General features: G+C 45.3%; 1 protein-coding gene and 1 pseudogene across 1 annotated transcript; both read left to right on the top strand.

The window, feature by feature from the left end:
- The first annotated feature begins 17,498 nt into the window (after positions 1–17,498).
- LOC103222222 (transcription factor BTF3 pseudogene) lies at positions 17,499–24,351 on the top strand (annotated as a pseudogene).
- A 15,942-nt stretch (positions 24,352–40,293) lies between these two features.
- Positions 40,294–41,346, top strand: LOC103222385 (large ribosomal subunit protein uL3-like). Its single transcript, XM_073006212.1, has 3 exons — positions 40,294–40,385; positions 40,491–40,595; positions 40,720–41,346. The coding sequence occupies exons 1-3, from the start codon at positions 40,294–40,296 to the stop codon at positions 41,183–41,185; spliced, it is 663 nt and encodes a 220-aa protein (XP_072862313.1). The 3' UTR covers positions 41,186–41,346.
- The last annotated feature ends 30,216 nt before the right edge of the window (positions 41,347–71,562 follow it).

Below are 71,562 nucleotides of genomic sequence, written 5' to 3'. Positions count from 1 at the left end.
CGAGACCAGTCTGGCCAATATGGTGAAACCTTCTCTCTACTAAAAAAAAAAAAACACACACACACACACACCAAAAAAACAATTAGCCAGGCGTGCTGGTGGGTGCCTGTAGTCCCAGCTACTTGGACAGCTGAGGCATGAGAATCATTTGAACCTAGGAGGCAGAGGTTGCAGTGAGCTGAGATTGCACCACTGCACTCCAGCCTGGGTGACAGACCTAGACTCATCTTAAAAAAAAAACAAAAAAAAGCATCAACCACATTCTTTTTGCACTTTGATTTTGTGAAATCTCTACATCTATTTGCCAATGGTCCTATGGCCTGATGTGGAGAAAATACAATCTTGGTGTTTCAACTTGCTTGAACTCTAATGAATAAAGCTCAGCTGTTTTATAGGCAGAATCCTCCAGTGTTATATCCCAATAGTATACCACCCATTTTTGAAGTTGGACCACTTACCATTGCTCCATTAGCATTGTGGCTAAGTACTTCATGTTGTGGAGTGTATATACTTTATTAAGGCAAATAATGATTGATTGTGTTGTGAGAATTTTGTTAGAAACTTGCAGCCTCCTTGAAAATTACCTACAGGAGATAAGACATCTGCATTTAACTTTTCTTTCTAGGTTAAATCCTAAGGCCATAAAGGCAGAAATAAAAAAGAATGATATTTGAGTTCATTTAAGTGCACACAAGGAGAGAAACAAGTCATTGTGTCGTTGTCACTATGCTCATTAAAAATTATGTGATTGAGCTGAAATTCACCCAAAATGTAGGCATCTTGGTGAATTTAGAAATGTATCAATGAGTGATTCATTAGGTCTTTGTTCTTCATCCTTTTTGTCTTGGAAACCCCCTCTTTCTTGAGTCACTACTCATTATGGTTAAGACAGCGTAAAGTTCCCATGAGTCCTTCAAGGGCAAAAATAGATTTCCCTTATAGTGGATTCCAAATAGAAGCAGATAACATTAAAGCAAGGCCCACAGTGGATTGACCCTAAATGAAGCACTGGGAAGTCTTTTGTTTATGAATAAGAGCACGCGAGGCACTGGCAGTGCCTCCTTCTCTTTATAAGAAGTCCTTAGATTTGTTGTATGGACTTGCCATCGCCCTTTTCTCTTTGTAGCAAGTATCCTTCCTATGAGAGGTATATTAAGGACCCACACTCTCTCACCTACAATTCCCAAAATCCAGACAGCTGTGAAATCCAACAGTGTTTTGTATACTTGACACCATTGTGGCAGCATCATCTGACCTGAACTGGCTTGAAACAATGTGTAGGTTTTATTTATCTTACTTGCTGTGAATATTCATGCTTCATTGCAAAAAATGTTAATGTATGAATATGAGACAGTACCCCAAGCCCCCGTGTGTGGAATTACACAACATGTGGTATACGTGCCACATTACCTTTGGAACAATCTGAAAACTTCTGAAATCTGTAATACATCTGCTCCAAGGGTTTTGGATAAGAGATTGTGAACCTGAAGCATACCTTTTTTAAAATATATACTACATAAACATCAGATGCTACTTTTTGATAGGGAATGGGATCCAACCAGATGACTGCTTGACAGGCCTGCTTTGCCCTCTATTCCTAAGCCTAAAGGCGACATGATCCTACCAGAGACCGCAGAGTCTGAAACTTCCTCTGTCTGCACCATGTCCAAGCACCTGTAGCTTTCCCTTTTATGCTAGCCAGGCTCCAAGGCAACCACAGCACCGTGGGCCCTGCGTTTCCAAGGATCCCTTTCTGAATATTCCACATGGGAGAGGGAGCGTGGGTGGACAGGGCTTGGCTCACTGCGACTAGTCTTCCAGTGCGGTTTGTAAGGACTTCTGGTAAATTTGCTGAGTCATTTTCTCATGAATTTATCAATCTAGTCATTCACTCTATTAATGCTTATGGTGTGCTTTTGTTACCTAGGAATGTTTTATTGAGATCCTTGTATGAAGTGTGTGTGCATGTACATGTGCACACGTGTGTGTGAGAAACTTGTATGCAATCAGTATTTTCCCAGACCGTATTTCAAAGAATCCGATAGATGTTAATCAGTTTTAAAGGAATAATATTTGCGTGATCAAATAAGTCTAGAAAATGGTGAATTAGGCCAGGAACAGTGGCTCATGCCTTTTAATCCCAGCACTTTGGGAGGCTGGAGAAGGAAGATTGCTTGAGCCCAGGAGCCCAAGACCAGCCTGGAAAACATATTAGTAGGAAGATGATGTCTCTACAAAAAATAAAATAATTAGCTGGGTGTGGTGATGCATGCCTGTAGTCCTAGCTACTCGGGAGGCAGAGGCAGGAGGATTGTTTGAGCTCAGGAATTAGAGGCTGCAGTGAGGTAAAGCGATGCCACTACTACACTCTAGCCTGGGTGACAAGACGAGACCCTATCTCTAAAAGAAAATGATGAATTAAACAATTCCACAGGTTTCTTCACTGCAGCATTTGTTTGCGTCCTTAATAACACATGGCAGACATTCAAAGGTAGTGTTGGCACCGACCAAGGAATGCTGGACCCTGGGCCTCTGAGCCCTCCCAGCTCAGATGATTCCTCTGTTCCACAGAGGCTGTAAGAGCTAAGGAGTGAATTGTGTGGAAGGTGGCAGAGCTGACCGACTCCACGGCAATGGGAAACATTTCCACCCTGCTCCGTCTCTGCGTTTGCAGGGGCTGCTGACGATGGTTGCCTCCTCCAACGACTCCGAAAAAATACAAAAATGCAAGTGGCCACTTGGGGCTGCGCCAGCAAAGAGAATGCTCTTCTGGGGTCTTCTAACCTTGAAAATTATAGCCCCTTGAGAGCAATGTCCAAATGAATCTCTTTGAATTCCTTTTACTCCCTAGACAGCTTGCCTTCTACAGCATTGTACTATGAACAGCGAAGAACGTGACTGCCCTCCGACCTGTTGGCATGTTGAGAGGCAAGATTTCTCATGATCCATAGTCTATGGAGGATGTGAGGAATCCCATTTTCATGTCTGGTTTTACAGCTGAGCTAAGGTCTCTCTTGGGAAAACCAACAAACATGGTCTATTTTGCTATTTTAAAAGTTTGCCAAAGTTAGAATGCTGGTTTTCTCTGTGGAGGTTCAACACAACCTTGGGACTCTTAAACTGGACATTTTTGCTGGAGATAAGATATAGTTTTGAGGTAGGATGATGGCAGGTAGGACCCTTTAGTATTTGTTTTGTTAACTAATGACTTGAGTTCAATTTGTCAACTGAACTTAGGTCCTTTCTTTTCTTCTTTTCTTTTCAAACCATGTTTGTGGTTGTAGCTGTTATTGTTATTACCATGATCATTTCTGCCACTGACTTCCTCTCTGACAGGAGTTATATCAATTTATTTCTGTTTTACTTTGTTGTGCCTTGGCCTCTCCAGAGGAAAATGGGAACTTGTGAGTATTTATGAAGAAAATGCCTGTCCAATTGGGAATACTCTTGGAGTGGAAAATGGAGGCATTATGAACTAACTTTATTTTCCTCTGTGATCAGCGTGTAGTGAATGAGCTATGACTAGAATTTAAGAATGAAGACCCCACTAGAACAAGGGTCTCTTCTGTCTTCTTATCTGTCATGTCTCTGGCACCGGGACGGGAACTGATAGTGAAGGTGCTCAGTATTTGTTGAATGCGTAAATAACCAATGGAAAGAAGGAAGAAAAAACAAGGAAGGAAGGAAGGAAGGAAGGAAGGAAGGAAGGAAGGAAGGAAGGAAGGAAGGAAAGAAGGAAGGAAGGAAGGAAGGGAGGAAGGGAGGAAAGAAGGAAGGAAGGAAGGAAAGAAGGAAGGGAGGAAAGAAGGAAGGAAGGAAAGAAGGAAGGAAGGAAGGAAGGAAGGGAGGAAAGAAGGAAGGAAAGAAGGAAGGAAGGAAGGAAGGAAAGAAGGAAGGAAGGAAGGAAGGAAGGAAGGAAGGAAGGAAGGAAGGAAGGAAGGAAGGAAGGAAGGAAGGAAGGAAGGGAGAACCAGAGAGAGGAATAAGACCCTCTGCTGAGCCAGCAGGTAACTGAATGCCGCCTTTGTTCTTTTCTTGTCATGGAAGCCAGGAGATGTGAAGAATGTTTTTCTTCTCAATTCTCTCCAAATGCATATGCACATTTTTAATATTTCAAATTTTCTTAGATGTTTCTTTCCTCCCCTCTTATATAGGTTAGATGTTTCTTTCCTCACCTCTTATATAGGTGAGTGAATCATCCCACTGACCAGGACTTTTGGAGTTGATGAGTACAACAGGCATGTTTCACTACCTTCTAAAAGCATGCACATTTCTGTTTTTAAACTTCTTTGTATCTTAGTAAATCAGTGTCCTTTAGTAAGAGGGTAAGCCCGCATTTGGCCTGTGTACTAGCTAGTGAGGTCTTCATGCTACTAATATTTAAATTGTTTCATCCTTTCAAAATAGTCTAAGCAAACCCAAGTGACCCTCCGGCTAAGGCATTTTTCTTCTCTCATTATAGAGAAGTTCCTTTTGCTGCTGTACCTTCTCCTTCCACCTCCCACTGTTCCTTCCCCAAAGGGGCGGTGGCAGGTAGAGCCAAGCAAGTGTGCTCAGAAGAAAGAACACTCGGGGCCGGGCGCGGTGACTCACGCCTGTAATCCCAGCACTTTGGGACGCCGAGGCGGCGGATCACGAGGTCAGATCGAGACCATCCTGGCCAACATGGTGAACCCCCCCTCTACTAAAAATACAAAACAAACTAGCTGGGCATGGTGGTGCATCCTGTAGTCCCAGCTACTTGGGAGGCTGAAGCAGGAGGATCTCTTGAACCCAGGAGGCAGAGGCTGCAGTGAGCCAAGATTGTGCCACTGCACTCCAGCCTGGGTGACACGGAGTGAGACTCTGTCTCAATAGGAAAAAAAAAAAAAATTCGCTGGGCGTGGTGGTGCGTGCTTGTAATCCCACCTACTCGGGAGGGTGAGGCAGGAGAATTACTTGAACCCGGGAGGGGGAGCGACGAGCTGGAGGTTGCTGTGAGCCGAGATCACACCATTGTACTCCAACCTGGGCAACAGAGCGAGACTCTGTCTCAAAAAACAAACAAACAAAGAGCACTCTCCTGGAGCCAGGAGGCCAGGGTCTGAGTCCCATATTAGCAACTCGTGCATCATGTGGTCTGGGCAAATCTCTTTTTTGCAGCTTTGAATGCCCCTGCACGTGAGAAGGATGCAATTAAATCAGTGTGAAATGCTTTGCATTTTCCCTGATAGAATGTTGCCTGAAGCTCAGGGACTGGGTCTAGAGCGTGGCCACAAATCCCCATTCTCCAAGAGTTCCAAACCAGTTGAGTCTGTATATGCTTCGATGAGTGGCCTGAGTCCACCACGGCCCACAGTTTTTGTTACAACTCCTACTCTAATTAAAAAAAAAAAAAAGTGGGTAATGTCCCCAAGGCGCCTTTCAGTTGATGCATTAAAAATAATTTTAAAAAATTTCAAATCCACTAGACTGTGAGTCAGGAGTCTGGGTTCTGGGCTTGACTCTGACCTAACTGAGTTTTGCACAAATTCTGTGAATTTTACTTTCTGCATCTGTCGCATTAAGGAGGTGGACTGAACATTTATCTTCAACATCGAGTTCTTTCACGTTTGCTGAGCACTGTTTTAAATACTTACCGTATAATAATCGTATGCAGTAGGTACAATTACAACTCCCATTTTATGGAATAAGAAACAGGCTCGGAGAGGCTCAGTTCTCATTTAGACCTGGATTGAAGCTGGTTGGCCTGGCGTCAAAGCCCATATGTGTAATTGCCCTTCGATGTTTCCCTTGATTTATTGACTTCTTAGAGCAGATGAACCCATGAGCTCTGCCTTTAAGATGCAAAAACAGCACAGCGGTTCATGTCTATAATCCCAGCTCCCTGGGAGACTGAGGCAGGAAGATTGCCTGACCAGGAGTTTGAGGCCAGCCTGGGAAATGTATTGGGACTCTACCTCTAAGAACAATTTTTTTAAAATAAGAGAAAGAAAAAAGAGAAAAGATGCAAAAACAATTAAACCCTTCTCAAGTAATTTAGAGCCTTGTTTTCTGGATGTACTTTATTAGGCCAGTGCCGGAAGCCTCATTATGGGATGGATACTCTTGCTTGTCATCTGGTCTAGCTGTGGAGTTTACGTCAGTTAGCTAGAAAAGTCCTCAAACACATACTGACGTAGAAAAGCACCATTCTGCCTTTTATATGTTGTGTTTCTTCTTTTACTTCTGAGATGAATAAGTACAAATGAGTGTGTGTTGGAGAAAGACTAGCAAAGACTTAGCATTGATTTTATAAACCACCAACTCACAAACAGTTCGGCTGTGGTCCTGGCTGCTGCTGATAAAGGGAGAATCAGTTGGACAAATAAAATGTGGACGTTTGAAAACACAAACCTGCCAGACAAGCATGTAGTGATGAACTCTGGTGAAGGAAGAAGCCGGTTGCTTTGAAGCCGAGTGTCCAATTTTGCTTTCCGGGGTACACGTGAGGCTTCTGTTAATGACAGCTTTGTGTGTGTGTCTGAGGGTGGATTTCTGGCTCAAAAGGAGAAATGACGAAGGTGATGAGGGCGTGCCTTGGACAACAACTGAGCTATTGTCCTGGCCACCTCCCACCCCCTTCCTTCGTTACTGGATGCCTGGGCTTACCCAGTCACGGTGATAAGGCAGCAAGCACAGAGGTTTTCCCTGGAAGCTGGGAGTACTGCCTCTTCCCTCTCCTCCTCCTCCTCCTCCTCCCCCTCCTCCTCCTTCCCCTCCTCCTCCTCCTCCTCCTCCTCTTTCGCAGTTGCAGCAACTGCTCCTGCTGAGACCCCATCCCATCCTGTGCCACCTGGGATTCTCCTATTTCAAAAGAAACCGTTGCTGGAACGAAGCCCTGAGAGGAAATGAGTCCAGAGAAAGAGAGTCATTTCCAGGGAGGAGCCCTCTAAGAATAGACGTCAGACTATGACCTCACCTGTCCCTCTACCTGCGAAGGGCCCATTGACATCAATTGCATCCTAGACCTTGGCCCAGTTTCCAAATCACCAGGAGCCTCTTCCTTGTTTTCCTAATAGCTCCAGGTAACTTTTGTAGGGAGTAATTTTGCTTTCTGTTTTCAAACCAATGTCTTTCCCTTATACTCTCCACTTTTCTTTAGCAGGAAAAGACCCCAGATCACAATGATGTGATTTATATTGATCCCTGGTTAGTCATCAGGAACGTCTGAGTGGAGAATGGAAAACAAAGGGATGCTTGAGTTGACAATGCCCGAGTGTCCCTCGTGGAGGGAGTGCTGCCTCCGGATCCAGGATCAGCAGCCGTGGAAACGTCTCGCTTTTGCAGGGGGTGGGTGCTGTGAAGTGAGACCCCACATTTCATTCAGAGGATTTCTTTTCATTTGCTCCCTTCGGGCTGTGATTGTGTCAGGCTTCCAGCATTCTCTGCACCCAGGATCAAGTCAGGCTGGAGGAGCTTTTCCGACTCAGTCTATGCGAACACTTCGGCTTTCCCAGGTACAAGTCAGCTCCTAGCCTGCAGAACAGAACCTGACAGCGTGTCAGAGACCTGCGTGACAGTCCTGGCTTCCACTCTGGGCTCTCAGTTTCCTCGTATGTTTTGTGAGCTCATCATCATCCATATAAGATAAAGATAAAGACCAACGCCACCTAACATTCACTGAGGATTTACTAGGTGCCCGGTGTTCACTGAGGATTTACTAGGTGCCCGGTGTTCACTGAGGATTTACTAGGTGCCAGGTGTTCTACTACGTGTTTCCAATTCATATTCTCCACAACTACCCGATGAAGAAGGCGTAATCTCTGTCCCCATTTTATAGATGAAAGTGAAGTCTAGACATAACTTACCTGCCCAATGTCACACAGCTAGGAGTCTGCCAAATTAAGATCCAAGTCATGATTTTTTTTTAAATGCTTTGCAATAGTCTCACTATACTATCTCTTGGAATCAGTAAAGCTCTATTTATCTATCTAAAATTTTTGGAGGAAGATGTACTTTTCACTTCCCAGAAGCCTTGAGATTCCCTGCCCACCGCCCCCCCACCTGCCCCTGCCCCAGGCACTTCTGGTGCTGGTGGGAGAGAGAGGTGGTAGGCAAGAATCCCATGCTAGGAGCAGGCAGCCTAGCCCCAGGTCCTTCCTTATCAGGAATCTCTGCACACCCCAGCCTGGAAAGAGATAACCTGGCTGGTAATCTGCCCTTAAGACCCTGAGATCAACCAATAGAGGTGCACCTGCCCAACCAGGCCTCTGCCCTTCCTTCCTCGTGAGGCCCCTCCTATCCTCCTGTCCTTGTACCTGTCACTTCTCCTGCCGCAGGGCTCTCCCTGCTCTCTGACCACCTTAAACCTCTCCTGACCTCACCTAGGACCATGTGCAGATGGTCTATTTTCTAGTCCCTACCATCAGCACAGGGAGAATCAGGGTCCTCTTATGGTGCTTCCTTGCCAACATGTGTTGTGTGTGTTTGTGTGAGATGTAATTTATGCACCACACAATTGGTCAATTTAAAGTCCAGGCTGGGTGTGGTGGCTCAAGCCTGTAATCCCAGCACTTTGGGAGGCCGAGGTGGGTGGGTCACTTGAGGTCAGGGGTTCAAGATCAGCCTAGCCGACAAGGTGAAACCCTGTCTCTAATAAAAATAAAAAACTTAGCCAGGCCTGGTGGTACTCACCTGTAATTCTAGCTACTCAGGAGGCTGAGGCAGGAGAATCACTTGAACTTGGGAAACGGAAGTTGCAGTGAGCCCAGATGGCACCACTGCACTCCAGCCTGGGCAACAGAGTGAGACTCCATCTCAATAAATGTTTAAATACATAAATAAAGTCTATAAGCCAATGATTTCTAATGCATTCACAGATATGTGCAACCATCACCACAGTCAGTTGTAGAACATCAGACGCCCTTTTAAGCTACCCCTCTCCTACCGCCTCACCCCTCCCCCCGCCAGCCATAAGCAGTCACTAATCTACTTTGTCTCTCTATGAGTGTGTGTTTTAATTTACCAAGCAGATGAAGAAGGAGTTAAGTGAAAACTTCTTCTCTTGCAGTGAAAATTATGATCATTTCTATGTGCTCATGAAGCATAAAAATCTTTCCCCAAAGAGCTGACACAATGAGATGGGGCAGGCGCCCACTTGTGAACACTCTGAGGTAGGTGGTCCCTGTTCACCAGAGAAAACTAAAGCTGCTACTTTCTTCCCCCCTCATTGTGCCTGGAGGACTCCAGGAGACACCTCTTTCCCCGAACTACCCACCCCATTAATAAAGTGAAGGACTGTTCCAAATAGCCAATTATAATACAGACACAGGGACCTTCAGACAGAAGTGGAGGAGGCCCAAATCGTGCAATCGCAATTTGTGCTTCCAATCACAATTTGTGCTTTCCAAATTGTGCAACCACAAACTGGAAGGACTTCAGAGTTCACTCGGTTCCTGTTTAGTACCCATTTTGCAGATCTGGGATCTAAGGCTCAGAGAGGTTAAGACAGGACCAGCAACCAGGTGTCCATCAATCCTGGGCTATTCCACCCCACTTCCCATCCTTTCAGCAGACAGAACAAAACACATTTAGTTAAAGCAAAGCAGGTCAAACGAGGTTGGAAGAGTTTCAAGAGAATCTGTAGAAGGTGCAACCTGCACATGAGAGAAAGACACTGGACTCTAGTGATTAGAAAATGTCTTGCTAGCTAGGTATGGTGGAGCCTGCCTGTAGTCCCAGCTACTTGGGAAGCTGAGGCAGGAGGATGGTTTGAGCCCAGGAGTCCAAGGCTGCAGTGAGCCATGATCACACCATTGCACTCTAGCCTGGGTGTCAGAGTAAGATCCTGTTTCTTAAAAAAGAAACACACACACACACACACACAACAGAAAGAAAGAAAGAAAGAAAGAAAGAAAGAAAGAAAGAAAGAAAGAAAGAAAGAAAGAAAGAAAGAAAGAAAGAAAGAAAGAAAAGTCTCAGAGTCCGTCCCCATGAAGCACTTTTCAGTTAGTTACAAAGAAAACGTGACCGTGGACTTCATGGTGGACTTTGTCTAGCTTGTCACCTGGCCAGGTGGGACACAGAGGCCTATTTGTGCCCCAGTGGTGGCAGTTGTCAGTGCTTTGACTTTCACAATCTATTTTAAAACATGAAAAGGAGAAAACAGCCTGGGTTCAGCCCTCATGCGAAATGAAACAGACAGAGTGTTTGTTGAGGGACTAATGCACCCTCAGGACAATCCCTGTGGAAAGAGCAGAATGGCAATCAAAGAAAATGTAGTGAGATGCCTGCTCTGTGCCGTTTACAGTGAAGCTGGATAAAGACACAGCACATTGGAACGATTAAGTACATAATTAAGTTTTAGGGATTCCATTACTAGCTAGAAATAGTAAAATTACGAGTCCAAAAGGGAGCAAGTGGCTTGGAGTTGCATAGGAGATGGGCTGGGCTTAGAGTAACTTTGAAGGGCTGCAAAGATCAAGTGTGGCAGGAGGGATCTTGACGATGGGAAGGTTGCACCCGGGGACTGGGCAGGAGGAGAACCCCCTGCGACATCTGGACAAGGGCAATATATTAGCTCAGAACAGAACTGCAGTGCCTGAAGAGTTCACAAAGATTCCAAGCTCAAAAGATCCATGAGTCTCCTTTGCCTAAGCAAAGAGCTCACAGCTTCCAGGGAGAATTTCATGTCGTTTTTGAAGTGTTTAATTCTCCTGGGTTTGGGCAGGAAACGTAGCCTTGATCTTGCCATGCTTCCATAAATAAGGGGGATCCTTGTGTTGGGGCTATTCTGCCTCCCAGAGGGGCAGATTCTCTCTTTCCATTCTGAGATGCATCCAGAGCCACTGTAGAGGGAATCAGCCCACCCCTCCCCCAAGAACTGTGACTTCCAGAGAGGCTCAGGGATTTTAAGGAGGAATGGATTTATTTCTCCCCAATTTGTTCAACGTAGTGTTTACCAGCTCTCTGCACCCAGGGACAGAAGGCCTAGGAGCTGATGGAATTCAGTGGAGGGGTTTCTTCCTAGAGCTGGAGGGAGAACAAGTAGGCAAATCACCTTTGTTGGGACACTTGTCTCTTCCTACGTATGAAATGATAAATGCCTTACATGTTAGAGAAAAGCTTTCCTTTAAAAACAAAAACCAATTTTCTTAGCAAGAATGTCTAATCTGTGTCAGGGCTATGGAAAAGTTCCATTTGATAACAGAAACCTGGAAGCCACTCTTTTGAGTCCAGGCCTGTGAGCTCTGAAACAAAAGCACATCCCTTGGCTTTAATCTCGAAGGCTTTTCAGAATCCTTGCTGCGAATGCTTCAGCTAACACGGGCACACCCTTCCTGAGGCTCTTAGGGCTGTCGGAATTTGAGAAGATCTTTGATATTTTAATAAAACTGGCTTAGATTTGTCCCCTTTAAAAACAAATGAAAATGAGCTACAATCCCAGAACGGGACCTATTTAGTGCATGTCTAGTCACGGCAGGAGGGGCTGGGTTATGGTGCAAAAACAAACATCCCCCAGCCCTACTTCGTTCTCTTTCTCATTATATGTCCATTACGGTTGGGGCAAGGCCCTTCTTCACATCGGCCTCATTTCAGGAACCAGTGGCCGAGCAGGCACCATCCTTAGTTCTGCTGTCCTCAGGATAGAGGAAGACATGCTGGATGAGTCATCGCTGCTCTCTGGAGCTTCCGCCTAGACACAACATTCCTGTGTGCATTGTCTTTTGGCCACTTCTAACTAAGACAGCAGAAAAGGCAATCCCACGGTGTGCCTGGGAGGAGAACCGAAAATCTGGTGACTTCCAAACTGTGTGGCCTGTGAAGGGTCAGGGAGAAATGGTGGTGCAGTCTGGCCTAATGGCCGAGGAGACCAGGGATTTTCTCTCGTTAGCACTTGCCCTTAGGGAAATCATATAACCTCAAAGAGATTTCATTTCCTTAACCTTTAAGCAGGGAGTTGGGTAGGAAAGGGTGGTGAATGGAAAGGAATAATTACATCTGTCCAACCTACCTTGTAGGAATGTTGCACAGATCAAAATAAGGCAATGCCAGTGAAAGTGAAATGGGAATGAAGGAGAAAGAGTATTTTAATAATGGGCTGGTGCTCTCCAGGGAATTGCAACCCAGAGGTGATTTGGATGTGCAAGTACATTTTTTTTTTTTCTGAGACAAAGTCTTACTCTGTTGCCCAGGTTAGAGAGGACTGGTGCAATCTCAGCTCACTGCAACCTCCACTTACTGGGTTTAAGGGATTCTCCTGCCTCAGCCTCCCGAGTAGCTGGGATTACGGGTGCATGCCATGATGTCTGGCTAATTTTTGTATTTTTGGTACAGATGGGGTTTCTCCATATTGGCCAGGCTGTTCTTGAACTACTGACCTCATGTGATCTGCCCACCTCAGCCTCTCAAAGTGCTGGGATAACAGGCGTGAGCCACCAAGCCCCGCCTGTGCAGCTACATTTATTAGGAAAAGGTTACAGGTAAGAGAAAGTCCTGAATAGCTGTAGCTTAAATATGAAAAAGACATTTGTTTCTCCCCCAGGTGAAAGGCCAAGAAGCCCCCAGTCCAGGAGGGGTTTGGCAATGCCACAATTCTTAGGACCCCAGCTCCTTCCGCATCTCTTCTTTGCCATCCTCCATGTGTCTCCCTGTCTTAGTTTGGGTTCTCTAAAAACCAGAGCTTGAGGCCAAAGCTAATGCACAAATACTTTCTTGAGGAATGCAACTCCAGGAAGCAAGAGGAAGGGGGAAAGAGGTGAGGCCGAGAAGGAAGGAGTAGAATACAAAGGGGTGTTTTACGAGGCTGGCCCCAGCTTTCAACAAAAGCAGCTAATTGTTTAGTTTCACAGAGTGTCTCTAGAAAGGCCCACTGGGCTTGGAATAATAAATACAAGAGGAAGGGAGAAACATTTCTCTGCCTGGTCATGTCCCCCACTAGTCAAAGTTGGCTTCACGGGGCAGCAGGACTCCACACTTCCAGGTGGCACCAGCTGGCATCTCCTAGCAGGGAAAAGCAGCTCCTGAAACAGCAGCAGAAGCATCTGCACGGTGAACACAGGACCTGGGGCCAGCCAGTGAGTGGGCGTGAGTCAAGGGGACTCTCCACCTGCCCATCTCAGTCTACAGCCCAACAGGCCTGGTCTGGAAAGGCCGCGTGTCTACCAGAATGAGTAGATCCCAGGGTACCTTGCTCTTCACAGTAACAGGGAAGCCCTGAGGCAGGGGGTGGGAGGCATGTGACGTGAGGCATGAAGCAATGTGCTGTTGGGTTGTGCCTGCAAGCAACATGGGAAGTCAGGAACATCCGCCACCATGGGCCCAGCCTGACCAGGCCAGTGAAATGTCATGGCACCGTAATCTCTGCCACAAGATGATGTGAAACTCCATGAATCTAATTTTAAAAAAATAAAAACTCTTTCATGGTCTGCTAGAAGGTGGTGATGTCAGGTGATCCTCTCAGAAGTTTAAGAAGTTTAATGGTGGTACTGAGCAGAGGAACCACACTTGAGCAGATCCTGGGAAGTAGATACACTGGCTCAGACATATACTTCATATGCCAAAGTGGTTGCATGAGCTCCAGCCATCATGTCCACATTCCTGCTAACAAGGACGGTGGAAAGGAACGATTGAGGCACATTGCCTTTATCTGTGATCACTTCCAAAAAGTTGGACACTATGCTGGGCATGGTGGCACCAGCCTGTTGTCTCTGGTTCTAGGGAGGCTGAGGTGGAAGGATTGCTTGAATCAGGAGTTTGAGTCCTGCCTGGGCAACATCGTGAGATCTCATCTCTAAAATAAAAAAGCAAGTTGCACACAGCACACCTGCTGACTTTTCATTGGCCCAGACTTAATCCTAGTGCCACACCTAGAAGTAAAGTGAAGGCAGTATTCTGAGTGATCTCATGCATAGCTGAAAATTGGCAGAATGGTAAAATAGGGTATTGGGACCAATTGGCAGCTTATGCCACAGCTGCCAGGGTTGGGAGTGCCTGAGTGGGCACTGCAGAGTGTGCCCAATGTGTGCTCCCATTTCTAGTGGGCATGAGCAGGATGGGAGGGGGAGGAAAGAGAGTGGAGATAAGGGAATAGTGGTGCTGAAGAGGTTCAGGGGGAAGACAGAGATGCGAAGGAAGAAGGGAGAGGGAGCAGACAGGCAGTGAGAAACGACGGTGAGGCAGAAAGAGGGACAAGAGGACTGCCCCACCTGCAGATGGGACTCGTGTTGTTCCTGTGGAAACCATGCAGTCTTTAATAGGCAACAGATGAGGATGAGGATGAGGGTGGGTTCTTGCCGGCAGCAGCACCTCTGTCCAGCCAGGGCTGCGCTGGCGTCATGCTAGCCTTGGCCTGCACCCTCTCCTCCTCCTGCGCCTTGCCCTAAAACCCCGCCAGGCAGACACTGTCTCCCCTTTTCTATCTTCTGCCTCCTCTTCCCCTCCCATACTCTTGGAGCAGGAAGTCAGACATATTCCTTCTCGGCTCCTGTGGGCTAGATCGGCCCCATCAGCTTGGCATCAGCCTCAGGCTCTCCTGGGGCCCTCTTATCCCTGCACTCTCAAATGGCCTTTCTTGTTTCCACAAAGCTTCTGAGGAGATGGAAATAAGGTCCAATCTGCAGGACATTATGGCCAAATCAAGGACCGCTAGCCACTTCCGAGGCACTGAGGTTGCAGAAGGGTCATAGACAGCATTTGGACGTATCAGGACAGATATCGCGATGAAACAGAACCGCGAAGAGAGGAGCCCTCCTCGCATAGTGGTGTCCTGAGCAGAAAGTAGCTGGGTGCTTTCCCAACCTGCGTTAACTGAAACCAGCCAGGTTCCTCCCTGCCTGGCCTCATTACTCATCTCGCCACATCTTTCTTCCTCCCTGACGGAGGAGCCTGGCCCCAGGTGTGTCTCAGCACCGCAAGACGCTTGGTTCTCGCCCGGCCTTGATGGCTCACTCAGGACAGAAGCATCCACATAGTCCTGGGACACGTCACGGGGTGTGTCCAGCACTAGGAAAGGATCTGCCCTTTTGTGTTTCCTTCCCCTGAGGCAGGGCAGGAGTCAGGCAGGGACTTGCTGGACTGTGAGGAGAAGCAGTGTGTCCTCACCTTTCCACCTTCCTCTGGCGATAGCTTTAGATGCTCAATGATAGCAAGACTGCTGCCGATCTCATGAGAGGGCAGCTTGGGCAAGGCAAGGAGAAGGGGCTTTGGAGTCTTGGGTTCAAATCCCGGCTCCCCCAGCTGCTGTGCAACCGTGGTGTATGACAGCGTCTCTGGGCCTCAGTGTTTGTATCTGCAAATGAGGCTCCGACATAGACCTGATTAGGCTATGGTGAGGATTCCACAATCCCTGCTTGAAAGGCACCTGGCTTGTTCTGAGTAAATCCTGTGACCCCCTTTAATTCCTGGTGGGTGGCTTGCTTGTGCCCTCATGAGGTTCAGCACTTGGCAGTGCCCTGTCACCTGTTCATCATTAGCAATGACGAACGTGATGCTTCCTCTATGACAAAGCCTCATCCGACAGAGCAGGACTGCAGGGCTTCCCCAGGGCTCAGCGGGGGACAAGCGCAGTGCTCGCAGTTCCTTTTTGTTTGCTGATGCCACACTAGGCACGTGAAAAGGCTGGGTCAGAGAACCCAGCTTGGCCGCGCTGTCTCGGTTGGTGGCTGTCCTCACCTTTCTCACTCTTCAGATCCCACAGGGAGCCTCCGCGGTGGTGCCTTGGACGGGAAGCGGCCCATCATGCTGTGGTTCACCTCAAGTTCCAGGTGTCACTGCATGGCCTCAAAAGGACTGTCTCTGAGCAGGTGCTCCCTCACCTCCCCTCTCTCCCAATTTGTACACCGTCCTCTTCCCTGGCTCCTCGGCACTCCCTCTACTCTTTTTTCTTTAAACTTTTATTAAAGAATAACATCCATCAATTTTTTGCCTCCAGCAAAGAACAAGCACATGACCAAGGACAAAGAGGACATCTTGACCATGTAAGTAATGATGACCATTCTGTCCCCAGCTCATGGGGACCCTGAGGACTCCAGGTTGCCTTTCTGTATTGGCCCCTGATTCAAGCAGATGGCAGGGGGGTGTGTCTGAAGGAGCTGGGTGCTGATGTCAGGAGCCCAGCACCCTTGTGGAAGCCACGAACGACACTGAAGGGGCTAGAAGAGATTGTGATGAGCTGAGTGATGGTGTTGTCTCCCAGCACGCACAAGGGCTGGTGCGGCAGCTGGTGACCTGAGAGGCAGGGCTAGTCCCAGCAGGGAGGTGTTCATAGAAGGGAGAGATTTTTGGTGAGGAGACGTAGCACAGTCATCCTCCACCCAGTGTGTCCTGGGAGATGCCTACAGGGTGGAAGTTGGATGACCAGGCTGTGATTGGGTCAATCTGATTCAAGGAGAGGGAGGAGAGGTGACGTGGCTAGAAGAAGGGCAGGAGGGCGGATGGCAGAGAATGCAGCCAGCCACCTGGGCCATCCCCCTGACCTCTGCTCACTCATCCTTTCCCACCCCTGGGCTGAGGATGCACCTCGTTAGGTAGTTTTCAGATGGGTAAACTGAGGCAGGAGCCATTCCAGGCCCAGAGGGGAGAGCTAGGAAGCCAAGCGTTGTAATCCCTGGGTTAGTTATTCATTCACACCCAGGGGAAATGCTCCAGCCTGCCACTCACTATTTTAAAAGGCTCACGTGTTCTGATTCCTGGCAGCGGCAATGCGGCAATGCTTCTTTCCTGTTCCCTCCCTGACCCTTTCTGCCCTCATGCTTGGGGGCTTGGCCCTGCTTTTCCCCACGTATTTCCACTAGGGCGCCACACTGCCTGGAACTGCAGCCACTCGCTGGGGCCTTGTCAAGTTTATCATCTGTCACCCCAGGTGCAGGAAGGAGGCAGGGAGCAGGGCTGTCTCACAGAGCAAGGCCAGGGCATCCCACCCCACTGCAGCTGCCCATCCCCATGGCCTCCCCCAAGGTCAGGAAACTGTCCCACATTGCAGTAAGTAAGCGCGCCAGGCATGGCTGCCGGTGAGGTGTGGTCAGGCAGCCCCTGCAGCCAGCCTACAGGAAGGTCACGGTTTGTGAAGGGATCTGGTGCCTCCCCTGTTCAAATTTCTTTTTCTCCTCCTTATTAGTTGAATCTTAAGAGTCGGCAGTACCATAAAACATGAAACCTTTCATTCTTTTTAAATGGAAAACCAGGCTGGGCGCGGTGGCTCATGCCTGTAATCCCAGCACTTTGGGAGGCCGAGGTGGGCAGATCACCTGAGGTCAGGAGTTCAAGAACAGCCTGGCCAACATGGTGAAACCCTGTCTCCACTAAAAATACAAGAATTAGCCAGGTATGGTGGCACATGCCTGTAATCCCAGTTACTCAGGAGGCTGAGGCAGGAGAATCGGGAGGTGGAGGTTGCAGTGAGATGAGATTGCCACATTGCACTCCAGCCTGAGTGGCAGGGTAAGACTCCATCTAAAAAAAAAAAAAAAAAAAAAAGGAAAACCAAGCAGAAGTCACTGTCAGGGGACCTCTCACCCACCATAAGGGGAACACTCTGCGGAGCCAGCGGCCTGAGCCCGAGTCCTGACACCAGCGGGCTGTGAAACTGGGGCCAGCACCTTGTCCCCAGGGCCTTGGTTTCCTCACTTGTAAATTCTTGTTCTCCATGGCATCTCTGTAACATTATGTTGCACAGGGTCTCAGAAGCTTTATTGTAAGAGGATGATATGGGCACGATGCAAGGCACCCAGGAGTGGGGGCAGCTACTCTGCTTTCTAAAATGCAAGGGAACTGGAAATTCCAGGAGCGGTGTCAAAGTGGGTGAGTATTTTCTTGGGCCGCCAAAGGGTCTGGACTGGTGTGGCTTGAGTTCAGTTTTTGTGTTTCAGACAGATTTGAAAACTCACTTCTCCCTATCAAGCACTGGAAGGAATTAGTCACCCTTCCTTTGTGGAAGTGGAGAGATTCTCTGAGAGCTACTCAACAGGCTCTTTTGAAAGGTTCTCGGGACCAGCACCGTGCTGAGTGAGTGTGTGTGTGTGTGTGTGTGTGTGTGTGTATGTATGTGTTTCTGCATGTGCGAGAGAGAGGAAGAGGGAGGGAAAAACAGAATGTGAAGGCATGTGAGAGACAGAGGGAGGAGTGAGAGAGAGACACAGAGGGAAACAGAGAGAAAGAGATGGAGAGATGGAGGGTGAGGGAGACAGAGAGATATACAGTGAGAGAGATGGAGAGATGGAGAGAAAAATGCAGAGACAGAAAGAGAGAAAGAGAAAGGAGAGGGAGAATAAGTACAGATAGGGTGGAAGGAACAAAAAGATTAAGATACAGTCACCAACCTCTAGGGTTTACCATCAGGCTAACAAACACAGCAATGTCCCTGGGTAGAATAGGGCCATGACAAGGGAGAATAATGGAGAGAGGGTTAATTCTGGCCAGAAGAACCCCAGAAGACTTCCTGGAGGAGGTGGCATTTGGCTAGTGTTTTCCATTCAGAGTGAGCTGAGTATCTGTGGGTAAGAGCTTCACAGCAGAGGGAAAAGCAGCTGCAGAGATAGGACGCTGGCTGCTCTCTCTCTGTGTAAGCCGTGGGCTCCTGGGCCAGGCCTTCTTTACGCTCATTCCTTCACAAGTGGAGCAAGACCCTCAGTGCCCCCTGACTCCCACTCCTCACCACCCAGGCTCAGCTGGGGCTCCCCCTCCTCTCTAGAGGCCACACTGGGGAAGTTGCCTTCAGTCTGCAGGCAGTGATGAGAGGAGTTTCACTTCACTCAGCAAAATCTTTTCTTAGAACCACAGTTGGCTTTTACAAAGTTTTCTGGCCTCATGAAAACCAAGCAGCCAGTTTTCAAAAGGCTTTAGATGGCTGGGAAGGAATGTTCAAGGAAGGCTGTTGTATCGTGGATGAGACTCTTTCCATGCTTAGGGTTTGAATGTTTGCTCCCTCCCAAACTCTTGTGGAGATTCAAGCCCCAGTGTGGCAGGATGGAGAGGTAGGACCCTTAAGAGGTGACTGGGTTGGCCGGGCGCGGTGGCTTATGCCTGGAATCCCAGCACTTTGGAAGGCCGAGACGGGCGGATCACGGGGTCAGGAGATCAAGACCATCCTGGCTAACATGGTGAAACCCCGTCTCTACTAAAAATACAAAAAATTAGCTGGGCATGGTGGCGGGCGCCTGTAGTCCCAGCTACTCGGGAGACTGAGGCAGGAGAATGGCATGAACCCGGGAGATGGAGCTTGCGGTGAGCCGAGATCTCTCCACTGTACCCCAGTCTGGGTGACAGAGTGAGACTCTGTCTCAAAAAAAAAAGAAAAAGAGAGGTGATTGGGTCCATTCACAGATTAATGGATTAATGAACTAAAGCGTTGTCTTGGCTGGCTTTATGACAGGAAGAGAGGCCTTGCCTGCCCGCTCAGCCCCCACCCCACAAGATGCCCTGTGCTGTCATGAGACTCTGTAGTGTCCCTACCAGCAGGAAGGCTCTCCCCAAATGCAGCCCCTTGACCCTGGACTTCCCAGCCTCCAGAACTGTAAGAAAGACATTTCACTTCTTCTAAATTACCCAGTCTCCAGTATTCTGTTATAAACAATAGAAAAAGGACTAGGACGCCATCTTTATGTCTTTTTACAGTTGGGATGGGGAGGGAAGACGTGAAGAGGAGGCCAAAGCTGGGGATGTCTGCGAACAAAGTGACGTCCTTGAGGGAGTGAGCCCCCTTCACCAGTGGTGTACATTCTGCCACCCATCCGTGTTTTATTCATCCGGCTTCCACCAGCTTCCTTTGCCAGCCACAGTGTTATGAGTGCTGAGGGACAGCGTGGGGAGATGAGGATTCCGAGGATGAATAGAGTGAGTTCTCTTCCTTTTAAAGTTGCAAATGAATGATTACTCAGTCAATGTGGCAGCCACGAGCTGCAGTGAACAGTGCAAAATCAAAAATTTCTGGGTCTTGGGGAATCGAGGAGACATTTTTTCAGCACGGTTTTGCAGAGTAAGTCAGCATTTACCCACAGAGACAAGCAAGAAAGGTGTCCTAAAAAGCAAAGCAGCAACTGCGAGGGGCACCAAGAGACAGACACCCCAAGTCCTAGTCTGTTGCTGTCAGCAAATGTCACGTTGCCTCTTTGTGCCTCTGCTCAGCAGAGATCATTGTTGATGAAGCACTGTGAGGGCTTTCAGGGCGAGGAGGTATTCTGCGCCGGAACTCTATCATCTTCTTACAGAACATGGCGTCAGCTTCCAGGGACTGTTGGACACACGGTTTTGGTTTCCCGGGAGCCCAGAATCTGGTACATGTTAAAAACCTAATCAGTGCTTATTGTCATGAAAGCAAAGCATTGTAATTCTGTGACTAAAGCATGACAGCTATATTTTGTCAGGTAGAAAAAGAACACAGGTGGTTGCCTTGACTGTGCTTGGAAGGGCGTACGCTCAACCTATTACTATTGTGGATGTATTTGTGAGATTTTATTTTTTAATGAAAGAAGAGGTGTTTAACACGTCTTAACTGTGATATTTGCAAGTGTTCGTAAGCCTGAAATGTATAGAACTGAACTGAATTTGTAAGAGTTAGGCATCGCTACCATGATTTTAGCAGTTGTTTATTGAGTAGGGGTAAGGGGCTTTGCACACTACATGTTTTCTCTATGCTTGGTTACTTTGATTTTTCCTCTCATCTCTGTCTGAAAGTGGAATACATTTCCTCAAAAGAAGACTGACTGGAAGGAAGCATCTGTAAAAACAACATGGACTTGCCCTTGATAGGAAGAGGAGCTGCTGGCCTGGGCATGAAAGGGAGAGCAGGAAGGCCAGGATCTCAAAGTACAGAGATGCGGTGCAGGGAAGCAGCAAGGGGTGGACAGAGTGGGTGACCTGGAGAGTGTGAGGAGTATGTTAAAACTGCTAGAGAGAAAACATGGGTGTGTTAGGCCAATCTTGCATTGCTATAAAGGCATACCTGAGACTAGGTCATTTATAAAGACAAGAGGTTTAATTGGCTCACAGGTTCTGCAGGCTGTACAAGAAGCATGGCATCAGCATCTGCTTGGTTTCTGGCAAAGCCTCAGGAAGTTTCACTCATGGTAGAAGGTGAAGTAGGATCAGGCACATCACATGGCCAGAGCGGAAGTAAGAGAGGGGGAGGGAGCAGGTGCCACACACTTTTAAACAACCAGCTCTTGAAAGAACTCACTCATCACCAAGGGGATGGCGTTAAGCCATTCATGAAGGATCTGCCTTCGTGATCCAAATACTTCCCACCAGGCCCCACTTCCAACACTGGGGATTACAATTTTACATGAGATTTGACAGGGACACAGACCCAAACTATGTCGATGGGCTTGAGGCACGGAACAGATCATTCTTTGCATCTATGCTGTCTTCATTTCCTCCCCCTCTGGAAATGAGACCAAACGTGAAGAATGTGGACCCTTTCAGGCAGGTTGTACCCCAAATGATGGCCTCTGGGGGGAACCATCTGTTACCAGGTGCCCAGTGGGGTAGTGAGAAAGAAGGTGAACTCCAGAGCTCAACTGCCTGGATGCAAATCCTGCTGTTCCACACACTCGCTCTGAAACCTTGGGTAACTTAGTCAGTCTCTTGTTGCTTTCGTTTCCTCATTGCTGGAGGGAGCAGTAAGAACATCTGGCTCATGGGAGGCTGCAAGAGACCAAGTGCTTGAAAGGTTTAGAATAGTACCTGGTGGGCTGGGCTCAGTGGCTCGCACCTGTAATCAGAGCACTTTGGGAGGCCGAGGCAGGTGAATTAGCTGAGGTCAGGAATTCAAGACCAGACTGGTCAACAGGGCAAAATCTCATCACTGCTAAAATTACAAAAATTAGTCAGGTGTGGTGGTGGGCACCTGTAGTCCCAGCTACTCGGAAGGCTGAGGAGGGAGAATTGCTTGAACCCAGGAGCCGGAGGTCGCAGTGAGCCAAGATCGCGCCATTGCACTCCAGCCTGGGTGATAGAGTGAGACTCTATCTCAAAAAAAAAAAAAAAAAAAAAAAAAGGAAAGCACCTGGTGCCTAGCAAGGGCTTCACACCCAGGCATGGATCAATGTGCTTTCTATGACTCCTTAAGCCCATTTCCGCTTAACACATTTTGTGGTCTCAACCTGATTTCTGACTACAAGAGAAGCTGGCATAATTCCTTCTTTTGTTTAAATCAGTTATGGTGCTTTTTCTTTTTCTTTTCTTTTTTTTTTTTTTTGAGAAGGAGTCTCACTCTGTCGCCCAGACTAGAATGCAGTGGCACAATCTTGGCTCACTGCAAGCGCTGCCTCCCAGGTTCACGCCATTCTCCTGCCACACACTTTTAAACAACCAGCTCTTGAAAGAACTCACTTATCACCAAGCGGATGGCATGAAGCCACTCATGAAGGATCCGCCCTCATGATCCAAATACTTCCCACCAGGCCCCACTCCCGAGTAGCTGGGACTACATGTGCCCGCCACCACACCCAGCTAATTTTTATTTTTTATTTATTTTTTATTTTTTTAGTAGAGACGGGGTTTCACTGTATTAGTCAGGATGGTCTCGATCTCCTGACCTCGTGATCTTCCTGCCTCAGCCTCCCAAAGTGCTGGCATTACAGACGTAAGCCACTGTGCCCAGTTATGGCATTTTTAGCAGCAAGTAATACAAAGTGGCTTCTTCAATACGGATGTTCATGCTTACTTAGCAGGAAATTCAGAGGTAGATGGTCTCTCCAGACGTTTCTATGTCTCCTAATCTTTTTGCCTGATTTTGACCCATTTAGGTGATCGTCAAGCCAGTCTACCAAGGTTGAGCAGAGAATGGAGAGATGCTAAAAGCCAAACTGGCCCATTTATGAGGTGCGGCCACCATGAAGAGAAATGACATTTTTTGAAAATAAAAGCAGAACATGCCTGAGTTCATGTTTCCAAATGAGCATTGTCCTTTGAGGTCACCTGGGAAGCAGGGCACTTTTTCTAATGCGATGTGTCACTCAAGTGATTTTGAACTCTTCTGGAATCTTCCCTGGAGGTAAGTTATAAATCACTTTCACATCTGAATATGATTTTTTTCCCTCCTTTAACTTATTCAAGATGTTCTCGGTTGGACAAATATTTTACAAGTCTTCATTGTAGGCAAGCAAAGGAGGAAACACCATTTATTCATCAGTGACTGCTTTCCAGGAACTTTGCGTGGCTTATCTGAGTCACCTCGCAATGACTTTGAGGGGCTGGCATCACCATCTCCAGTTTAAAGATGAACAAATGGGCATCCCCGTGTGTGTACCCCTAATCTCAGCTGGTCCACCTGAGACCCCCTGAACACCCACCCTAGACTCCCGCATTGCCCCTTATCTCCTCCGACAAGATGAAAGAAATAATCATGAACCAGGGAAAACTCCACAAATTACAGGTACAAGTGCGCATTGGTGGGAAAGGAACTGCCGGCAAAAAGAAGAAAGTGGTTCATAGGACAGCCACAGCAGATGATAAAATCTTCAGTTCTCCTTAAAGAAGTTAGGGTCAATACCTCTAGTATTGAAGAGGTGAATGTGTGTACAAACCAAGGAACAGCGATCCACTTTCACAAACCTAAAGTTCCGGCATCTCTGGCAGCAAACACCTTCAACATTATAGGCCCTGCTGAGACAGAGCAGCTGATAGAAATGCCACCTGGCATCTTAAACCAGCTTGGTGCAGACAGTCTCACTAGGTTAAGCAGACTGGCTGAAGCTCTGCACAAATAACCTGTGGACGGAAAAGCGACACTTGCTACTGGAGAGGATGATATAATGAAGTTCCAGATCTTGTGGAGAATTTTGATGAGGCTTCCAAGAATGAGACAAACTGAATTGAGGCAACTTCTGAAGAAGATAAACCTTGAAGAAGTTGCTGGGAGCTGCTATCTTATATTATGAATGCATTTGAAGAAATTTTTGTTTATGGAGCTGATAAAATCTAGATCTCTAATAATTTCTAAGCCCAAGTCCTTTGGACACTGGAGCTCTTTTCATCTTTTGCTTATACACTATTTCATTCTTTGCAGCTACTTAAGCTGGAAAAAGCCTGGGAATAAAGTTTGAAACAAAGGTTAATAAAGTTCTTTGCCTAGGAAAAAAAGAAAACAAAAAACAAAAAACCCAGGTGCAGTAGCTCATGCCTGTAATCACAGGACTTTGGGAGGCCAAGATGGGTGGATCACCTGAGGTCAGGAGTTCAAGACCAGCCTGATCAACATAGTGAAACCCTGTCTCTACTAAAAATACAAAAATTAGCCGGGTGTGGTGGCAGACTCCTGTAGTCTCAGCTACTTGGGAGGCTGAGATAAGAGAATTGCTTGAACCTGGGAGGTGGAGGTTGTGGTGAGCCGAGATTGTGCCATTGCACACCATCCTGGGCAATAAGAGCAAAACTCTGCCTCAAAAATAAAATAAAATAAAATAAAATAAAATAAAATAAAATAAAATAAATCCGTGTCTTCATGGAATATACATTCCAGTGAGTCCAGTGAGAAGATGAACAAATGGAGGACCATCCCAGTCAAGTGACATTCCTAGTGTCATACCAGAACAGAGTCATGCTTTGGATCCCATGTTCTGTGACTTCCTCTTCACCACGCTTCCTCCACGCACGTAGCAGCTCAAGGGTTTCTGATGAGTGGGGTAGGTAGGCAATGGCATAAAATACCACAAATGACACAGAACGCAGTGTGTGTCTAAGAATGTATGCATGTTTTAGTAAAAGGACTTTAGAGTTAGGGAAGATTCACTTTAGCTGAGTGTTGGAGAACTTCATGGAGGGATTATCATTGGACCTGCATAGGCTGGAAAGGGGGCCCAGCAGTTGGGGGGGGAAGGGTCAGAAGGGCAAGGAGGAGCTTGTCTGAAGCACATGGTGTGCCTGGGGAGAGGTGTGGGAGAGGGCTGGGACCTTAGGTTGGAGCTGGTTTGTGCAGGCTGAGGACTTTCTATTTGATTTCACAATCATTGCAAAGCCCTTGCAGACTTAAACAAGGAAATACTTTACTCAACAACATTTTAGAGGGATTAATGTGACAGTGGTGTGATGGAAAAGAGATCTTGAAGGTCAAGAGACCATTTTAGGAAGCTATGAAAAGAGCCAGGACGTAACCTAGTGTTTCTAAGACATTTGGATTTCATGGACAAGCCAAGTTTCCCCCAAAACTTAAAGAGATTGACCTAGATGTCCCAATACTCTATTTCGCCAAATAAGGGCATAGACAACAACAACAATAAAAACAACTACCTAGTCCCACTCTCGCTTTGTAAATAAAAGGACCTGCTAGCTTCCCTAAGCGGGAAGGATGTTGTTGCTGTGTAGACAGTATTTCCCAAAAAGGACATCTGGGACTTTATATTAACATATCATTTCTCCTCCCAACACACACATGCACACACTCGCATACATACATGCTTGGTTTTCTCATTTCATAACAAAAAGGCAAGAACTTGGTTCTGGACATGCCACTGGTCCTTCATCCAGCTTCTAGGAAGCACTGCAGTAGACTATAAAGGGGTACCTCCGAACAGCCCATCTGGAATACACCTTCCCAGTAGCTGCTGCTGAAGGGCCACACCCAGGAATCGATGTTAATACCATGATTCTGCCTGGTATTAAAGCATTAAAGCTGGGCTCCCGGTGAGGCCAGTGCAATCCATTGGCTGGCCAGTGTCCAATGAACCTCTCCTTTCTGAATCTGAGCAAGTGACCAAGGCTGTATTTAGACTGGAGAACAGTTGCACTGGAAGGTCATGAGGGGTTGGGATAATCACTTGGGGAGATAAACAAGCTAGAAAAGCAGGGAAACAGGCCAAATCTGCAGACAGAAGTCCAGGTAAGAAACCACATGGCCCCAGAGGAGGCAAAAAACAAAAAAACAAAAAACAAAAAACAAAAAAACTGGAAGCATAGTTGCCTCAATCCCAGGTCTAATCTCGTTTCCTATGAGGCCCCTTGTATTTCCATTGTGTGTCAGTGAGATGTGCCTCTGTCTCTCATAACCCCCCTAGGTTGATTGGTTATGTCTTTCTTGCAACCAGAGGCTTGACTAGAATTGAATTTAAGACAAGCACAAAGATCATGATGCAAATGAAAGGGACAGAGGGGAGAGAAACAGAAAATAAGTGAGTAAAATTTGGTAAGGGATTAAATAGGGTAAAAAAAAAAGCATCAAATATGACTCCAAGGTCTTGACCCAGGGAAAGTAGGTGTGTCAGAAACAGAAAACAGGAAAACCAGGAGGAGTTGCTGGGGAGGGAGGGAGTTGTTGAGTTTGAGGTGCCGGGGGCGGGCAGATGGTTGGTGCAGAGGAGTTATCCAGATCTCAGGCGAGAGTGACTATAGCAGGAGACTGAGAGACGAGAAGGGAGAGCGTGAGATGAGAAGGGAGAGCAAGTGGACTAAGACCGGCACAGGGACTTGGGTCATCATCTGGGAGGGGAGGGATTTGGATGCTCCCAAGGAGTGCTGTTGAGATGGTAAAGGTGAACAGAGGCAAGAGAAACCAGAAAAAGGAGCCCGGAGAAGATGAAGGACTGAGGCCCTACTGGTTTCTGAACCCCCAGCACGTGCTCAGCAGATGCCTGTGGAATGTATCTGAGGGAGAAAGCGTATACTTGATAAAGAGTTCAGATGGCATAAATTGTGGGATGCTAAAACAATTCTCTTACCTAGGGTCACGCCACTACATTTTTGTAATTCTGGTATGAAAATTAGAAATGGATGAGGTATAGGGTTTGAGGAAGGAGGAGCTGGGAAGAGAGAGTTAATGGATAACATCCAAGTACAGGCCTATAATCCCGGCACTTTAGGAGCCCGGGACGGGAGGATAACTTGAGCCCAGGAGTTCAAGATTAGTCTGGACAACATAGTGAGACCCTGTCTCTACAGAAAATTGAAAACAAATTAATGGGGTGTGGTGGTGTGCACCTGTAGTCCCAGCTACTCAGGAAGCTGAAGCAGGAGGATTGCTTGAGCATGGGAAGGTGAAGCTTCGGTGAGTGGTGATCACACCACCTCACTCCAGCCTGGGCAACAGGGTGAGACCCTGTCTCAAAAAAAAAAAAAAAAAAAAAAAAAAAAGGAGAAAAGATCATTGCCCAAAATCCAAAATGAAACTTCCTGAATAACTGATGGATTTCAATCATTTCTATCTATTTTTCAATGGTCTGATTACCTTGTGTTGAAGGACATGCACGGTTTATTTCAAAAGGAGATTCCTGGGCCCTTGGCTCGATTTCATGAATTAAAGTACTAGTGCTGAGGCCCAGAACTCGCCTATTAAACAAGCTCCCTACATCATGCGTGTGCCCACCAATATGTGGGAACTTGTCTCCATTATCCTGAGAGGGCTGACTGTATTCTTTCACATAATTTCCTCTGGAAACACTGAAGAGGGGTTCTTGTGCCCATCTGTTAGGAAGAAAATCAGCCATTTTAAAGCATGCTGCAAATCTGAAGCTTTCCAGGCACCACTGGTGAGATAAAGGATAGAATCCAGGTGGTATCTCCTCTCCTTATAACTAGGCCAAATATAGCAACTAGGAAGGTTTTTGCTCCCGCCCAGGAAGACTCACTGCTGGATCTCACTTCTGCAGTGCTTGCTGGTATCATGGCAGGGAAGAGACCTGCCCCTCTCTTTCCAGCCTCCCAAGGAAGCCTCTCCACAAACCTTCTTTCAGAATCATAAGAGCAAAGTGACTCCCATTCGTAGGACTCACAGTGTGACATCAGGTTTGTGGGCAGGGAAGGAAGGTAAGCTCCATTTCCTCCTATCATGGTGTATATGGCCTTCAGGCTGTAAATGTGCATGCCTGACTGCCTGAGTCCTTTCTTGGGATCAAAGTCATCTGGTTCCACACACAGACATCATAGCTGCCCTTGCAAGAATGTCCTGAGCTAGGCATGGAGGTGCATGCCTATAGTCCCAGCTACTCAGGGGGCTGAGGCAGGAGGATTGCTTAAGCCCAGGAATTCAAGTCCAGCCTGGGTAACATAGCAAGACCTCATCTCTAAAAATAATGATAATAAATACATAAACAAAAAATAAGAATGCCCTCAGTTTAGGGTTGAGTTTTAACAAAAAGGCATCCACATCTCTCAGGCAATACAAGAGCAATGAAACTGACTTTGATGTCTCCGTTGATGGTGTACACATTGCGTCATTAAAGATTGTTTGGGCTGCAACCAGCTGAAGATCCCATGACCCTTGACTTAGAGCACTAGGAAGGGCCCAGGATGGGTTCTGTGGCTCTGTGATAACCCCAAGGGCCAGGGCTCTTTCTTTCTTGCTACTCTACCATGTTTGGTGTGTGAGCAAAATCCTGGTCAAAGATGACCACTGTGTTTCCTTTCACACCATGGCAACCCAAGTAGTAGACGAGGGAGTCTTGGTAAAGGGCTTCCTCCCGCTGAACCTCTCTCATCAGGGAGAGGGAGCTTCCTTAGAGGCAGGCCCTGATCACATGGTGATTCCAGGACCTATGACTGCAAAAGGGCAGTCACTGCCATACACCAGGGTTCTGTTATTAATGAAAGGGGACTGGCCACTGGTAGGCCATAAAAATGCGTTCCACATGGGGAATAGGTATTAACGAGTAAAGAATTCAAAGGACTTCATTTCCTCCCACCAGAGCATTGCACCCAGAGGAGAAGCATATGTGGCCAGGGAGCAGCACGAAGGTGAAATCAGAATCTGTCCTTGGAGCACTCCTGGAAGTACGAGCAGGGGTACAGTCAGGACGGCCTGACTCTCTGACCCTGCGACTGAGCCACAGGGGTCTCTTCTATGAGTCACTGTGCTTCTTCAATCTTGCCATCACTGTGTTGAAAAAGCCTCCCTGGGCCTTTGTGGTAAAGCCATTGGCAGAGTATCACAGTCTTTCCAATGTACCAGTCCCACAGGGACCAGCCCTGGCTCCTTGGTTCATCATCACACAAAAAAGGCTCCAGAGTGATGAGTGGAGGGAACAGGTATACAAGCCAGGAGAGGCTTCAGGGATGGGGCGTGGCTCTGAGAAGCTCCACATGCAAAACAGGGTTATGATAGTCTAGAAACCCAGCTGCAGGGAGTTGGGCAGTCAGGAGGTGGGCTGGGGCCATCAAGGGAGTGACTGACTGCAACGACAGGCTCAAGGTGAAACCTTGAGAGGCAGATTCCAAGGTCCTTGGATTCTTGCCTGTTACAGCAAATGGAGGAGTGAGGCAGAAAAGTCCTCTAGTGCTGTCTTCTACTCTCTCCTCCAACAGATTTTCACTGAGCATTTGCCATGAACCAGAGACTCTGTTAGCTGTCAAGGTTTCAAGGGAAGGTAGAAAAGACAGAAGCAAACCAGTGATAAAGATATCCATTGTCTTTTAGTGACTCTCATACTCTCTCCCTTTCTTTTTCATTCTGTGCATCCCTTTGTCATTATCTAAGAAATGCTTTTATACATCATCTCATTCAAATCTCTCTGAGGTTGGAAATGCTATTTTTGTTTTACAGCTGTAAAAACTAAGGCCAGAGAGGGAAAGTGAGTGACCCAGGGCCCCACAGCTAGCAAGATTCAAATCCACAGGGTCTAGCTTAGTGACAAAGCTGGCACATTTCTTTCCCTCCTTGTGCCTGCTGAGGTTTTTTGTTTTGTTTTGTTTCCTTTTTTTTGGTTTTTAACATTTTACAATATTTTGCTATTTTTTCCTAATCAGGCAATATGCAGAAATATTTTAACAATCAACTAGTTTAAGATTTATGAAAAACAGCACTTTCTTGCCCACCTTCTCCCGATTCTTCCTGCTCCCCAGAGGCAACCACTTGCAAATGTTAGCCGGTTCAATTCTACATGTAATAGGAGAATGGCAATTTTTATCGATGTGTTGATTTGAGATATTTGGCATCTTCCAGTGATGAAGTTTTGTGTCTCTCTACTGGATACCATCTGCCTCTTCCAGATGTATTCTTCTCATCCTGGGCATTCCACCAAGAGGCTGACCTGTATGAACGCAGTAGACAGGCTGCCTGATCACTGGCTTCGGGGTTGGGTGTGGTTCATGAGAGGCATCGGCAGGAGACTGGATTGGAGGGGGATGCAGGGGCCAGAGCGTTTACTCTCCTAGATAAGCTCCTTCCTCCTCTTCTGGCAGGCAGTACTCTCCATATAGCTGTTCCCTTAGGTTCTAGAAATTGCTCCCCTTTGCCCTTGAGCTCTCATGCTTAGAGGTGGCACTGACTGCCTGCTACTGTCAGTGCTAGGTACTGCACTCTTTGCTTTCCTAAACCCTTTTCACACTTTTAAGAATAGTCCATTCATTGCAATTCGATACCACTTACCCTTACACCATCCCCATACACCATACGCTCCCCTTCTGGTATCCTCTCAATATAATTATATCATATTTGTTGACATCATTAGTTGGACTGTATTTACATTATTAAACTATATAAATATTGCTGACTACATAGCCAAGTAGAGAGTTATTAGTCGTGATTACATTTCCTTTTCTAAACTAATTTTTGTTTTTCTTGCATTTAACTGCCTACTTTAGAAAAAGACTTAGTTTTCAATATATTGGTCTTTAATTCTTTCCATACACACCATCAGATATGTTAAATGCATTTACATGTTGTTTTCCTGTTTCAAATGTTGTAAATTCTCTGTATCTTTTTCTTTGGGTGGGGGGCAAGTGGGAAGTAAACCAGCCTCCAGAATAAATAGAACTCAATGTTATGGATTCTGAAATTAAAATCTTAACAAATTAACAAAGTGATGAAAACAGGATGTTTAGCTCCCAAGGATTCTTTATTGGTCTTAAAAGTTTTACTCCCTTTGGCAAATATTGTGACCATTTTATAGATGCTACTTATTCTACTAGACAAATACTATGACCTCTTTCAAAGTGTATTATCATTCCCCTTTAAAACAGCACATTTGAAGTGTGCTGACTTTTAGTTCTAGGGTCTGCCTTCCCCTTACTTGCTGAATGTCACAGGATCTCTTCCCTCCTTGATTATCTCAAGGAGATAAGTCAACTTTTGGATATACTCGTTCATAAAAGAAAGTCATTCACTTTTATTTGTTAAAGAATTGAAGTATGGGCTGGGCGTGGTGGCTCACGCCTGTAATCCCAGCACTTTGGGAGGCCGAGGTGGGCGGATCACCTGAGGTCTAGAGTTGAAGACCAGCCCGACCAACATGGAGAAACCCTGTCTCTACTAAAAATACAAAATTAGCCAGGTGTGGTTGCACATGCCTGTAATCCCAGCTACTGGGGAGGCTGAGGCAGGAGAATAGCTTGAACTTGGGAGGCGGAGGTCTCAGTGAGCCGAGATTGCCCCATGCCCTCCAGCCTGGGCAACAAGAACAAAATTCTGTCTTTAAAAAAAAAAAAAAATTGAAGTGTAGTAGACCTCAATCTCTGGCTTCCTGCAATGTAGACCTTATCAACATAAGGTCTCTATTTAAAAATTCTGAAATTATAGTCTTATTTTTCACAAACTTTTCCTGGAGACCCTTCCCTGGAGCCCCCTCTTAGTCAGCTACATGCTGGACCTTTCTTTCAGCATTATCGGCTATTTCCCCTTTCCCTCTCCTGTGCTGCATGTCCTATTTCCTGGATTTCATACCCTCCTATTTCTTGATTTACTCCTTTGTTTTGCTGGAGCAGATCTTCTAGCAGCTTCGTAAGAAAGCGTGCATGGAAGGTAATTTTTCTTGAGTTCCTACATGTCTAAAAATGTGTATGTCCTACTATTCACATTAATTGTAACTGGACAAGTTTAAATTTTCAGACTATAAATGATCTTCCCTCAAAATTGTGAAATATTGCTCCATTGTATTCTGGTAGTAGGTGTTGCTGGAGAGAAATCTGAAGCTATTTGATCCCCTTTTTTTTTGGTTTGCTATGTATTCCCTTTAGAATTCTCTTTTTAACCCTGGTATTTTGAAATTTTATGGCACAGGACTTTGGTGTGTATTTTTTAAAATTTATTATTTTAGTGGTGTTTTTCAATTCGAGAATCTTAGCTTTTAGTTATAGAAACTTAGTTATAGGAACTTTTCTTTATATAGAATTTCCTTCCTTCCAATTTATGTATTGCCTCGGGAATTCCTGCTATTCCATTTGAAACTTGTGGATTGAGCTTTTAAGTCTGTTCTTTCATCTCTCTTATTTCTTTTTTTCCGCTGGTTTTGTTTTCTGGGAGATTTCTTTGACTTATCTTTCAATTGTTTGTTAGAATTTTAATGATCAAATATCTTGTTTTCTGATTGCTTTACATTAAAAGCATTTTATTCTGGTTCTATATATTCAACATCATCTCTCTCTAAGGAGAGTAACCTGATTTATTTTTATTTTAGAAGTTTTCTTCTCTTTCCTGCATTGTCTCTGTTTCTCCTGGGTTCTTATTTTTGTTGTGTCTGTTTTGGTTTCTAAATCTTGAAGTATTACTTTGCCTGCCTAGAGACCTTAGCTGCTTGGAAGCTCTGTGTTTTCAAGGTTGGGCTTTTAACTGGTGGGCATCAAAGGAGGGTAAGTGGTGAGCTGGAAATTTTTGTGGGGACTCCCATATTCCAATATCTAAAGGCTTCCTTTTTTTTTTTTTTTTCCTGGGACCATTTAGTCTATCCAGGAAACAAATGTCTATATCTATACCCTGGTTGGTAAAATGCTAGCCATGAGCAGGGGTAGGGAGAGGTGATGAAGTGGGGATCCCTGCGTGTCTCAGTCTCCACAGTGCAAACTTACCCCTATCACCCGTCCCTTCAATTTTACTGACCCCTACTTTACACTGTGTCTGATGACCTGAAGTCTAGAGAATTTCAGGTTAATTTCTCCCAGAGTGTAATTGCCAGTCCCTGGCTCGGGTCGGATAGAAGTGAAGTAGTATGTATGGGCTGGAGGGTAGTTGCTGCGGTCAAAGGAAGAAAAGGGCACATGGAGATCCAACTAGACCATGTTCTGACTTTCACTCTGCTCCCACTCAAGCCTTGCACCTGTCTTTTAAGGCATCTGGTGCCTTAGCTTATGCTCTCAGAGTCCTGGAAGAGGACTGGGCCCTTCTCACACCCTCTTCTCCCCCTTCCCCTTGCGGGCACCCTAGCTCACAACTTACTCCTAAATCTGTACCGTTTCTTTATCTGCTTTCCATCTTCCAAAATAATAATAATAATAACAATAATAATCATAATAATAAACACCTGTTGAAATCTCTCCTTTGCTAAAGTCTCTTCATCTGATGTCTTTTAACTCCTTTCCTGCCTCTGGAGGTCAATCTGCTACATTTAGTTAGAAGTCCTAAAGGCCATGCTTTGAACCATTAGGTAATCCTGCTTTCTGCAAGACAACTTCAGTATCTGAGAGTTTTTTCCTCCAGTAGTAATAACAAAGTCATTTTCATCTTTCTGTTTACCACAGCCAGTGGCAAAGACTCTCCTTGGCCAAGGCTTAGTCAGGCTCCTCTGAGCTCTCTTATCGACTAGGCCTTGACCTTGGTCTTAGTCATTGCCGAGCCTGCACTGCCCAGTCTTGGCAAGAATCCTGCTAAGTCAGTTTAGCAAGAATCCCTCACCCTTGATATATGATCACCCTTAATATGTGATCAAGTTCTTTATGTACCACATTTTCTTTTCTCACTGCACTTTCACACTTTCATTTCTAACATCCCTCACTTTTGATGTATATATCCTTGGCCTGCCTTTAGCAAGAATTCTGTTAGGTCAGTTTTGCAAGAATCTCTGTACCCTTGATGTGTCCTCTTGGTAATTTTTCATCCGATCATCCCCACCTTGTTCCTTGGCCCCAGCAGTCTTTGTTGTATTTGGCGTTGAGCCCAATCTCTCTCCCTTATTGCACTGTCCCTATTGCAATAGTCCTTTAAAAAAACAATTTTTTTTTTTTTTTTTTTTTGGTAGAGACAGGGTCTCCCTATGTTGCCCAGGGTAGTCTCAAACTCCTGGCCTCCTAGGTGATCCTTCTGCCTTGACCCTCCAAAGTGCTAGGATTATAGGTTTGAGCCACCATGTCCTGCAGTAATCTTGGATAAAGTCTTCCCTACCCTTATTACAAGTGTCAGAATAATATTATCACTGGCATTTGGGAAACAGTGATGAAGCAGTGCAAGCAGGGACTGCATGAGAATGGGAAAGCTAGGCTTTGCCTCAGGAGCCCTTTGCTTGACCTCATTAGACAGCTGCACAGGAGGTAATTTTCTAGGGCATGTTTTTTCAAACTGTGAGCTGTAACTATTTACTAAGTCACATCAACATTTTAAAATGAAATAGAATAGAGTTAGAAAATACCATCCTATATTGCCTGTAATTAGGGGAAGTATTGACTTATAAAACTTTTGTTTCAGCTTATGTGTCTGTGTACCCGGTCAAGGTGTAAAGATATATATATACACATATTTTTTTTTTTTTACCATGTAAACTGGTAAAAGAAAATAAAATGATAAAACAAAAGTATAGAAGCCACTGGTCTAGGAAGTGGATTTGGACTTTTGGGGTTTTGTTTGTTTGTTTATTTGTGTTTTGTTTTATTTGTTTGTTTGTTTTCTGAAGAATAGCTTTACCAGTCAGGCTGATACTATTATCTCTATTTTAGAGGGGATGGATTTGGTTAGGTAAATTCTCACCACTGAGTGCTAATATCTATCTCAATTTCTTAGTCTCTATTTTACCATAACCTTGTTAACTTCTCCTTTGGTTAAAGCATTTTCTTAACTTTATCTTGCTTAAGAAAGCCAGGACACATAAGATTCGAGCTTCATTTCTAAAGTGAATGAACAGATACATGCTTGTCAGTATTAGACTAACAAACAGATCAAAAGCAATAGGCACAACAACCCGTGCATGTCTGGATGGGGTAAAATGAAGCCTTTGTGAATCAAAGCGATTAGTTCTTGGGAACCTAAGGAAGGAGCATGGGATTCTTACCTCATGGTGGTTGGTAGGAACTGTGTGAAGCATTCATGGCAAGACTGAATGCTTAGACTCACAGTATAAGTAAAGCTCATTCTGTAGACAGTTCTACAAAAAAACGAGAAGGATACCATAGACCGCCGGAAGGCTCATATGATGAACATGTCAGCCCACTTCTGCTCTGCCTTCTGTTTAAACTGGTCCACACCCCAGACCCTTCACCATTTTGGCTTTTGTAAGAAGAGAACTCAACCACCAAATACCCTGTAGCCTTGGGAAGGCATACACATGAGAAGGAGGTTCCCCTAGGCTCAGGTGAACCCCACCTTCAAGGTGGCAAACCTTGGGGACCTTTTGGAAACGCAGAGGCAGATAGGGCTTCATGCTTGGTGAAGAGATGAGTATTCACTATTAGCTTGATTCTCTATCAAAGGTCAAAAATGGTTGATCTTGCTACTGAATGAGAGACATCAATTTTCTTGAGATTTAACAATCTTTTGTGCCACTTTCGTGTAATGCCAACTAGTCATTCGGTGAGTTTACTTAGATAAAGAATCAGATTTTGAAGCAAACTTGTTTCCCTGTGAACAAAAAAAAAGGCATTTTAAGCCTGCAAATATAGCCTAAAATACTTTATTTCTATAAATAAATAAATAAATAAATAAATAAATAAATAAATAAACTGAGCAAATAAAAAAATACAATACATGGAACATAAAAATTCCAGTAACAATTGGACCAGGTCACCCCTAGTGTGAATGTCAACATTCTTTTTCAAATTGTTATTTAATTATTTGTTATTCTATATTTTATTCATTTGACAGTCAAAACTTCCTTCCCAGAGGAGGATATTCCTTTGCCTTTGTCCAGAGCTCTTCAGGAGAAGCAGAGGAAATGCTCAGAGATGAGCTGGGATTGCTTGGGGGGCACATGGAGATAGCAATGCCCGTCATCATCGTAACAGTTAGGATTGGCTCTCAGGCACGGTGCTGAACACTTTGCCTGGATTCTTTAATGTAATTGACCCGGTGTGAGATAGGTGTACTGATTGTCCCCATTTTGCCAGTGAAGAAACTGAGGTAGAGTGAAGTTAAACCACTTGCCTAGTTCAGTGTCAGGACTGAATCTCAGCAGCCTGACCCCAGGGCCTTGACACTTGCCAAGGTTGCAGTGTTGTCTGCTCCTGGAAGTTCTCGCTGACCAGTTTACAAAGTGGGATTGCTTTTTCTTTTTATTTATTTATTATTATTATTGTTTTTGGTATGGAGTTTCGCTCTTGTTGCCTAGGCTGGAGTGCAATGGCGTGATCTCGGCTCACCGCAACCTCTGCCTCCCAGGTACCAATGATTCTCCTACCTCACCCTCCCTAGTAGCTGGGATTACAGGCATGTGCCACCATGCCTGGCTAATTTTGTGCTTTCAGTAGAGATGGGGTTTCTCCATGTTGGTCAGGCAGGTCTCGAACTCCCGACCTCAAGTGATCTGCCTGCCTCAGACTCCCAAAGTGCTGGGATTACAGGCGTGAGCCACTGTGCTCGGCCAAAAAGTGGGATTACTTGATATCAAAGGTACAAACAGGAGAAGATGCAAAGACTCTTTTTTTTATTATTATTATTCAATGTTCGCAGTAAGCAGACAAGTTAAAGGCAGAAAGAGAAGAAAAAAAAAGATTTAGATAAAGCAGTAATTATTTAAAGCTCAAGTTTAGAAAGCTACCACATAGTACATGAGTTTTTTTATTTCTTTAGATCTTTAAATGACTTGCAATTTATATCCTGTAATATAGTTTGAGTATTTCATCCTTTACGATAACATTTATAATTCTTATAGTGGTTGCAAGTGGGCCCTTTTGTCCTCTTTCCCTTGTCTGAATATCTTGCTAGGTTGACCTGCACAGTTCTGTACCTGCCTACGTCTCTTCTAATGACAAGGATGGTGCTGGGGACAGAACTAACTGAAAACTATGAAATGATGGCCAACATCACTGCCTTTGTGGTGGCTCCCATTCTGACCCCTCTCGGGCTGGTCTTTTCTACTTATTTTTACTATGTCTTCAATGGACAATCCTTTAATTTGGATGCTCCTGTGTTTGGTGGTCCAAGGTACTAATGTGACTGCTCCTCAGGTAGCCCCTCTTGTGGGTTCAGAAGCAAAGAAGAAAGGTTCTTCTCTATGGCAAAGGTGTTTCAAGGTGAGCTGGAAGGAAATCCATTTATCAATTTGGGCTTAGGATCGTGGACCTTAAGCTTCAGTGGAATGAAAGGGGCTCTTTTATTTAAGCAGCTCTGTTTCAGCAGCCGGGACAGGAACTCTATGTCCCCTTGTTTAATAGTCACATGTCAGATATTGCAAGAGATGACACAGTTTTGGTGTTTTGTTTGTTCGTTTAATGATAAAAGAGAAGAGCAAAAGAGAATATGGTTGAAAGGACGGGAATAGAACTTTCAAACAGAATTTTTCAAAACCCTAACACAAAGAATGGTATTCCAAATCTGAACACTCTAAAAGAGAGAATAATGCCATTCTCCTTTATTATTAGAAATAATGTTATTATGTCTGTTAGGGAAAAAAACACACACACAATTTTAATGTGCATCAGAAGCGTCAGGCTGATTTTTTCCCCTCTGGATTTTATTATTATTATTATTATTTTGTTTGAGAGGGAGTCTCGCTCTGTCGCCCAGACTGGAGTGCCGTGGCCGGATCTCGGCTCACTGCAAGCTCCGCCTCCCGGGTTTACGCCATTCTCCTGCCTCAGCCTCCCGAGTAGCTGGGACTACAGGCGCCCGCCACCTCGCCCGGCTAGTTTTTTGTATTTTTTAGTAGAGACGGGGTTTCACCGTGTTAGCCAGGATGGTCTCGATCTCCTGACCTCGTGATCCGCCCGCCTTGGCCTCCCAGAGTGCTGGGATTACAGGCTTGAGCCACCGCGCCCAGCCGATTTTATTTTTAAAGTCAGAATTGGTTTCCTGCCCTTCAAGTGCTCCACTGCTGATACTGATAGTGAGATTGTGTAATTGGCAATAAATTTCTTACATGAAGAGCTTCTGGCCAGGTCCTTTTGAATGCTTAGAATGTTTTGCTTAGTTGGGCTTTTCTGTCTCTGTAAAGTTAATCTCCCGCAAATCTGTGTCCACTTCCGCAGGAGGGAATTGGAAGGCTGAGGAGAAATTTGTTGGTGATGAAGTAGCACAAGACAAGGCACAAAAGATGGGGTGGGGGAGGCCAGGAGGCTGGGAGGCAGGCATAGGGTAAAACTGTTGAAAAGAGGCACTATAGTTCTTTATTTAAAAAAAAAAAAAAAAAAAAAAAAAGCATCTGAAGAATTTGCCAATTCAGCATTTATCTAGCATTTGCTTCTCTGGGGCAGTGATTCCAAATTCCCAGCCTGTCAGGAGCTGCAGTGCCCTTTGCAACTGTTTGCTTGATAATAGGATTCTCTTTTCTCCCTCTTCTTAGAAATAATGCATCCATTAAAGTAAAACTAAAGTGAATTTAAATTTTCATCGTTTTGAAACACGTATTTTAAAAATACAAGGTTTGAAAAAAAAAAAAAAAACCCTGAAATAATTCTAGTCCTTTCTAGGGAGTCGTGAAACTGTAGCTTGTGGAGAGTAGCCTGCTTCAGGCTTTCATAATGACCTGGTGACTCAGCACTGGCAGACTTCCCAGGAGTCAGTTCCCACCGTGGGGAATAATTTTCCATTCCTGGGGGAGTCCCTCAGGAGACACCTCCTCTGCTTCTTCAAGTCAGAGAAGTGTTCTGCCTTGCCCTCCCCTAGCCTCCTGCCGGGTTCCTGCTGCCAGCCTCATGCTGTGCTGTGTATTATAGAACTTCTAGACTTACTGCCCCTGCTTAATTGTCAACTCTTTGCCAGAGAGTTTCTGCTTGCCCCTTATGTGTATTGGAGTAAACTTTAATTTCTGTTTTGGAGGCTAGGGCTCTTGATTGTCATAAGTCTAATCAGAATGCCACAGAATCAGGCTGAGCACGATGGCTCACGCCTGTAATCCCAACACTTTGGGAGGCTGAGGTAGGCGGATCATCCGAGGTCAGGAGTTCAAGACCAGCCTGGCCAATATGGCGAGACCTTGTCTCTACTAAAAATACACAAATTAGCTGGGCATGGTGGTGCGCACCTGTAGTCCCAGCTACTCTGGAGGCTGAGGCAGGAGAATCGCTTGAACCCAGGAGGCCAAGGTTGCAGTGAGCCAAGACTGAGCCACTGCACTCCAGCCTGGGCAATAGAGAACAAAGTTTTCAGTGTTGGGATATCTTTTAAAAGACATGTGTTTCGAGATAAACTGAAGTGGTTTAAATATATGAGTCAATAACAAATCTTCACATTCTGCACATGTATCCCAGAACTTAAAGTATGATAAATAAATAAATAAATAAGTCTATGGGAAATACTTTTTGATGCAGGCATCCACCAGATTCTTCATAGAGACACACATAATGTCCTAAAATCTGAAAGAAAACAGTTTACCTAAGACAACACATAGGTTGAACTGGTCAGCAAAGTGACCACTTGTGTCTTTCAAAGAAACTTGTTTCTGAACAGTGGAGCGAGTACTGCTTTGAAAGAAGCAATGATTTGGAACTGAGAGTTCTGGATGAATGCCTATTGTTGGATGTGCTGAATAAACGAGCCCTGTACAAAGAGGTCCAGGTGCCCTGAGCGGGCACAGCGTCTTTCTTGTCGCATGTAAATCTGCTGTCCAAATACCCTATCTGCGGTGCAGCTGTACACATCCTCCTGATTTGTTAGCTCTTTCTTGGCTAAGGTCAGAGATTAAGTTCAGAACAAAATTTAGACACCTGGGCTCACTGAAATGCATTTCTTTTTTTGCTAATGCAGCAGGCCTGTGCAGAAGACCCTCTTTGGTCATTGCTTCAGGCCAGCATTTCCTTAAAGGGCTCATGACTCTGGAAAAGTTGAATATAAATAGGGGAAGGCCTCAGCAAAGCTTTCAGAATTGTCTTCCCTGTTTCCAGCTCTCTATTCCTTCTTCTCTGTGTCTTCCCTCAACCCTCGTTTCTCTTCTTCCCAGTCATCCATTAGGCATTTTACAATTGATGGGCTGTTCATGGAACGATTGCTATCCTAAAGGATCATCAATGGGGCCAAGCCATTGGGTGGACGGTTGAGGCACAGGGAACCCACATGTGCCAATCTCTCCAGAGTTGTTTGCTAATTGCATGGGATAAAAGCACCTTCATGATGGAGAGATCTGGTGGTCAACACTTGGCTGAAATGGTCAAACTTGATAGCACCCATCGTGACACTACCCAACTCTGTGGGCCTCCTGATGGGCTGCAGCATAAAGCACACAGTCTCACTCAGGCTGTGCTCTTGGTCAAACATTCATTCTGAATCTCATCAAGCCTCTAGACCCATCCTTCAAGTTACTGGAGATACAGGGGCAGGCTAAGGACAAGCTACACAGTAGGATGAAGAAGCAACCCGACACATCAAGAATAGGGGAAATTTTACAAGAAGACTGTCCTGGACTCAGGAAGAACATCAACATCATGATTAAAAAGTATGTGTGTCGGGGGAGTGGTTGGGGGGACCGTTCTAGAGGAAAAGATTAACGGAGTCTAAAGAGACATAAGTATCCCTCTACTGGCGGGATTTTGTCTCACAGAAAGTTCTCCACTCCCAGACATGAGTTCCTTGGCTTCCTGCCTTGGAGGTGCAGCAGCAGGCATCGTGGGAAGGTGAAGAGCTTCCTTAAGGATGTCCTGTCCAAGTCGGTCCACCTCACAACCTTCCTGGAATACAAGGCAGGGATGACCCATATCGAGCGGGAAGTCGATAAGCCAGGATCCAAGGTGAACAAGAAGGAGGTGGTGGAGGCTGTGACCATTGTGGAGACGCCACCCATGGTGGTTGTGGGCATTGTGGGCTACGTGGAAACCCCTCGTGGCACACGCTGGGCAGAAAGGCTACCATCACTGCACTGAGATCAGCAAGAATATCTATAAGATTGGCCAGGGCTACCTTATCAAGGACGACGAGCTGATCAAGAACAATGCCTCCACTGACTATGACCTGTCTGACAAGAGCCTCAACCCTCTGGGTGGCTTTGTCCACTATGGTGAAGTGACCAATGACTTTGTCATGCTGAAAAGCTGTGTGGTGGGAACCAAGAAGCGGGTGCTCACCCTCCGCAAGTCCTTGCTGGTGGAGACAAAGCGGCGAGCTCTGGAGAAGATTGACCTTAAGTTCATTGACACCACCTCCAAGTTTGGCCATGGCCGCTTCCAGACCATGGAGGAGAAGAAAGCATTCATAGGACCACTCAAGAAAGACCAAATTGCAAAGCAAGAAGGAGCTTAATGCCAGGAACAGATTTTGTAGCTGGTGGGGTCTCAATAAAAGTTAGTTTCCACTGGAAAAAAAAAGAGACATAAGAATCAAATGAAGAATATTTACCTCAGATTCTCGGTCAAAACAACAACCACCAATAAGGTGGCAAAGAACAGGGAAAAAAAAACATCTAAGAGAGACATTTAGGGAACAGTTGAGGAAATTGGAATACACACTAGATATTAGGTGACAGTAGGGAATTACTGTAGGGAATTTCTGAGTTGCAATCATTGCATTGTGGCTTCTTAGAAGAGTATCTATTTTTTTTTTTTTTTAATTTTTGTATTTTTAGTAGAGACAGGGATTCAGCATGTTGGCCAGTCTGGTCTTGAGCTCCTGACCTCAAGTAATCCACTAGCCTCGGCCTCCCATATGTCTTTTAGGATTACAGAATTCACATTCAGTTCCAAGGATGAAGTAACAAACACTAAACTGGCAAGTCCAATGTATAAGAAACAGAACTCACTAACATGCCTGAATGTCCACCCACACCAGCCAAGCAGACTTTCTGGCAGTTGGGCAAATCCTGAGGAATCTTGTGAAGCAGATCAAGGAGTTGCCTGTCTTCTGGGGTTGGGGACCAGGAAAGGCAAACTGGAGAGTCTTTTCGTCCAAGTTGCTGTTTAGTGAGGTTTTGGTGTCTAGCTTGTTTTTTTCATTTTTTGTTGTTGTGTAGTTCTCACCTCACATGAGAGACTCCAGCTCTTCTGCTGTTATCCCAATAGCCTTTGTAATGCGATTACATGGGCAGCTTCTAACTTGCTCAGTCATGGGGGAGTAGAAATACGTGCTTGGAACTTCAGGGTAAAGGTGACAGGGTGAACCCACACATCTATAAGATTTTCCCCAAGTTTTAGTAAATGAAAATAAAACATGACCCACCAGAAAGTATAAGAGAGAGAAAATGAAAAGAGGTCACATAAAAGAAACAGTATTTAGAAAAGCTTTTCAATGATATTGTTGGAAGGTAGGGGATAATCAAGCAATGCTTTGAAATACCTAAGGGAAAACTAATTCCATCCTAGAACTCTATGCTCAAACTGTTACTTGAGTGTATGGGAGAATAATAGACATTTCCTAGATATGTAAGGTTCAAAACATTTACCTCTCACATTATTCAAGAAGCTATTGGAGGATTGGCTTCTCCAAAACAAGGAAATAAGAAAGAAGGATGCATAGAATGCTAGAAAAGGGGAAATTAATACATGGAAAAGGTGGAAGGATCTTTCAGACATCCTGGGAGGACTGCTTCACCCTGGGCAGAGAGGGCACTCATTCCTGATCTAAATCATCAGAAACCTCCAGAAGAGTCCCACATGGCCCAATAACCTGAAAATATTGAGAAGCTTAATAGGTGGTTGAGAATTTGGGATTGAATGAGTGGAAGGTACAGAAAAAACTAACTAAGCAAAAGAAAGAGAATGATTATTAACTTCTAGAAAAACAGTTTTTAGGAAAGAAAAAGTCATCATAGTATACTATGTGGCTCAGTTGTGAATGGCATCTTCACAGTCATGGTAATGTAAGCAGTGGATAGTGATCCAATTAAACTTAATAACAGAAAATATTGGAGAGGTAGGAGATCAGCAAGACTTGTTTTCTGAGCAGTGGTTCCAATCCTGCTGATCAAACAGGATCTGGTCAAAACAGGATGCTTAAAGAGACTGAACAAAACCAGCTAAGACCAAGATGACAACAAAAGTGACCTCAAGTTGCCCTCACTGCTCGTTATATGCTAATTATAATGCATTACATGCTAAAAGACACTCCCACCAGCACTATGACAGTTTATAAATGCAATGGAAATGCCCAGAAGTTACTTTATATGGTTTAAAAGGGAAGGAATTCTTGGTTCCAGGAGCTCCTCACCCCTTCTCTAGAAAATTTGTGAATACCCCACCCCTTATTTAGCATATAATTAAGGCATAGTTATAAATACAGCTAACCAGCAATCCACTAGTGCTACTCTGCCTATAGGGCAGCCCGGCTTTGTTTATGAAGCAACCATTTTCCTATACTCTGTTGCTCTAATAAACTTGCTTTGATTTCACTTTATTTTGTTGACTCACTCTTGAATTTTTTCCTATGTGAAGCCAAGAACCCATCTGGGCTAAGCCCTAATTTTGGTGTTCACCTGTGTCATTGGTGGTAGGATGGGAAGACACGGAAGTTATGTATATGAGTGTATGTTGAAGATGTAGTATGAAAGAGACCCAAAGGACCATCTTCCAGAGTTGGAAGTCCATAGCAAATGTCTAAAGCTTAAAAAGATCAAGAAATTACAATATAAGCATGTTATTTAGAGAAATGGAGATAGGTACTCAAAACCTTCACTGAAAGAGTTGGCTGTTGTTGCTCCACATAGTGGTTAATGAGAGGTGGGGGAGAGCCTGCCTTCTTTTTTGTAATAGGGTTAAAAACTGCACAGAACAGGAGCCCATTCTCTGTAACATTTTGTCTATGACATTCTGGAAGAATTCTTCTGACCTCATCACTATAGGACTTCATGCTCTGGGCCAGAAGTCACAAAATGGTGCCCTAGTAGTGGGTTTTTGTATGACTCCCACAGTTTTATACTTTTAATAAAAATATTTGAATTTATTGACAACAATTACAAATCAGAAGATTTAAAGTAAAATACCAGATTTCTAGTTTCCCTTGAAAGAAATCAGAAGATTCAGCAAAACAAATGCCTGCCCAACAAAAACAGCTGACTGACACCGAGACTTGGGGAAAAGAGAATGCTGAAGTTTAAAGTTTCAAGCCTAGAACCCATGGATCCTTTAGTTAATCAGTTTCCACAGATATTTACCAAGGGTCTGCTATGTTTCAGACACTTTGATGGGCTTCAAGTAAGGTATATGTTGTTGTTATTGTTGTTGTTGTTGTTGTTGTTTGAGATGGAGTTTCACTCTTGTTGCCCAGGTTGGAGTACAGTGGCACGATTTCGGCTCACTGCAAACTCTGCCTTCCGGGTTCAAACAATTCTCCTGCCTCAGCCTCCCGAGTAGCTGCGATTACAGGCATGTGCCACCACACCCGGCAAAATTGGTATTTTTAGTAGAAACAAGGTTTCTCCATGTTGGTCAGGCTGGTCTCGAACTCCTGACCTCAGACGATCTGCCTGCCTTGGCCTCCCAAAGTGCTGGGATTACACATGTGAGCCAGCGCGCCTGGCCAGTACATGTTTTTTTCTAAGAGGAACTCAGAGTTTGATGAGAAACGCTAATTTATAAAGAGACACATGATTAGTTGTGGCAGTAAGAATTTAGAAAAGAGGGAGACTTTTTAACTGTGTGATTCTATATGTTCTAGAATGTGTTCCTGGATGTTGTCAGGACTGACTTCCTGGGCTTTCTTCAGAATAGGATCGGCAGTTATCTATTCACAAAGGATCAGAAGAGTGCTTTATGTGGCCCTATACTTCGCAGAATTTTAGAGTTGGCATCTTTAAAATAATAACAGGGAAAATGCTGGTCCATCTGCAGATGTTCAACAAATTCTCAGAATATGTAAGCAGGAAGTCAATTTCGTCAACTCCAATCCATCGAAAATGATTTCAAATAAGAAGGGCAGTGCTGAGAGAATGAGTGACCAGTTAAGGTTACACAGCTTGCTAATCACCAAGCAAGGAGTGCACAGAAATGACTAGTCTGTTGTAGGGAGGAGAAGAAAATATCTTTCAGATTTGTCCTGGAGAGAGAGAAAAAAGATCTTCCATTCCCTTCTCTATGGTGATGGCTGGTGTGAGGAACACCTGCATCTTACCTAAGTATTTAAGACACATGAATCCTTTCATTTATTATCAAATATTTGTGGAGTGCCTACCTGTGCCAGGTATGGTTGTGCAAAACCCTTTCCCCAGCAAAGCAGAGCCAGAGCCTGGCTCTCATGGAGCTTGCAGTCTAGCAGGGCTGGTGGCAGAGGGAGCTGGGGCCAGCCACAAACAATGGATACAATAAACATCACAGTACTGTGTATAGCATGGTATGAGGTGGTGGGTGCCATGGGAAAAAGTCAAGTAGAGCAGGCACAGTGGATGTTATGCGGCTCTGTCCAGACCTCCTCTTCAGGACGAAGATATCCGCATCCCTGAGCTGCTGGGATATCGTGGCTGATGACTCACAGTTGCATCCCTCAGCTTCTGGAAACAGTCTTGCTTAGAGTTATGCCCTTTCCTGGGCGAAGCCCATGACCAAGTCTGCCTGACCTGGGATATAAGACCCAGCCCCTTTCCTCAATTGGAGACACTCTAGGGCCTTCCCAGCTCCAGAGCTCCCTGTAAGGCTGGTTCAGTCCTCAGTGGCAGCCAGTCAACCACACGGGGTGCCGGCTTCTCTCTCCCCATCCTGCCTTCCCAGTTTCCTCACAAGTGTGTGCTCCCTGAGCACCCGCCATGAGCCTGCTGCACGCCTCTCTCGGTCTCAGGCTTTTGTTCCATGGAACACAATCTTAGACAGCAGGGTAAGAAGATCAGGAGGGAGAGGATGACAGCTTGCCTATTTTAAACGGCACGGCCATTGTAAACCTCATTGGGAAGGTAACGTTTAGGAAAAGCTTGAAGTCATGAGAAAAATTTTAAATTGATAAAAACATAATTTAAATGTTTCTGTTGGTTTTGTGTTTGGTTGCTTACAGTGAAAAACCAAGGCAAATGTCTCTTTTATCAGGAATACACATTAATGGACTTAAAATATAGTGTGAATGAAGAGATTGAAGCCTAGCAAGGTATATTGCTCAGCACAACAGAACGAGAATTCTGTGATTCCCCTCTGGCAGCCCTAAAGAGAAGGGGCTGGGGCCTCCAGAGGAGAGAAGGGAGAAGGTATAAGGCAACAGTACTTGAGAGAGGTGAGGACCCCAGCAACCTGATAAGAGGCCTGGACCCAATGCCAAGAAATTGGCAGTGATTTCTAGGAACTAGAAGTCTGATATTCCATTTTGAGTTTCTCCCTGTACTCATGCATTGGCCGTCACGCAAAATGCCACATCATCTTGGGGAATCTGGTGGGAAGAAAGGTGCTTTGTTTGCACCAGGTTATTACGAAGAGAGGGCAGAAGCCTAAGGCTCCCCAGCACCCAGCTGGAGTTAGGTGTTGTAGCAAGAGGCGACGCAAACAACTACCTGGACAAGACTCTCCCTGGATGGTTGATATTGGGGCTGCTGGTCTCTGCGCCGTCCTGTGAGATTATAGCATGCACATATTTATTTGACTATTAAAAGAAGAGGAGCACCATATGGCTGTAAAACATGGGGCGATTTAAGTTACAAAAGAAGCATGCTCATTTAGAAATCTTACACATTCAGAGGTATTATCCATCTCTAGCAATCGCAGAGAGTGAAATAAACATATTTAAGTAATGGCAACAGCAACAAGGAAGACTTTTAAGCACACTTTCAAATTTTGCATTGAGAAATATGGTGAGACCTTTCAACTTTCTATTTCAAAATCCAAATCCGTTCTGATGAAAGCTCTTTATTCATGAACATTTTTGTTCATGTGACTAGGATTTTACTCTATACATCTCAGACAAAACTCCTTTCATTCCACCTGCCGTTGGGCAATGCTCTCCAAGGGGAGGAGGAAGCTCCTTCCAGAGTCCTGCCAGACATCAGCACAGGCCCTGGGGCAAGATCTGGTCACCCCTGCCTGTGCTGGACAGAGAGGAGAGGAGTTGGATGAGGAGGGACATCGAATTTAAAGAACAAAATCAGTTGACCCTGTTTTGGTGCTAACTTTTCCTTAGCTGGTATTCTATGTCCAGAGAAGCAAATGGGGTGGTCATGTACCTTTCCCAAATGGTCTCTTCTTCTTCTCCTCCTTCTCCTCCTCTTTCTTCTTCCTCTTCCTCCTCCCCTCCCTCTCCCCTTCCCCCTCCCCCCTCCTTCTCCTTTTCTTTCTTCTTTGAGATGGAGTCTTGCTCTGTCACCCAGGCTGGAGTGCAATGACACAATCTCAGCTCACTACAACCTCCACTTCCTGGGTTCAAGCGATTCTCCTGCCTCAGCCTCCTGCGTAGCTGGGATTATAGGCATGTGCCACCATGCCCGGCTAATTTTTGTATTTTTAGTAGAGACGGAGTTTTACCACGTTGGCCAGGCTGGTCTGAAACCCCTGACCTTAGGTGATCCACCCGCCTTGGCTTCCCAAAGTACTGGGATTACAGGTGCCTGGCCCAAATGGTCTTTTCTTATCTGAGTTCCATTCTTTACAAGTAAAATTAAAAAAAAAAAAAAAAGGCCTCTTATCATGAAGACATATGTGGGCAGGTAGAAAGGGTTTTACAGGATACATTTTGTAATGCTTCCAGACAATATATAATTTACCATCTTAACTATTTTCAAGTGTACAGTTCAGCAGCATTAAGTACATTCATGCTATTGTGCAACCAGCGCCACCATCCGTCTCCAGAACTTTCTCATCTTCCCAAACTGAAGCTCTGTACCCATTAAAAAACAACTCTCACTTGCACCTTCCCTCAACCTCTGGCAACACCCATTCTACTTTCTGTTTCTGAATTTGACGCCTCTAGGAACCTTATATGAGTGGAATCATACAGTAATTGTCCTTTTGTGACAAATACTTATTGGCTTATTGCACTGATAATAATGTCTTCAAGGTTCACCCATGTTCTAGTATGTGTTAGAATTCTCTTCCTGTTTAAGGCTGAGTAATATTCCATTGTGTGGAGAGACCACAATTTGCTTATCCATTCATCTGTTGAGAAAAACTTAATTTGCTTCCACTGTGGACTATTGTGAATCATGCTGTTATGAACAAGTGTGTACAAATCCCTGGTACAGTTTTTGTAATTTGCTTTTACTTTCCCAGACCAACTTAGGACTTGACAGATTTTGAACATGAACTTACTTTCCTTCCTTGAGACTAGATAGATTTAAGATTAAGCAATTTTAAAGGGGGCCTTTTCTTTGACTAAGTATCATAGAAAGTAATTTGGTGTCTTGTGCGTGGTGCATTGCTTCTCTGAATGAATAATTCAGACATTTCAAAACACTAGTGGATTTGAAAATCAAATTCACACAGAGAGGGTGAGTTGTGAGAAAAGGATAGCATAGGCACCATGATTCAGGTTTGGGGTGCTACAGACTGACACCAAGAAATCAAATGAGAATAAATTACAATTCAGCTGTGAGTGTGCAACACACACACACACAGAAGCAGCTAGTTGAAAACTCAGGAAAGCACACAATTCTAGCTGCATTTTCTAGACTACCTTGAGGTTTGGGCTTTACCTTATAAGACAGGTGGAAAGCGTTGGGAATTAGGATCTGGAGAGTTGACCCTACTTGTCTACTTGTGCTCTCCCGCCTTGTTGCCTTAGATAGTTAATGGCAAGGCTTCCTATGGGCCAGATAAGGTTGCAGAGAATTTTCCATTTCACACTACAGACTGCCCTGTTGACCCAGCCAGCAGTATCACAGATTAATGTCCCTGGCCAATGGAGAGGACACTCAGCAGGCGTGAATGCTTAGGGCCTCTGGAGCCCAGGAGCCAAGAGCAGGGCCCTCATCGACTGGACCCAATGGCAGCTGTCCTTTCCAGTGGCCTCTCGCAGGCTACATGGCCTCTCATTTTTGCTTTTCCTTACATGTCTGCTCTTGTTTTTTCTCTCAACTGACTTCCTTTGTTTACTCACTTTGAATATAGCTCAATAATGCCACCAAGATTGATTTTCCAATGCTACCTTTATTGGCTATCGAGTTCATTGCATCTGCCAATGGTGTCTGCATAGCTCAGTTCAAAACTTTGAGAGTCTCATTGACAAGCTTTGGAACTCATTGCCCAATCCAAGTCATCTAATACCCTGGGTGGATGGCGGTAGAAAGAAGGTAGGAAAGGTAGGAGGATGATGATGGGAGCCCTGTGGTGTGTAGGACTACCTACCCTTCTCCCTTCTTCTTCTTTTTTTTTTTTTTTTGAGAGGGAGTCTCGCTCTGTCGCCAGGCTGGAGTGTGGTGGTGCGATCTCGGCTCACTACAACCTCTGCCTCCCGGGTTCAAGGGATTCCCCTGCCTCAGCCTCCTTAGGAGCTGGGACTATAGGCACGCACCATCATGCCCAGCTAATTTTTTTTGTATTTTAGTAGAGACAGGGTTTCACCACATTGGCCAGGATAGTCTCGATCTCCTGACCTCGTGATCCACCCACCTCGGCCTCCCAAAATGATGGGATTACAGGCATGAGCCACCTCGCCTGGCCAGGACTCTCTACCCTTCTTAGAGACCTTGGCTGGGAGCCAATAAAACAAATCTAGAGCACTGATTGAAAGCAAGTAGGGTGAAAGAACAAATTGGTTGAAAATGAAGAGAGAAACATCCATGCCCTCAGCTCATAATGTCATCCTGTTTAGCTTCCATCCCTCCTTGTGCAATAGTGGCCCTCTAGACATGACTCACTCATCGGAGAGACTATAAAACCTCCATAGAAATAAAGCATTGTGATTTGGTTGTTCTTTTATGGAAGGCCCTTGGTTACATTAATTAATTAGCCAGTTAATTAACTCATCAGTCTCCAAACGTGTATTGAGTGCTGACTATGTGCCAAGCACTCTGCTTTGTCCCTTTTGCGTCAGTGTACAGAGGCTCTTAGAGCGCTGGCTACATTTAGCTTGGGAACTAAAACAAGAGTCCTGACACCTGGTAAGAGTTTACCTGTCTCCCAGGGACTCTCTAGGAGCTTTTATATGTTATTTTTAATCCCCTGGCAATTCCAAGTGCTAAGTATTATATTTTCCCTGTTGTAGGAATAAATCTGAGGCTCAGAAAGGTAAATAGCTTGCCCAAGTCACACAACCAGCAAGTGACCATGAGTGATACCCTAGATGACCTTTTGCAAAATTTGTGCTTTTGGTTCTCCACAACCCTTGGCAAAGCTATGAATAGAGGTGGATGCGCTAGAGACGCTTGATTGAAACATACACCCTGTAGGTAGATCTGTGACTCCCTGAAATAAGCATAAGCCAGATGCGTCCATTTTAAAGTGAATTTAAAAAAACACTGGCCAGGCACGGTAGCTCATGCCTGTAATCCCAGTGCCTTGGGAGGCCAAGGCGGGTGGATCACCTGAGGTCAGGGAGTTCAAGACCAGCCTGGCCGACGTCGTGAAACCCCATCTCTACCAAAAATACAAAATTAGCTAGGTGTGGTGGCGCATGCCTGTAATCTCAGCTACTCGGGAGGCTAAGGCAGGAGAACTGCTTGAACCCGGGAGGCACAAGTTGCAGTGAGCGGAGATCGAGCCATTACACTCCAGCCTGGGTGACAAGAGCAAAACTTCATCTCGGAAAAATAAATAAATAAATACTGTGCCACTCTAATGATTTATCTGGAAGGAACAAGGGAAAGGGGTTCCTTTCTGACTGTTTCTGATTGTTTCTAATTGTTTCCATTTTCTTGATGCATCCTAAAACAACATTTATATGTTTCATGCCTGTGTCCCTACCAAATCTCATGTTGAATTGTAATTCCCAATGTTTGAGGTGGGTGGGAGGGCCTGGTGGGAAGTGTTTGGTTTATGGGGACAGATCTGGAAAGTAAAACATGGACATGTGCCTGAAAACAAAACAAAACAAAACAAAACAACAGTATTCTATATTTTTAAAAATTAGAGAGTTTACATTGGTTAAAAAAATTAATTTATTGGCTGGGCATGGTGGCTCATGCCTGCAAACCCAGCACTTTGGGAGGCCAAGGCGGGTGGGTCACTTGAGGTCAGGAGTTCGAGACCAGCCTAGTCAACATGGTGAAACTCCGTATCTACTTTAAAAATACAAAAATTAGGTGGGTGTGATGGTTGGTGTGTGCCTGTAATTCCAGCTACGTGGGAGGCTGACGCAGGAGAATTGCTTGAACCCGGGAGGCGGAGGTTGCAGTGAGCCAAGATTATGCCACTGCACTCCAGCCTGGAAAAGAGAGTAAGACTCCATCCCCCGGACAAAAAAAAAAAAAACATTTAATTTATTTATTTATTTTAAATTTTAAAATATTTGGAATGAACATTTGAACATTGTGTTAAATTCATCTTGGTCTTATAATTAAATTACCTTTGTTATCACCTCCTTTGTTCTTAACAGGAAATTATATTCTCCATGCTTTCTCTGTCTGAATTTTCTCTAGTTTTCGGTTCTATTCATTTATTTAAAACTGTTTTCCTATTCTCTCTTACACATGAAGATACACAGGATTTAAAAATAATTTAGTAGTTTTAAAAAAATCTGAGAGTAAATTAGAATGTTAAAAACAATTTATGATGTTGGTATTCTCAATTCAATTAGTAAAATATGCCTAATCTAAAATAGTTATAGATTAACTGTCTTGAAATTTCAGTACTACTGGAATGAACTTCACAACCGGAAGATAGCTAAGGTTGCAATGCTGGCACTCAAACCTCAGCGAGGCTTGGGTTCTTGTCAGCTCCTGAGTCAGCACTGGAGGTGCACATGGTCGCTTGTACAGGACTAATTGTTTCTCTCTGCTGCAAAATATGCGGAACCTTTAAATGCCAGAATTAATACAGGATTTTGAAAGAAAAGTTGGAAAATACAAGTTGAAATAAGACATAAATCTCTGCTAGCGGGAGATAAGAAGCCCTAACTGTTTCTGACACGGCTCAGAAGACCCTGCACCTGCATGGCCACACTACCTCACGCTGTCCAAGAGAGGTGTGCCCGGGCCCAGGCCTTCACTCACTTCCCAGTCTGTCATGAAAAAGAACCGCACGTTTTCCTCTAACACAAAGGTCAGCAAATGACGGCCTGTGGGCCACCTGTGTGTATGAGGCCCATGAACTAAGAAGAGTTTTCCTACTTTTAAATGGTTGGAAAAAAATCAAAGAAGAATATTTTATGAAGATAGAAATCATCTGAAATTCGAATTTTAGTGTTTATAAATAAAGTTTTTTTATTTTTATTTTTAATTTTTAGATGGAGTCTCGCTCTGTCTCCCAGGCAGGAGTGCAGTGGCACGATCTTGGCTTACTGCAAACTCCACCTGCCAGGTTCAAGCATGCCGGCTAATATTTTGTATTTTTAGTAGAGACAGGGTTTCACCATACTGACCAGGCTGGTCTTGAACTCCTGACCTCATGATCTGCCCGCCTTGGGCTTCCAAAGTGCTGGGATTACAGACGTGAGCCACCGTGCCCAGCCTATAAATAAAGTTTTATTGGAACACATCTGTGCTTGGTCCTTGGCTTGGCTCCTGCTAAGGGCCTCAGGAAGCCTCCAATCATGGAGGAAGGTGAAGGGGGAGCACGTGTCTCACATGGCAGGAGCCAGAGCAAGAGAGAGAGAGTTGGGGTGGGAGGTGTCACACTTTACAACAACCAAATCTTGTGAGGACTCATTCACTATTGTGAGGACAGCGCCATGCTATGAGGGATCTGCCCGCATCACCCAAACACCTCCCACCAGGCCCCACCTCCAACATTGGGAACTGGAACTCAACATGAGATTTGGTAGGGGCACAGACACAAACCATGTCAATGCTGTTTTAGGATGCATCAAGGAAACGGAAACAATCAGAAGGAACCCCCTTCCCTCGTTCTCTCCAGATCTCCTGGTCTACCCATATCTATGCCAGTTCTTTCTGGTCTTTTCTCCTGTTATGATGGATGAAATTTCCTTGCTTCTATCAAGGTCAAATCCTACCTTCTCTGGATTCCATCCTGCTTGCTTTTCAGAAATCTCTTTCTTCTTTTTCTCTCTTTCCTCCACTATCTCTTTTATCCTTTCTACTAGATCATTCTTACCAATATTCAAGTGTGCTCTGAAATCATTCCCTAAAATAATCCTCCCTTGACCCAGCTGGCACAGCTCTAGCTCTGGCCTATTTCTCTGATCTGCTCCAAGGGGCATTCATGTGTGTCGTCTGTGGTCACTGAACCCACTGCCTCCCCTCCCACTCTTCTCACTCTTACCACTCCACTGAACCTGATCTGGTAAGGGTCATCGTGTTGCCAAAACCAGAGGAAGCTTCTGTCTTAGTCTGTTTTATGTTACTATAAAGGAATACATGAGGCTGAGTAATTTATAAGGAAAGAAGGTTTATTTGGCTCACAATTCTAAGAGCTGGAAAAGTTCAAGGATGGGCATCAGCTGTGGGCATCAGGCTTCTTCCACTCATGGCAGAAGGTGAATGGGAGGGGAATGTGCAGAGATCACATGGCACATGAGGAAGCAAGAGAGGGGAGGTGCCAGGCTCTTTCCAACAGCCAGTTCTCCCCGGAACAAATAGAGTGAGAACTCCTTCACCCCAAGGGGGGCATTAATGAGGGGTTCACATCAAGACCCAAACACTTCCCACTAGGCCCCACCTCCAACACTGGGGATAAGTTTTAGCATGAGATTTGGAGGTGACAAATAAACAAACCATAGTAACTTCTATTTCTCAAACTTTCAGCAGCATTTATACCACTGCTATTTTCTTTTGTCTTAAAATTTTTTTGTCTTGGTTTTGGCATGCCATACTCCCCTAGCTTTCCTTCTAACTCATTATCTCCCTTCCCTTCCCTTCCCTTCCCTCTGTCCCTCCCTCCCTCCCTCCCTCCCTCCCTTCTTCCTTCCTTCCTTCCTTCCTTCCTTCCTTCCTTCCTTCCTTCCGTCCTCCCTCGCTCCCTCCCTCCCTCCCTCTCTCCTTCCCTCCTTTCCACCCTCCCTCTCTCTCTCCCTTCCTTTTTCTCTCTCTTTATCTTTCTCTTTTTTCTTTTAGAGACAGATTTTCACTCTGTTATCCAGGTTGGAGTTCAGTGGTGTGATCTTGGCTCACTGCAGTCTCAACCATCTGGGCTCAAATGATTCTCCCACTTTAGCCTCTCAAGTAGCTAGAATTCCAGGCACATGCCATCATGTCACACTAATTAAAAAAATTTTGTGTAGAGACAGGATCTTGCTATGTTGCCCAGGGTGGTCTTCAACTCCCAGTCTCTAGTGATCCTCATGCCTCAGCCTCCCAAAGCACTGGGATTACAGGTGTGAGCCACTGTGTCTGCTGTCTTTACTGGCTCTTTCTCCTGAGCCCAGTCTCTAGTTCCGCTGTGGGATGCCTTTCTTCTCTATGTGGTCTCTCTATGTTGTTCCACACTATCCCTTGCTTTAAAAGCCATCAACATGCAAATAACTTCCAAAATATTTCCAGCCCTGATGCTTCCCTGATAGGCAGACTTCAGAGTCTCTTGACTCCTTGCTTGACATCCTCACTGGGATATCTAACAGGCATTTCAAACATAAAATGGCCTAAACAGCACTCTTAATTTTCCACCACACACTGCATGTTCTCGCTCATAGGTGGGAACTGAACAATGAGAACACATGGACACAGGGCAGGGAACATCACACACTGGGGCCTGTTCATGGGCCGGGGGGCGGGGGGGGACTGGGGGAGGGTTAGCGTTAGGAGAAATACCTAACGTAAATGGTGAGTTGATGGGTGCAGCACACCAACATGGCACATGTATACCTATGTATCAAACCTGCACATTGTGCACATGTACCCTAGAACTTAAAAGTATAATAAAAAAAATTTCCACCACAAACCTGTTCCTACACGAGTCCTATTCAGCTTGATGAGTGGAACTACAATAGATTCAGTTGTTGAGGCCAAAAATCTAGGAGCCCTATGAGATTCTTCTCTTTTGATTCAGTATTCCCATCTCTCCTCCACCCCAAATCTGGTTTATCAGCAATTTTTGCCAGTTCTACCCTCAAAAAATGTCCTGAGTCCATCTCCACGGTTGCCACCCTAGCCCATGCTCCATCCCGCACACCTGGTCCCAGCAGGGTACTCTGGTCTCTCCCTCCACCCTTGCACCTGTCCCTTGCTTCTGCCCGGGGCCTCTCCAAACACACCTTCTACCACACTCTCCCAGCTCACTGCACTCCAACCTGTGCCCATTCCTCCACCATGCCAAGCCCACTCCTATCTTGGGGCTTCTCATTGCTTGCATTTTCTGTGAAAGTTCTTCCCTCAGCACCCAAACTAAAGCAGAACCTTTACCCCATAGCCCTTTGTAAATTTTCTTCTTAAGATCATCACTCTACAAATATCTCTTATTGATGAGTTCTGTACCTGCATTTTGTCTTTCTCTTCCAGAATGTAAAAAGCAAGAACTTCTCATGTATCCCAGGCTCCTAGGATTGTCCTTGCTTTTAATCAGTACTCTAAAAATGGATTTATTTTAGTTTCCAGCATATCATATTTTTGATCTTTTTCTGTGCAAAATGTTTTTCCATATTGTTTACATACAATAGTTTTACATACTACCTTTTTCACTCAACATAGCTATTTTTTACATGTTATTTAACCATATGCATAAACATTCTTTTAATGATTGCATAATACTACATGCCATGGTTGTTTCCTTTGATTTATTTCCCTGTGATCTGACATTTAGGTCATTTCTAATTTTCACAGTTACAGGCAATATGTTCATTCATTTTTGTGCAAGGGTGCATATGTGTGAGCATGTGTGCATGTGTGTTGCCCTGTTTTATCTGTGCCACTGAAAATATAATCAATCACTGGAGTTCCATGACGCTGCAGCATCCTTCCAGAGTGCTGCACACCTGGTCTGGCTCCAGTGAGGGAATAAACCAAACCTAGAGTGCAATTAGCATTTGAATTAGTGACATGAGGATAAACAGGTGATTATCCCATTTAACAGCTGTTGAATGGTGTTAAAGACACACTGTCTGAATGCTTGAGCTTCAAATGTAGGGTTTATTAACAAACGATTAAGAAAAAAAGCAGAGGACTATTGGTTTAAATAAATGAAAATAGGGTTTCCAAAATGAAGTTATTTCAAAGTGCTTTAAACCAAACCAAACCAAACAACTAAACTGATTCCAACTTCTAAATCAAGTTGCTTGTTTAAAAAGTGAACAGCACAAATAATCACATTTCTACTTCCTGCCTTTTGTCTGAAGAGCTCAGAGTATAGGTATAGACATTCTTATTATACACTTTTGATTAGGCAAAGAACACGTATAATTCAGTATCTGCATTTTGCCCACAGGGAGACCAAGTCAGAACTGTCCACAGACTTCCACGGAGGTCACAATCAGACATTGAAGAGACAAAATTAGAATTCACTGTTCTGGGCTTTAGAAGGATCAGCTTCTAAAACTAACACATTTTTTTTCTCTGTGAAATCTATATTGAGATTTTTAGAGTTAGCAACAGGTGAGAACATTTTCATTGTTGATGATGTTTAGCTTGACAGTTTTCCTTTAATTCCCTGTTTTGGATCAGAGCTGTGGGAGTCTGCAGTCTGAGTCGGTGGGGACCTGATGGAACATATTACAGCTGCTATTTGCTTTGTTTTCATAAAAGTTTATCCTTCTTAATTTTTTTTTTTTGCCTTAAGTTTTGGATTCGTGGACTTAGGGTCAGCACAGCATTACAATTAATGGTCTAGGTTTTCTAGAATTTCTACAAAATTCAGTAAAACTTTCACTGAGCCAGCCTTCTTGATGAAGAAGCGGTAAAACCTTCGCAAAAGAAATGCTGGGAAGAGTGTGACTTTGATAAATGCAAATATCGCTGTCTCCCACGTACATGTGTAGCACTCAGAAACAAATTTGGTCTATTCCTTTAAACACATACACAGTAAAAATGTTTTTCCTTTCAAACAAATAGAAATCATTACCCTTTATGGATTTTAGATAATTCACAAAATGAGTTCTATTGCATTTACCAATCAAGTAACTCATGCTGGTGTTTAGATCTGAGGGAAGATTAGTGGCTGTCTGTGGCTAGCCTAGCCTCTGGTTTATGATTTGCATTTATGTAAATCACTCCCTTTCATTTTTTTCATGATCAACCTGATAGTCCAAGGCCTAGATCATCCTGAACAGTTAAGCTGGCACTTTATTTGCTTATAAGAGAGAACTTATCTACTACACTCTTTTGGAGGTGATGGTGGACAGTGAGGAGGAGGGCAAGGACTGGCTTATGTTAGGTTCTATAGACTTACTGTATATATGGTCCAGATGCTACATGGAAGACTTACACAAAAATTCCTTGTTTTTCTGCAGGTCAGATTTAACTGGGCATCTGTATTTTTTGTTTGCTGAATCAGGTTAGCTAAGCAAGTTAGTGCTGGCCACTCTTCACTGGCCAGGCGTCCTGGGGGTCTTCCCTGCAAGCTCTACAGAAGCAGCGCCGCTCCTCTCTGGTGGGTGTGGATCTTGAGATGGGTGCGCTGCTCTGATGGGGTGCAGGGGGAAGATGGGAATCGTACCAGTTCACAGAGCTCTTTCCGGTCCTCCGTTAATACGTAATATTAATGAAACTTATCACTTTAAATGAACTTAGCTGTCCTTGTCATCTTAACCACCAACAGGGCAAAGTGGTGAGAGGATGGGGGCGAGAGGAAAGCCTGGCCGGACCTTCATTCTGCCGTCAGCTGTTCTGGAGACTCTCAGCAAGGGAGAAACGTGGCGTCTCTGAGTGGTTTTTTGCCCTAAAGGATGCTTACGTTCATAGGAAGCTTTTCAATGTGTTTCCTCTATGGGTATCTGGGGCTTTTGTTTTCAGCTGCGCTTTGCACAGGAGCTGGAAGGCTAACTCCCCAAAAGTGAACTTCCTCTCCTTCTATAAACTGACCCCTGGTGGTTGCTATAGCAACTGCAAAGAGAGACTAATGAGCTGTGTAAACAAGCCCCATTCCCAGTACTGGGGCGCTGCAAGCCCTCCCTAGAGAGGGCGAGGGAGAGGAGGATGCTGTGCCTTGAAAGCGGCTCTTGGGGAGAGCTGGAACCGCAGCAAAGCGTCCACTCCCTCCCCTCCCTTTTCCTCTCACCTCTTGAATTCCCACCAGCCCCTGGGAGGAGACAAAGGACGTAGGAGGGCAGCAGCATGCAGGGGCCTGCCTTTGACGCCCAGGAGTTGAACACCAGACAGAAAATGAAATCTAAACATTTACCCAGAGCCCTGGGCTAGAAATGTGCCAACCTGACCCTGGAAAACAAATAACCCGCGTCACCGCCACACCTGCTGCAGGCCCCAGATGCCATAGGTACTAGAGGAATGGACTGCAAGGCCCTCAGCTACTCCTTGCTTTAGCAATTCAGGCAGGACTGCCTGAAGATTTCTGAGACCTCTGCTCCTTGCATTCATATTCTTTTTCTTTCTTTCTTTCTTTTTTTTTTTTTTGGAAAGAAGGAAGATTGGAAGAAAAAAACATAGTACCTAAGTGTTTTGTGATTATGAAGCTAAACACACACACACAGACACACACTTTTTTCCTCTCTGGGAACTTGGCTGCTGCTTGCAGGAAACTTTCTGCCCGTAATAGCGAAGGTTCTAGTATTATTTTCCGTTTTCTTTGGTTAACTCTCTCCCACCCTCACTCAGATTGCTTTACTTTATTTTTTAGAAACAGGGTCTCACTCTGTCACACAGGCTGGAGTGCAGTGGTGCAATCACAGCTCACTGCAGCCTCAACCTCCCTGAGCTCAGGTGGTTCTCCCGCCTTAGCCTCCCTAGTAGCTGCGACTACAGGCACATACCATGCCACATCTGGCTAATTTTTGTATTTTTTGTAGAGATGAGGTTTTGCTCTGTTGCCCCGGCTAGTCTCAAACTCCTGGACAAGCAATCTGCCTGCGCTGGCCTCCCAAAAGTCCTAAGATTTCAGGTGTGACTCACCGCGCCCAGCCTTAGGTTCCTTAAAGAAAAGTTTCTGTATATTAAATATAAACTATATGATGCACAGAACACCACAACTTCCCTGTAAGCCTCCTAAAAAGATGATCCAAGTAAATTGGTGGGATGGATGGAAATCCCATATTGTTTCAGTCTTCAACAGTGCTGGTACAGGTTCTCATTTCTTTCCATGAATATCAGTGTTTTCTCAGTCACTGTTATAGGAAATCTAGTATAATGAACTATATTCCTCTTATAAAATAATTTTTATTTTACTTCTAACTTTTTAGAATGTTCATACATCTATTATTTCAATAGGTTCTTACAAAAATCCCCCAAATCTTGTAGGGCAAATTATATCTTTAATTCTTCAGATGAGGATACTGACATTAGGGAGATTAGATGATTCTATTATGGGGAAATTCGATGGTTCTTTTACAGGGAAATTAGATGATTCTACTACAGGGTCAAAAATTTAGGGTATAAAAGGATTTATCAAGGCATGAGTCACTATTATTTCCAAGATATCAAGTCCCCGGTATTTATATGAATCTAGATAGCAGAATGTTTCTTTTCTTTTCTTTCTCTTTTTTTTTTTTTTTTTTTTTTTTTTTTTTTTTTTTTTTTTTTTTGAGACAGAGTCTCATTCTGTCGCCCAGGCAGGAGTGCAGTGGCACAATCTTGATTCACTGCAGCCTTTGCCTCCCAGGTTCAAGTGATTCTCCTGTCTCAGCCTCCTGAGTAGCTGGGATTACAGGAGCCCACCTCCACACCTGGCTAATTTTTTGTGTTTTTAGTGGAGACAGGGTTTCATCATGTTGCCCAGGCTGGTCCATCCTAAAGTGCTGGGAATACAGGCACGAGCCACTGCACCCGGCCAGCAAAGAACATTTCTATAAGCTATATTTTATACATAAACTATAAATTCTATTTTTATAGAGCATTTTCCTCCAATGTATTCAAATATATTCTACCTAGTATTACTCTTTGCATTATCTTTTCATATAGGTGACCAGATCATAGTTTTGCTTGGTTTCTACTTTTTTATCTGGCATTAAAATATTGTCCTCATTTTCTTTTCAGGCCATATTAACAGCTATTGCAAGGGTTGGTCTGCTATAAATGTATTCCTCTTAGAAAGAAAAAGTGACAGCCAGGCGTGGTGGCTCATACCTGTAATCCCAGCACTTTGGGAGTACAAGACCGAGGGATCACCTGAGGTCAGTTCGAGACTAGCCTGGTCAACATGGTGAAACTCCGTCTCTACTAAAAATACAAAAAATTAGCCAGGTGTGGTGGTGCGCCTATAGTCCAGCTACTTGGGAGGCTGAGGCAGGAGAATCGCTTGAGCCTGGGAGGCAGAGGTTGCAGTGAGCAGAGACCGTGCCATTGTACTTTAGCCTTATAGAGCAAAACTCTGTCTCAAAAAAAAAAAAAAAAAAAGAAAAAGAAAGAAAAAATGACAGACATCATGATAGTTCTTGCTTTTTCCACAAAATTTCTTCTTTTTCTTCTTTTTACCTTTGAAATGAAGTTCTAGGCCACAGCATTTGTGGGTCTTCTGTAAATGCCAAGCTCAATCCCAATGGTGGGTCATGCCTCTGTGAGATTCTAAATAAGATAAAAGGAAGGAAATCTGGGCTGGTGATGCTGTTTCCTCAGAGGAAATAAGAAAACGTATGAAAAGTAACTTTGGAGCCTACCCCAGTCTTGTAACTGTTCAATGGTGGAAAACGATGACAGCTTTCTTCTACTAAATGTAGCATGAGACTCCCAGGAGTCTGTTAGAAGCAGCCTCTGTGGGTAGGATGGCTTGTAGCATCAAGAAATGCATTTATCTCAGCGGAATAAACTTGTAGTCTCTGCCCCTAAGACCAAGGGACTAGATTTTTCTTTTTGTTTGAGACGGAGTTTCGCTCTTGTCGCCCAGGCTGGAGTGCAGTGGTGTGATCTTGGCTCACTGCAACCTCTGCCTCCCGGATCAAGTGATTTTCCTGCCTCACCCTCCCAAGTAACTGGGATTATAGGTGCCCGCCCACCACACCCAGCTAGTTCTTGTATTTTTAGTAAAGATGGGTTTTCACCATGTTGGCCAGGTTGGATCTCGAACTCCTGGCCTCAGGTGATCCCTGCCTCGGCCTCCCAAAGGGCTGAGATTGCAGGCCTGAGCCACTGTGCCTAGCCCAAGGGACTTGATTCTGATGGTATCTCATCCCTCCCTTGGAACCTCAGAAGGTGCAAACTTTTATCAGCCTAATTTATATGCAAGGATGCTTCTTCCCCCAGGTACAGGACAGTGGTGAGCTCTGGAGCCGAGACACCCCCCAGTCAGAAGAGCCCATCCACTCTACAGAGAGGACGGGTCCTCTGAACCTTTGGGTCTTCCACATTGTATGGGGGAATGACTCCTTTTTTCTCCTTTGACATGAAAGCACTAGGTTAAGTCCTTAGAGCAGAGAGAGAAAGAGATCATAAAATATTATTCTTGGAAAGAAACTCAGAGATAATTAATTGGAACTGCATTTGCCACATTCTGAATAACAGGATTCCTTCCATTGCTAAAACACTCCGTATGGTAGGAGCTGTACCTTCATTCGCTCTAGACTAGAGCTCTCTAGTAGGAATACATTGTGAGTCATACATGTAACTTTAAATTTTCTAGTAGCCACATTAAAAACAAAAAAAGTAAAAGGAAGCAGGTGGTTCTCCATACAAGATATACGAATAGTCACTACGCACATGAGAAGACACTCGATCCATCACTAATCATTAAGAAAATGCAAATCAATACCTAATGAAATACCGCTTCATACCCATTAGAATGGTTTCTATGAAAAGCTTAAAAATAAATAACAGAAAGTAGCGTTCGTGAGGATGTGGACAAATTGGAACCCTTGTGCACTGTCGATGGGAATGTAACATGGTGCAGCTGCTGTGGAAAACAGGATGGTGGTTTTTCAAAATATTAAACATGGAATTAACATAAAATTTAGCTATTCCTTCCTTCTTTGGGGTATATACCCAAAAGAAATGAAAGCTAGGGCTGGGCGCGGTGGCTCATGCCTGTAATCCCAGCACTTTGGGAGGCTGAGGCGGGCAGATCACAAGGTCAGGAGTTCGAGACCAGTCAGCCAACATGGTGAAATTCAGTTTTTATTAAAAACACAAAAATTAGCTGGGCATGATGGCGGGTGCCTGAAATCCCAGCTACTTGTGAGGCTGAGGCAGGAGAATTGCTTGAACCCGGGAGGCGGAGCTTGCAGTGAGCGGAGATGGCGCCACTGCACTCCAGCCTGGGAGACAGAGCAAGACTCCGTCTCAAAAATAAAAAAATAAAAAAGAAAGAAATAAAAGAAATGAAAGCTAGGACTCAAACAGACATCTGCACACTGTGCTCATGGCAGCATTCTGCACGATAACCGCCCATAGTGGAAGCCACCCAAGTGTCCAACAGCAGATGAATGGATAAACAAAATGTGGTCTATACAGAAAAGGAATATTATTCAGTTTTAAAAGAAAAAAAAAGGACATTCGGACACATGCTACACCATGGATGAACCTGAAGACATAATGTTCAGTGAAATAAGCCAGTCACAATCGGACAAGTACTTGATGATTCCACTTACATGAATTACCTAGAGGAGTCAAATTTATAGACAGAAAGTAGAATGAAGAGTTATTGTTTAACGAACATAGAGTTTCAGTTCTGGATGATGAAAAAGTTCTGGATATGAATGGTGGTCATGGTAACACAATAATGTGGATGTACCTAACACTACTGAACTGCACACTTAAAATGATTAAAATGGTAAATTTTGGCCAGATGCGGTGGTTCACGCCTGTAATCCCAGCACTTTGGGAGGCCGAGGCAGGTGGATCACGAGGTCGGGGGTTGGAGACTAGCCTGGCCAACAGGGTGAAATCCTGTCCCTACCAAAAATGCAAAAATTAGCCAGGCATGGTGGTGGGCACCTGTAGTCCCATCTACCCAGGAGGCTGAGGCAGAAGAATCACTTGAACCAGGGAGGCAGAGGTTGCAGTGAACTGAGATCATGCCACTGCACTCCAGTCTGGGCGACAGAGCAAGACTCTGTCTCAAAAAAAGAAAAGAAAAAGAAAAGGTAAATTTTATGATATTTGTATTTTATGATAATAAAAAAGGTGAATATAATTTTATACTACATGACATTTAGCCCATAAAATCAGAATATTATCAGTTCAACATATAATCAATGCTAAAAAATTATTAATGATATAGTTTGCCTTCTTTTTTTACACTATCTTCAAAATCCAGTGAATTTTTTTTTTTGTACTTTCAGTACATCCTAATGGCCACGTGTGAAGTGCTCGGTGGGTACGTGTTGCTAGTGGCTGCCATATTGGATGTACTGCCTTAAATAATGTTTAGTGGGAAGATAGCCTCAAGGATCCCAGATGGTTGTTCTTTCAACTCCAAGTCCCCAAAGGCCATGGGGTGAAACCTTGATGACTGTCAGTAAGACAGGAAACACTGACTGTTTTTCCTTCTCTATACTCTCTCTGACCACACAAATCACTTCTGTGACCAGATATGTGGGTTTTTTGCACATTGCCCAGTTCTCTGCCACCCAGTTGGTGTCAATTCTGACACCATCTACCTGGAGATAGTGTCAGATCCCACAGATCAATGGCTTAGTCCCACAAGACTGCCCCCTACTTCCTGTGCAATTGTAGGTAGTAGGGCCCAGGTTACACACAACTTCTGTCCAACTTGGCTGCAAATCTGAGGCTCCCACAACCTCCTTCTCAGGTTCAATCATTTGCCAGAATGGCTCATAGCACTCAGGGCAAGCCTTTGCTTACTTTAACCCATTTATTATAAAAGGATACAGCTCAGGAACTGCCAGATGGAAGGCAAGGTATGGGGGAGCGGTGAGCAGCTTCCATGCCCTGTCAGGTGTGCCGCCCTTCTGGCACATACGTGTGTTCTTATTCATCAACCCGGAAGCTCCCCGAGCCCCAGAGTTCAGAAATTTTTATGGAGGCTTCATCATGTAGGAATGGTCAATGATTAACTCAATCTCCAGCCCCTCAGTCTCCCCAAAGGATGAGAGTTGGGATTGAAAGTTCCAAGCGTCTAATTATAGCTTGGTCTTGCTGGTGACCAGCCCTGACTCAGGAGCACACCAAGGGCCGCCTCATTAGAACAAAAGCACTCCTATCACCCAGGAAATTCCAAGGGATTTAGGAGCTCCATGTTGAGAACCATGTCAAAGACCAAACGTTAGAACAAAAGATGTTCTCCTACTGCTCAGGAAATTGCAAAGTTTTGTTTGCTGGTTTGTTTGTTTGTCTTTTAGGAGTTCTGTGCCAGAAACCAGGGACACAGGCCAAAATCCATATTTCTTATTATAAATCACAATATCCCACTATTGCACAGCCTGTGTGGTGTCTGTAGCCAGGTGGGGCTGCCTGACTTCCAGGCACCTTTCCCTCCACAGGCTGAGAGAGACTTGGTCACAGCCCAGTGTCAGGACAGTCAGGATAAGACTAGACTGATCTGGCTCCTGGGTCGGTATCTTCAGGTATGGTTTATAGCTAAGGTAGAATTCAGAACACACCTTGTAAGGTTCATGAATGGCTAATGTCTGAGTGAAAAAATAAACTCCTTAAGAACTGGCAATAGAGAAGGCAAAAGGGATTTTATGGGGGTATGAGTAGGGCTTGATGAGCAAAGTCCCAGACAAACTGGCATCCTTATCATTGTAAAAAAACATAGACTTCCTAGCATGGTCCTTCTTACATAGCTTAGCTGTTGAGAGACTCCTTCCTTCCTTCCTTCCTTCCTTCCTTCCTTCCTTCCTTCCTTCCTTCCTTCCTTCCTTCCTCCCTCCCTCCCTCCCTCCCTCCCTTTCTCTCTCCTTCCCTCCCTCCCTCCCTTCCTCCCTCCCTCCCTCCCTCCCTTTCTTCCTTCCTTATTCCTCCCTTTCAAGCGTATTTCATGGGCCTATCTGTAAGGTGGTTATCTGTTTTGAAGTCTGAGGGGACTGGGTCCCCTCCTGTCCCCCAGCCCCGGCTCTCTGGGAAGTTGGCTGGGTGTGCTGGGCAGGCTCTGGGACGGGCTGAAGGCGAGGACTGCAGCAGTTCTTCCCATCACCACCCTGGCTGCCGTGGGGAAGCTGGCAGGTTTCTGGAAGAGCGCTTGCTTGGAATGCTCAGCATCCTCCCAGGCCTCTGACTCTCCACTGGGGATGCAGACGGTCTGCATTGCAGTTTAATCCGCTACTGAGAATTCCCGTGCTTCTAGAAACCATCCTCTCACCTCCGAGGGACTCCATCTTGTCAGCTGTCCAGAGGAAACAAAATGGAACACTGCCCCACGGCCCGGTGCTTTGCACGGTTGTCAGCTCCTAGGTTGGCAAGCATCAGATTGATTAAAAGGAGGTTTTGTCAAACATAATCCTGCCCACTAGCCAGCCAAGCATGTATGCAAAATGAATGGCAGGACTGGGAGGGGCTCTGTCCGGCCATCCTGGACATGGGTGTGTGTGTGTGCATGTGTGAAAGTAAAAAGGGTGTGGGGTGCAGAAAGAAATGGTCTTGTTTTCGATTCTATCATCGTTTTACGACCTCTGGCTCCATTTCCTCCTCTGGAGTTGAGGGAGTGAACTGTCGCCAGCCAGTCCCAGCCCTGTGATCTCTGCGCTGGTTTGTGTGGGCGGCTCCAGAGACACAGAGGCAAGACTGGCGTGTCTCAAACCTGAAAAGGAACAAATTGCTGGGGGAGGGGGTAGGAGAAGGGTGTGGCTGCCTGCACGTCTATCTGCCCCTCCTGAAACACTGCCACCCTTGAGTGCACATCCAGGAGCTCCTTGGAATCTCAAAATACATTATGTGTACTAGGATTTAGGCTCCCTGCTCCCCACGGCACACTCACACCCCACTGCACTGGGAGGAGGGGCAGGCTGGTGTCACTCTCATTTTTAAAAACATGGGTTTGTTCAGCTGCACGGGCTCTGAGGAGACCCCTGGGATGTTTGGATACCAGCTTTGGTAAAACCAGTGACCAGGTAGCTGGAGGGACACTGTGGCCCCTCCTCTGGGCAGTACAAAGGCCCCCTCCCAGGCCCAGCTCTGGAACCAGGTCCTGTGCCACATCCACTTGCTGCCTGGCCCCAGGCCTTTCTCCTCCTCTGAGGGCCCTGGCTCCTAGAAGGCTGGGCTACCTCTTCTGCCTGCCCTCCTGCTCCCTGTTCAGGCTTCATACAAACGCCTTCTCAACACCAGAGGCTGCAATTAGCATTTTACAGCAGACAATCCAAGGCTAACACAGATAATGTCATGGACGGCGCTGCTTTTATTCCCCTCTGGGATTAATGTCCTATGAATAAACATTCCACAAAGCCTGTATTCACAGAAACACTTATGATGTAGAATTGGAGCCAAATGGTGCCTATGGACAGCCTGGGATAAGGGAGCGTGGAGAGAAGGTGGGCTCAGGAGGAGACGGGAAGCAGTGGGCTGCTTGCTCAGTGATTTGAAGCTGCTGCATTAGTACACTGCTGTCAGTCTTTGTAGGTAGGACTTGAGACCAGGCGGGACAGGAGACCAAGCAGGGAGCTCAGGGAACCATGTCGGTCTCCACAGTGGAGTCTGGACTCCAGAGCTCTCGCCATGGTGTCCTAAGAGCAACAGAAGAGACTCGGGGGTGGCAGAGTGAGGGAAATAACATCATGAGCGGATCTGTCCAGCAGAGAACTGGAGGTGGGCTTGTTTGATATTGCAATTGCTCTACATCAAATCCCTTCAGGAGCTGCTGTGTGCTTGCTTGACTGATTGCATTTTTGTTTTTGAAAATAACAAAATCTGTAGTATAGACAGCAAAATGTTAAAGCTGATGAGTGGGTACTTGGATCTTTGATCTATTATTTCTGCACTTTTCTACATATTTAAATTATTTCATAATTTAATACATATATATTTAAAAAGAAGGAACTGGATATTCTTTATTTAATTTGGCAGAAGCGGTTTTGGGAAGTCCGTCTTATCCATGCACTTTCCCTTTCCACCTGCTTTGTGAAGGTTCCAGACAGGGCCAGGAACACTGCGTTCCTTGACAGGCAAGGTTTTGTATCCCTGCTCCCCGCTCCCCCTGCACCTCTGCAGGGCAGCAGCACAATTCCAGCTTTGGCATACCCGGGAACCCCGGTGCTGGCCTTGGTGCACCCTCACAGCTCGGCTCATTCCAAGACGTGCAGGCCCTGCACTGCCTCGCCTCTGCTGTAAACAACCAGCATGAATCATCGCGGAAGTCAGTAGTCATCTCTCCCCCGTTTGCAAAGACTGGGGAACTGCAGCATCACAGGGTGACCCGCTGGAGGCCACAGAGGGAAGAGAACCTGGAGGAAAAACTAGAGCTGAAAAGCTCCAGCTGGGATTGAAGGCTGGAGGCTGGAGCAGTGAGCCTTTCTGTTCTGGGTAGGGCTGGGCTCTCCCAGCGAAAGGCCTGTGTCACCAGTTGTGACCTCTCAGGGGAGCCCTGGCTGCTGAGTGGCTTCTTTGGGTGGTGTGATCTCCCTCTGGCCAGGCCTACAGAGTGACCCTCCAGCACCCAGCCTTGCTGGGTCCCTGTAGGCCCTCTCTGAGGGAAGAGGCTGATAGTTCCGACGTTCAGAGAAGGTGCCTGGTGGCTCAGGAACTGGTCAGACTGTGTTCCAATGCTCACAGCCGCTAGGAGATACCAGGAGGATGTGATCAGGAGAAGCACTTGACTTGAGCAGAAGGCGTGGTTTCTAGGAGACTAGAACTGTTTCTTGGACCCCACCTCTATTTCTGTCTTTCCTGGACATTTTACAACCAGAGTATGCTCTTATAATGTGACCATATTTTTTGCTAAACTGTTTGGAATAAATTATACCTGGAATATAATCTAAGTGCCTAGGGTCCTCTCAGAGAGCTCCCTTGGGTCTGATTTTATGAGAAACCACTTGCTATAGCCTCAGAAACAGTTAAGACCCCAAGTATTTTCAAACTGGTGTAAGTGGCTTGGATTTTTAAAAAGTGCTCCTTTTACAGAGAAATTGTAATTTTGTTGTTGAATTATACATGTTTTAAGTCAGGACTTGAAGTACAGTGACTACATCATCATACATAAAATGTTTTCTTTGGGTATGGCTGCTGCAGCCCTTGGAAACCAATGTCATCCCTGAGAGTGTCACAAACTTTTAACAGTCCAGCCTTCTGTTCTGCCAGGGCACTTGAGGATTGGTTCTATTTGCTGCTTTAAAATAACAGTCCTCCCTTATTCTGAGGAGAGGCAAGGATTCATCGGCCCTGACTATTTATCAGTGGTTTCTGAAGACAGGAGAATGTTTATTTTGTGAGAACATTTGTTCTACCTTAATTTGCAAGGGACTTAAAAAGTAGCCACCATGAAACACAATAGTAAATATTTGATTCTTGTGAAACAGGTTAGTGTTTGTGATGGAATCTCTTCTACATCAGAACACCTGAGAAATCATTTTCCAATGGTCCCAACTTTAGTGTTTTCAGAGCCCTTGGAGGGGGGCGTTGCAGGCGCCAGGCATTGGAGGGACCCCACGCTCCACATTTCCTTCCCCGAAGTGGGCATTGTTCTCTTCCTCCTCACCCAGAGGAAAGTCCCCACGGCCCATTTTCTGAGCTGTGCTTTTCCACTCTTTCGTAATCTATTATTGTGACCTTGAGATGCAGAGAGAGAAGCCTTGGCAGGATGCACTGCCTGTGGAGCCAGAGCCGCTGATATCTGTGCCCTGGACCGCATGCTCCACTGCCATGGCTGTGCCAGTCCTACTGGTTCCTCAGCAGCCGCCACCCAAGTCAGCGCCTGCAGGGGCATGGACACTGAGAGGACTGGGACAGAGAGGAAAGTGTGCTTACAGAAGGGCCGTGTGTGTGTGCGTGTGTGTGTCTGTGTGTGTGTGTGTCTGTGTGTGTGTGTGTCTGTGTGTCTGTGTGTGTCTGTGTGTGTGTCTGTGTGTGTCTGTGTGTGTGTGTCTGTGTGTGTGTGTCTGTGTCTGTATGTGTGTGTGTGTGTCTGTGTGTGTCTGTGTGTGTGTCTGTGTGTGTGTCTGTGTGTGTCTGTGTGTGTGTCTGTGTGTGTGTGTCTGTGTCTGTATGTGTGTGTCTGTGTGTGTCTGTGTGTGTCTGTGTGTGTGTGTGTCTGTGTGTGTGTGTCTGTGTGTCTGTGTGTGTGTCTGTGTGTGTGTGTGTCTGTGTGTGTCTGTGTGTGTGTCTGTGTGTGTGTCTGTGTGTGTGTGTCTGTGTGTGTGTGTGTCTGTGTGTGTCTGTGTGTGTCTGTGTGTGTGTGTCTGTGTCTGTGTGTGTGTCTGTGTGTGTGTGTGTCTGTGTCTGTGTGTCTGTGTGTGTGTGTGTCTGTGTGTATGTGTCTGTGTGTGTGTCTGTGTGTGTATGTGTGTCTGTGTGTGTGTGTGTGTGTGTGTTAGAAAGAGGCACAGAGGTAGAGAGACAGGAAAGAAAGAGACCATGAGAATCTGCCTTTAAAGTAGACGTCAAGTTATTTGTTTCTAGGACTGTACCTGATAGATTTGATTCTCACCAAACTCAGTTACAAAAACTCTGCGCAGGGAAGGGAATGTGCATGCTGGGGGCACGGAGCCATGGAGATTCAGGCGCAGGAGGACTGTGGCCACCCTTTGGTCCCCATACTCATGTCCCCGTTCCCTGCAGCCCCGTTCTTCTCTCCCTCTTCATTCTGCTTTGCATGGGCAGATGCTCCTGCCAAAGCTTACTTCATCATATGAAATGAAGGGGAATCTGATTTGCCGCTAATTGGACTTAGTGTAGGCAATTAGGGTTAAGCTGGCATGAGGGAACCACCAGACGCTGGGATTTTCATCACAGTCCTGGGAAATTCTCCCAGAATTTAAGCGGTTGCAAATCACGATATTAGTTTACAGTAGCAATATTTTAAATCAGTGTAAATCAGGATATGGGCCGCCTGGAAATAGCCAGTGCAGGCACTGCCGTTATACAGATATAAATGTACATAATGTGTGTATGTGTATATATATGTGTATACACAGACATATACACATATATATACACATACAATGTATACTTCTATATTTTTATATATACCCCACATAGATAGTTGACAGTGAAACTATATATGTGCATCTCTCACCAGGTGAACAAGGGCATTTAACAGGCACACGATGTGTTTTCCTTTTCCTTTTCTCAATTGCCTCATCTTCAATTCCTGTCTGGAATCAATCATTCACAGATAATGAGGCTAAAGCAATAGTTCCCGGGTCGTCTAGCTCCTCTGAAAGGAGTTTTCGCTCTGCATGGGGCTTGCAGTGTTTTAAGCCATCACCTCGTCAGCACTTGTGGCGATGCTTCTGCCATGCCACTGTTCAACTCTTAGAGCCTGCCCTGCAAGCAGAAGCATCCATTTCACCTACTGGTGCATTCAGTCATTTCATCTTTCACTAAGTATCCAACAAACGCTTACTGATTGCTTGCTCTCCGGACAGCCCTGTGGCCACCACCAATGGGGTGGGAGGTGCATGTGTTATGTGTGTCTGCATATGTGTGTTATGTGTGTATCTGTGCGTGTCTCTGTGTATGTGTGTGCTATGTAAGTGTGTGTGTGTCTGTGTATGTATAAATACATGTGTGCCTCTGTATCTCTGTGTATGTGTTATGTGTTTGTAGCTGTGTGTCTGTGTGTTGCGTGTATTTCTGTGTGTGTCTGTGTGTGTGCACATGTGTGTCTGTGTCTCTGTGGGTATGTCTGTGTGTGCTTATGTGTATGTGTGTATGTGTGTGTCTGTGTCTGTGCATGTCTGTGTGTCTACGTGTATGTGTCTGTGTGTGTGTGTTTGTGTGTATGTCTCTGTGTGCCTGTGTGTATACATATGTGTGTGTCTGCATGTATGTCTGTGTCTGTATATATGTCTCTGCATGTCTGTGTGTATATGTATGTGTTTGTGAGTATGTCTCTGCGTCTGTATGTATGTCTCTCGTGTCTGTGTGTGTATGTGCATCTGTGTGTGTGTGTGCATGCACGTGCGTGTGTCTGTGTGTTCCTGTATGTGTGTATCTGTGTGCCTGTGTGTGTGTGAGCTCACAGCTCTGGAGCTTACACGCAGATATAGGCATACACAATCGTGCCTATACACACCCGTTGCACACTTATTCTTACTCTGTGGCTCTCAGGCTGCATGAGTAAGTCCCCAAACCATTTCCCTCCCTGGTCAGAGCAGCCACCTGCTTTCAGGACAGCAGCTGCCATTTATGTTTCCATATCTGGCACCCAGCGACCTCGCTGAGAGTGGCTGAGGAGAAACAGACACTGACACCCCGTCCTTATCTGCAGCAGCTCCCACAGAACCACCAAAAGAAGTATCTTCAAGGGCGGTGGCACAACGCAAGGACGGCGATGACGGGGGTCAGGAAGCTGCTCGGGACACTGCATCGCCCCACATTTTCTCCCCACAAATGCAGTTGCCTCTGCCCTCTGATTACGATTCCTGCTAGATATTCCAAGCAGAATGCACTTGTGCCAAGGCCAGGCATTTTCCGTGTTACCCTGTGCCGGCGGTGGCTCTGCATCTGAGACCTGCCATTCTGCACACTCAGGGCTAGGTCTTCGTGTGGGAGCTGGTCACTCCCAGCCCCCAGCAGGCAGATGTGCAGA

This window comes from Chlorocebus sabaeus, chromosome 17, assembly GCF_047675955.1.
Source record: "Chlorocebus sabaeus isolate Y175 chromosome 17, mChlSab1.0.hap1, whole genome shotgun sequence".
In the NCBI taxonomy this organism is placed as follows: Eukaryota; Metazoa; Chordata; class Mammalia; order Primates; family Cercopithecidae; genus Chlorocebus; species Chlorocebus sabaeus.
Note: the sequence above shows the minus strand (reverse complement) of the source record. Positions and strands in the feature narration are given on the sequence as shown.

Excerpts from the sequence above, each read along its gene's own strand:
- LOC103222385 (XM_073006212.1), top strand. The coding sequence starts at position 40,294 with ATGAAGAAGCAACCCGACACATCAAGAATAGGGGAAATTTTACAAGAA. Across the intron at positions 40,386-40,490 it reads ATCAACATCATGATTAAAAA|AAAGTTCTCCACTCCCAGAC; the intron begins GTATGTGTGTCG and ends TTTGTCTCACAG. Across the intron at positions 40,596-40,719 it reads CTTAAGGATGTCCTGTCCAA|ACGCCACCCATGGTGGTTGT; the intron begins GTCGGTCCACCT and ends ACCATTGTGGAG.